Consider the following 70,898-nt stretch of genomic DNA (forward strand, 5'->3'; position numbering starts at 1 on the left):
AGAAGGCACTAGACTCGGAGTCACAAGCCCCCAAGCGGGTTCTAGGCTCTGCCCCCTAAGGGCTGTGCAAACTCAGCAAAGGCACTTCCTTCCTCGTGAGCGAGCTGCCCACACTGACACCCTCGCCTCGAGGCCACAGAGAGCCGCGGTGCAGGCCCTGACTGCTGCCAACCGGATCCTGGCTCTGCCGCATACCAACTGCGTGACTTCTGGTAGGTTAACTAACCTCTCTGTGCCTCGATTTCTTCATCTGTAAAATGAGGCTAATAATCATTTCTATCTGACCGGATTCCTTGTAAGAATTGAGCACCTAGAACAAGCTCTAGCATTTAGCACATGCTACATAAGTGTTTCGTTTATTTAAAAGGTGACCAAGTAGGATATTTAATTGTCAAACCCATCATCCACCATTAGTTATGTAAAGGGAGGGGGGGATATTTGGAGGGAATTTGTTGTAGGTGCAGGTACCATGGCATTTCCCCATGGGTGAGTGAAGAGGGGTTCACCTGTCACCCCAAGCCAAGTGGGGGGCAGCACAGGAGAAGCACTGGGTAGTCTGGGGGGCTTGCGGCTGACAGGTGAACCCTCCCTGGCTGGATCTCTGCTGAGCTGCATTAGTGGAGTTTCTGATAGCGCCTGAAAGGAGTCCCAGGAGTTAGGGGGTCCCAGGAGTTTGGGGTGTGCAAGGACAGGCCTGGGGCTGGCCCTCCCAGAAGCCTGAGGAAGCAGCTGATGGGAGCAGAGCGATGGCGGAGCAAGGAGAGCCGCTGCACGCAGGTGCGCCCGGCGCTCCCACCGAAGGGAGGCCGCCCCAAATCTCTAGCCCTGGCCCCCAGTGTGACTATCCGGAGCAAGTAGTAAAGGTAACAAGGTCATAGAGGTGGGCCCTGATCTGATGGGATCAATGTCCTTATCAAAAGAGACAACAGAGAGCTCACTGTCCTCGGACATGGGGGACCCGGCGAAAAGGCAGCTGTCTGCAAGGCAGAACGAGGGCCGGCGCCTGAAACCTCATCCGCCCGCACCTTGACTTGGGACTTCCCGGCTTCCAGAGCTATGAGAAATCAATGTTGGTTAAGCCACCCGTCCGCGGCATTCTGCTATGGTAGCCACGCTGAGACACCCAGGATGCCTGCATGTCCCCAGGCACCGGGGGACTCTGGAGGGCTGCCTGCCAGAGTGAGGGACCTTGGAGCTGCGCCGGGGCAGGACAGAGCGCAGCTAGGGAGACCGGGGCAGTGGTCCCCACAGGCACTCTCGGAGAGAACGTCATTAGGGGTCTGCCGTCTCTCCACCCAGAAGGGACAGTTACAGACAGTACTAGCCGGGCATGCACTTCACCTGAAACGCAGTCTCAGCCCCACCCCAGACCAGCTGGGCAGAGTCCACGTTTGACAAGCCCTCGGGTGATTCCCTGTGCCTAGGGGTTTAAGAAACTCTGGTTAAGATGGCTCAGTTCAGGAAATGTTACACATGGGCACCCCCAGGACCCACCACCCACACAGGTGCCCAGCACCCCAGCAGGCTAACTGTCCAAAGAAAACCAAAGCCTGGAGGCTCTGCTGGGATGGCAACAGCAGGGGGTGAGGGGGGGACTAGGCAGAGCCATCTGAAGGTACCAGTGGGGGAGAAAACAAAGCCAGCTCCGAATGCACCCAGCCAGCCTAGCTCCTGCACAAACCAGCACCCTTGGCCTCCTCCCCTGCCCCCAGCGCTGCCTGCATCCTGCATGCCTGGCCCGGTGGCCAGGTTCACCTTCACGGCCACCTGGGCTCCAGATCTGTGAACATGCAGATGGTGGGGCTCCTGGGTGGGAGCATCTGGGAGGGGGGCATTACAGCTGTGGCTTCTCTAATAACATTTCTCTTTGTCCACTCAGGACAAGAACACTGTTTTCTTTCCATATCTTGCAATTTCCTGAGTTTGCCACCCTCGCCTGTGCAGTCAGGCAGCCAAACTGTAGCTGTTCTCATGCTAGGTCTCTGAGGTTCCTTCCAGCTGATTCATTAACACCTCCACATACAGGCACATCCTCCAAAAATCTGGTCTCCTGCCCTGGCCAGTGTGTGGCTCTGTGGTTAGAGCATTGGCCCACGTACCGAAGGGTATCGGGCTCAGTTCCAGGTCACGGGCATGTACCTGGGTTGCAGTTTCAATCCCCAACCCAGTCAAGGCCCATGCAAGAGGCAATTAATTGATATGTCTCTCTCAGATCAATGTTTCTCTCTCTATCTCTCTTTCTTTCTCTCTCACATCAATGTTTCTCTCTCTCACACACATCTCTCTCTCTCTCTCTCTCTCTCTCTCTCTACTCCCCCTTCCCCTCCCTCCCTTCCACTCTCTACCAAAAAAATCAATGGAAAAAAATATCCTCAGGTGAAGATTAACAAAAAGAAACTGGTCTCCTCAGTTCCCAGCTGCCTTGCAATGTGCTGTCAGGTGTGTCTGCAGGGCTGTGTCTGGTCTGGAGGTCTGTTCTGGGGGCTGGGACTCCCTTCTGCCAAATAATCATGCCAGGGTGACCAGCTGCCATCGTCTGAAACAGGGCTTCTCACCCTTGGCACCACTGACTATCAAGCTGGATCGTCCTTTGTTGGGGGTAGGGGGCTGTCCTGTGCATTGTAGGGTGTTCTGCAGCATCCCCGCCTCTGGCTACCAGATGCCAGGTAGTTGTGTTCAGTTCGGGTTCCCCAAAAGAAGATCCTGAGACAAGGATTTCAGCACAAGGAGCTTATGTGGCAGATGCAAGAAGAGCCAGTGGGGGAGTGGGGGGATTGTGTAACAAAAACAGGTGCAAATAGAGGGCCTGTCATCAAGCCAGCTGCCACTGGGGGTGATCGGCATGTGATCCTGCTGGGGACCTCTGGGAGGCAGTGTTGACACACTCCTCCTGGTCTACTCTTCCCCCTACTCCACAGGGTGAGGGAGCTGGGGTATTTATATACCACTTCTTGTCAATCAGTGTTTGCTGGCTGCTTCCACCCACCACAACCTCTCCCCAGCACCTTCCCTCCCAGTTGTACCCCAAAGTATACCCTAGGATGCCACCCTCGTGGTGGTCAGATTCATTAAGGGGGAAGTCAAGAGGCTGCCCACGTGATCAGACCCAGGGTCTCCTATTTCACACTCCAAGTGAGGACCCTCCAACCCCCTTTGCAAAATTAGCCCCAGAATGCCCGTGTAGCATCTCTGCACTCTCCATCAAAAGACCATCTTCAGTTGCAAACCACAGGTCCTGTTCTCTCTCAGCACAACCCTGTGGCTGAGGGAAAACTTTAGCACCTTCGGTACGTGGGCCAATGCTCTAACCACAGAGCCACACACTGGCCAGGGCAGGAGACCAGGTTTTTGGAGGATGTGCCTGTATGTGGAGGTGTTAATGAATCAGCTGGAAGGAACCTCAGAGACCTAGCATGAGAACAGCTACAGTTTGGCTGCCTGACTGCACAGGCGAGGGTGGCAAACTCAGGAAATTGCACTGATTCCTGTGTCCACTCACTCAATCCTAGGAGCAAAATTCATCATCCCTTTCCAGAGAGGGAAACTGTGACACGGGGAGATTAAGTCACTTGCCCAAAGTCACACTGGGTATGTGGCAGAGCCGGGATGAATTTGAATGTACACAGCCAAACTGATATCTTCTCAAAAACACACATCTCAAGATGTCCTGTGTTAATAGACGTACAATGGCTTTCAACTCCGTTCAAAAGCACTCGGGGTCCAGCTGAAAGCTGCCGTCCTTCTTGACTCAGCTGTGACATGAGTCACCCCTGTGCACAACAACCACTCCTAATTGCTTCCAGAAGCCGAGAGCAGGCAGATGCTGTCGGCTGCCTCCCTCCTGGTGCAGACTCAGCCGGACTGGAGCAGGAGGCGCGTTCTCATCCCTGCCGTGTGCTCATGCAAAGCAAGCCCAGAGGTGCCAGGGACCCAGACCTGCACAGCTCGCGGGGACACGCGTAACAAAGCACAACTTTCCTCTATCCTTCTCCACTCACAGAATTTTCAGACTGAGAGTTTCTACTCCTCTTCTCTTCCCAGACACGAGTCGAGTGGCATCACCTCCACTTTGTGCGGGGTAATTGATTCACTCAACAGATATCTGGAGAGCTCCTGTTAGGCACCAGGCTCTAGTCTCCGAAAAGCTAAATTCAAAGGAACCGCGTATTCCCAGTTCAGACCCATGTCCCCTGCATCGGCTTCCTTCCAAAGTCTCTGTTGATCCCTGAAGGGGCTAGAGCCGTTCACTCCCGTACCTGCCTCCGCTGTGTTTTTCCCCACACCGCCAAGCAATTCTGCGACACCAGCTGGGTGCCCTACACTTCAACTTAGCTACCTGGAGTTAGCCTCAGATCCCACAGGGTGAGTAAGGCTCAGTCCCACAAGACTGTCCCTCCGCACACACATTTCAGATGCCGATGGCAAATCCAGGTTATCACCTGGGCTTCGGACCAACTGGCTGTAGATCGGAGGTCCCTACTCCGCCCTCTGCTAGAGCAGCTCACAGCACTCAGAGAAGCAGCGCTCCTACCAGGTCACCACTTTAGCATCGGAGGATCTGACCCGGGAGCAGCCGATGGAAACAGTGCACAGAGCACGCGCAGGGGGAGCGGAGTTCGCCTGCATTCCCTGACTCTCCACATGTCCACCAACACGACGCTCTCGGGTCTTTGTCCTTCTGGGTTTGTATGGAGGCTTCATTACATAGGCAGGAGGGACTAAGTCACTGGCCACTGGTGACAGAACTCAAGGTCCAGGAGGCTGGGGGTGCGGGACTGCCAGGAACGGGGACAGAGACCAAACACCTATTTGTTATTAGAAACCACAGAATCACACCGCCTCTTTCCACACCCTCGCCCTTCCTTCTCCAGCTTCCTCAGCTCCAGGGAGCCCACCAGCTGGACCCCTCTCTGCCTGGTCCACTAAATGGGGAGAAAACCAAGGTCTGTTCAAAGGGTATCCCATGTCCTCTAACAAAAGGCAATCCTCCTACACGAAGGCACTCCAACAGCAGAGATAAATACGCCCGTTGGTAAAAATCAAAACAACTCAATGCTAGCTCTGCAGCGCATTAAAATGAAATATAACAGTGACACTCTCACTAATCTGAGCAACACCAAGACTTCCCAGACACCTGAACAAAATAAAGACCAGCTGCAAACCACAAACATTCTGCTTCAGTAAGAATGGCTTTGAGGTACCGGGCAGAGGCACCAAGTCCGTCAGCTAAGTGTGACCTCAGGAGCTGTCCCCTTTGCTGCCTCCGTTTAATGACACTATTGAAGGTCTCCTAATGTTTCTTCCTGGGCTGACCAAGGATTCTTCTCTTCTAAAATTCTATTAAACTTATGACAGTGATTTCCTACGCGTCCTATTATCTTTGTCTCCTTTGAGCTGGGGTTCCATTTAATTTAATTTAATTTATTTCATTTTACTTTTCATTTCCTTCCAGCCCCTCAGCCGCCAGCCCTGCACTTCTGATCCTGACACCAGCCTCCTCGGTAGCTGCCAAAGGCGATCCTCCTAATCTCCGGTCTGTCCGGCTTCGTTCCCGTTGTAAACGCAGATCTCGTCACTCTTCCTGTCCGCGTTCTGAAAAGGATGTGCTGTTTTCCCCAAAACAACAACAACGAAGCAGTTTCACCAGAAGATTGGCCTTTTGCTCTCAGGAAGTCAGCTGCCGCTCTTACTCCTCGTAGCTGCTTCAGCCCGTCGTTTATGAGCTCGGCCCTCCCTCCCCATGACAGCAGGCTCGCTGGGACACGTGAAGCTTTATGAAGATGAAGAGGGGTCCCAGGGAGGAGCCACACTGCATAGCAGATGGTACTCACCCCCAAATCCCCACCAGGAATCCCTTCTCTCCCTCGGTCTGTCTCCCTGGCCGCAGGGGGCACCAAGGCCCTGGCCTCCTCATTCCCACTGCTAGGCTGCGGTTCTAAGGCTGGGACTCTCTGAGAGGAGAAGCTTTAGGAATTACTGATACCAGGTTCTAACCTGGAGACAGCGCCACACTTGGCCTGGAGTGGGGCCTGGGCACTGAGATTCTCCACAGCCTGCTCAGCCCCTCCTCACAGGCAGAGCCTCCAGCTGCATCCCCAAGCTTGAACACCCAGCTTCTCTCTGAGCCTTTAGGGCACATGCTCTCCAGTTTTCCATAGTCCTCACCACTCCTTATTGTCTTCCCCACTAAGACTGAGCATCATTTGCTACCATCATTCATGTTTGCCCTTCAGTTTTCCTACAGCTGAAAGGGGAGTGTTTCTTCTCTTCAGGTCTAAGAAAAAAGAGGTGACTACCAAGGCCCCGTGTTTTGTCCATCTGGCCTACTACATTCGCTTCCTATAAGGGCATTTAAACTTGCGACCCTGGCCTTGTCCTCACGTCATCCTATTAGTATCATTCCTGTGTTGCAGGTCAGAAAACCCAGGTTCCAGCTCACCCATCTCATGAATGGTAGACACGCTCAGGTCAGTCTGACTCAGGTGCCCATGCTCGTAGGACCAGCAGGACCCTTCCTTCTCCAGCGAGCTGCCTCGGTTTCCTACCCTTTCCTACTCTCCGAGAGCTCTGGCTGTTGGTAAGTCCCTCCTTATGCCAAGTCCCAAATCTGCTTTTTGTCTGCAAAAACAGCATTCATGTGACAAGACAGGGAGGAAAGGAGAGTCTGGGGGCTGGATGCATTCGGCTGCCCAGTAGGCTCCGCTCAGCTGGGGGCAGCCGTGTCTTTACTGTCCAGACAGACTGCCCTGGCCAGTGGGCCCCAGAACTCCCACAGAGCCAGAGGCTGTGGGCTCGAAAGGAACCAGGTGCTCATACGCCGGCAGAAAGCAAAAGCTCCCCGGAGACCGGGAGGGTGGGCTTGGGGGTCACTGGGAGGGCAGAGGAGCGATGCCTGGAACACAGCGCTGAGGTGCAGCAGAGGTTGAGGGATGCGCTCTGCAGACAGAGGCAGGGGCCACGAAACAAGCAAACACGTGGCCTCTGGAGCTAGAAAGTCAGGGAGTGGATTCTGCTGGTCTACGGACACCAGGGCATCAGGGCTTCTGAACCCAGCGGTGTACGACAGCCATGTCCTGGTATTTTACAAGTTTTCATTCGTTGCAGCAGCAAGAGGAAGTGCATACAGCTAGAACACGAGCAACGGCATTCTTTCTTTGTCCCAGTCGCTGTGCAGGAGGAGGTACATACATGTCCCTAGGACCTGGGGGACCGGACAGGGGGATCAAAACAAAACAAAAATAACAGGCAATTCCTAAGAGATTTAGCAACAGTTTTCTAGTTGCCAAGCATTTATCATTGACACCGTGGGGACTGACAACATGCTCAGCTACAAATCTACATTTCTGGCCTCCGTGCCAGGAGGGCTGACCAAAGAGAAATGAATGGAAGTTGTCAAGTGGGACTTCTGGAGAAGCTTTCTGTTGGAGCCGACTCAGCTGGCAGGTGCCTTTTCCTTCCCCCAGCCTTTCCTTCATCCTCATCCAGACTCAGAGTTGATGGCTGGAAGGCAGCAGTTACCACGTGCCTATGAGGAGCCTTTGAGAATAGCGGGACAGAAAGATGGAGGTCTGGGTGCCGAATGACATCACGTGGCCACCATAAAAGTTCCAGTCACCAGTGATGTTCCTCACACACTGATCTGTTAAAGACCCGCTGCTGTTCGGAAGTCTTCAGTGGCTTCCCAGCCCCTCTGGATAAAATCCACTCTCTAGTGTGACATTCAGGACCCTTCACACCCAGGCCCAGCAGAGCCGCATCCTGCCCTGCCCCACAGCCCATGCGCCCAGCCACCGCACACTTCTCAGCTCTCTGGTTCACACCAGTCACCTGATGTCTATGGTCTTCCTATGTGAAATGTTCTATGTTCTATGCTTGTTCTTCACACCTAATTCTCCTCCAGGAAGCCTTCCCTGATGCTCTCAGAGTAAGCCCTTGCCCCCCATGGACTTTGAAGGCAAGTTCTTTGTAAAATACCTCTGATCTGTAGCACACTGTGTTAAAATTACTTGTTTTTGATCAGGCTGTTCCCTTAGACTATGAGTTCCTCAAGGAAGGGACAGAGCCTGCTTAGACCCGCTGTTAGCAGATCCTGAGTGAATGAGTAGGTGGACAGATGAATGGATGCAGAGACCTTGGCCCTGGGGACACGGAGTCTTCATTCTTCATGCTGTGGAGGCTTCGAGTGGTAGCTGAACTGGAAGAGGACCAGAAAAACTGGGCAGGCACCTAAGACAGGTGCACCCCAGTGGCGCCGTGGTCCATGAGTACCCTGGGAGCTTTCACTAGGGGCAGGACGAAGGGCAGCGTAAACATGGATTCACATTCTCTCCACGAGGCGTCAAGAAGACAGAGGCGGGTGGGCATCAGCAGTCTCCTTCCCTGTCTCACCCCCAGCGCCCACCCCCACCCATGCATGTTCAGAGGGAAACCCACATGTAGGAAAAGCTCAGCCCTGCTCTAGGCTACCAAAGAGCAGGGTCAGGTACAAACTACTCTCACACGAATCCCCCCAGACAGCACTCCAGTTCTCTTGTGAAGCCCTTCCCCACACGTGAGCTGGTCTCCTCCTCCCCACAAGGGTAAGCAGAGCCCCCATTATTATCATTAGGGCCCCATTTTACAGGTGGGGGTATGGTGGCCCAGAGCAGGGAGGTATGTCCACCTCTCGCAGCAGCAGGAGGCAGAGCCAGGGCCCCACCCCACCCCCACCCCAGGAGCTCCAAGGCTGACACGGTGGGGCACATTCCAGGACGTCACACCACCAGCGGCGCAGCTGCCAGCCAGTGGCCGTGGGGATGCCAGTGCCCGCCCGCAGCCCCCTTTAAGGAGCGCCGGGCCACCCAGCAGAGTGCTGGTCTTAATTTTAGCTTGGAGGCCAGCCACGGAGGCTTTAGAGAGAGGCAGGCTGGAGTTATGTGGGACAGCTGTCATCTGGCATGCTGGGTGGGGCCTATTTAGCCGGCAGGGGCACAAGTCTGAGGACACTGAACTAGTGTCCCTGCCCCAAGCCTTTCCCTCCCCGGGTCCCCCGGCTCCACGATGATGGCCGAAGAGCACACGGACCTGGAAGCCCAGATCGTCAAGGACATTCACTGCAAGGAGATCGACCTGGTGAACCGAGACCCCAAGAACATTAACGAGGACATCGTGAAGGTAGGCTGGGGGGGCCTGCCCCGCGCCGCCGCCCAGAGGCTGTGGGGTTCGCAGCGTGGGTACTGGCCGGGAGGGCTTGGCTTCACACACAGTCAGCTCCCCTGAAACCAGACCTTGCTCCTGTCTTCTCCAGTTCCTCCCCGAAAACCCAACTTGTACACCCGCCGCAAAGAACCTTTACATAAACAGGAGCAAAGAGCTAGTCACACACGGGTGACCCAGGCATGCACGGGGCGGAGGAGCAGGTCCCAGTCCTTACTACTCGGAAGCTCCTCCCATTAGCTCCTGGCCCTTGTCCCAGGATGAAGACAAGGTGGCAACTTGGGCTCTTCTCCATGCCAGGGGGCATTGCTGCGGTCTCCACATGTGGGCCTGGGGTTAATCCCTGCAGGGCAGTTTCTGGCAGGGCCAGCAGCCCTCCCGGGGCACTCACCACCCCCACCTCCCGCAGCAATGCCCAATGCCCATGCCCCAGGGGTGGGGGCCGTGCCCAGCACTCATGCCAGCTTCCTGCCTGACCCCTGGTCCAGAGGCCAGGCCAGGGCTGAAGCCTCTCAGAGGCTACCCACGCCCCTGAACGAAATTGCTCAGACGAGGGGTGGGTGGGGAGCCCTCAGTGAGTCACCCCCACCCACAAGCACTGCCTGAGTCAGGCCCTTTCCCCGCCCGGCTGCCTCCCACACCCTCTCTCCAGCCTCCACTGGCACCCTCGGGATCTTCCTACCGCAGAACTGCGGGACGCAGGGAGCCTCCCCTCCAGCATCAGTCACTGGAGGGGCTGTCGGAGGGCGGGTGCCACAGAGCGCACCGGACTTCAGACGAGCACTTTCCCACAGAAACAAAACACGGCCCATTATACAATCACCCAGGCAATCGTGCATGTTCTAGCAGCCATGATTTTACAAAGGAAAAATGAAGTGGAGTGGGTGGAAGTAGAAGAAGATATGGAGGGATAAATGGTGATGGGGAAAAAATAAAATAAAATAAAGAAGAAAAAAGGGAAAACAAACAGGGACGTTAATTTTCATAGTTTTGATTTAACTCTGTATATCCAAAACAGTATCATTGCAACATGTAATTGATACAAAACAAGTACCAGTGAACTTTCTTCAGCTTCAGAATCCAGTGTGTATCTCAGACTTAGGGTGCATCTCAGTTCAGACTCCGAATTTTTATCAGGAATCCTTGTTCTGTATTTAATTGCATAAAATGTATAGTTGAAATGCCCAAACCGAGTCACTTGGCAGAATTATTCCAAATATTCTTAAAAGTTTGCTGATCCTAGAACTGAGGATTAGTTTTTACATTTTAATTAAAATTATTCAAAATTTAGAATTCTTCTGTTGTACTGGCCCACAGCTCATGGCCATTGAATCACACGGTGTGGCTGAGGACGTGTCCGAGAGCCCCCTGCACTGCCACCCTGCAGGGGGGCGCCTCCCAGCTGCAGAAAGTCTAACTGCTCCCTATGGCTTTCAAACCCAAACAGTCTTGGCCCCAACCTTCTTCTCCCGTCTTCCAGCCCCTATGCCAGGAGGCAACCTTGCCAACCACAACACGCTCCTGTCTATGCCAGGAGCACCCACCTCCTTACCTCCACGTGGGGAAGGCCCTGCTCAGCCTTCAAGACCCAACTCCACCATCACCTCCACCAGGAAGCCTTTCCAACTCCTCCGGGGAGTTTAGCTGATTCTTCTGTGCCCCCACGTTCACCCAGAACAGCTCATATTATGCTATTATTGTGTGTATAGGGAAACATTTTACAAAGGGGGACACTAGGTGGCAAATTTTGAGAACCAAAAAGCACTCTATAAGTGGTGAATAGCATTCTTCACGGTTTGCTCAGTGTGGTCTAGAGGGAATAGTCCCGGACTTGACTTGAACTGATCTGGTTCCAAATCCAGACTCTTCTACCTACAGGTGATGACACTAGACAAGGCATCTAGGTTTCCGAGTCTGAGTTTCCTCTGGGAAATGAGCATAATGTCATCTGCCTCCAGCAGGTAAATGACTCTCAGAGCAGCACTGTGCAATGGGAGTGCCCTGTGGGGACGAGGTGACACAGGGGTGGGGCATGAGGCTGTCCCCGCACACAGGAGGCTGTGGTCACTGCGAGCCGAGCGAGCCTAGGGGGGCTTGCAGGCAAGACAGCCGAGCCAATGCCAGCTTTTACACCAGGCCCCCTCTGGGGGTCCCTGGCAGCTGCTGGGAATGGAGAATAGGACCCAAGGGAGAATCTAGTTTCCACAGAAGACCCACAGTGAGTGACAGGTGGAGAGAGGCTCTCGGGTCCTACTGTGCCAGGGGTGAGCCATTCCAGGCTCTAAGCCCCAATTTCACCCGAGGGAGGGATGGGGGCCCCACGGGTGTAGCTGCTCCTGCAGCCTCCTCTGGGGCTGAGCCCCCAAAAATGTCTCTCAAAGGTGAAGCAAGAGGCCCCACAAATAACCTTGTCAATATTATTTGGTATAGTGATTAGACATTCCCTAGTTTGGGTAGTTATTGAACTTTTCCTTTCTTTTGTTTTTCATGAGTGAGAAATGAAAATGTTTCAAAATTTAGAATGAGGATCTTAAAACGGAGTCAGACAAATACCACAAACAGGTTCGATCAGACTTCAGGGTGGTGTGATGGTCTGTGGAAGAATCGAGAGGAAGGAAGGAGAGAGGACAGGGTGGATCACCTGGGGAAAGACCAGATGGAGGGAGGAAGAAGGAAAAGGTGGTGAGGGAGAGATGAAGGCTGGGAAGGCCCCTGTCACGCTCTTTGTGGCCTAGAATTAGTGAGACAGTAAGATGCAGACCTAAGACCAGCTACAGAGACCTCAGTTCCGGTCCCAGCCCTGACACTAGCGTGCTGTGTGATTCTGAAAATCCCTTTCCTCTCTGGGCCTGAGTCCCTGGTGTAGCTGGAGGCTGGGTGGAGAAGAGGGAGACCCGTCCCCTCGACCAGCTGCTGAAGTTTCATACAGAAAAGCCAAAAATGGAGAATAGGGGAAGGATCCAATGTGTCCGCGATTTCACCCCAGCTGAGGGGAGGTGCTCCCTTTTGACTTTCCAGAGTTAAAATCCCCCCAAACTTCCTGAGCACGGTCTGGTGCTGCCCTTGAACCCAGGCTGGAAAATAAGCCCTGTACAGCCCAAGAGACTTGAACTGTGGTCTGCAAGGTTCGGGGCTGGCCCAGGGCAGAGGGGGCCCTGGGGGACCAGAGCTGAGGAGCTGGGGAAGCACAGTGCATTCCCTCCCCCCTCCCCCATCATTCTCGGGACACTGGTTCCACGGATCACTACTCAGGGCCTGCCAGGTGCGGGCACTGTGCTGTTCAGAGAGATGGTGCTGAGCAGGACAGCCCCGCAGCCGGGCTCGGGGGCGGGCATGTGTGCCAGCAGTCCCCGGCTGTCACCAGTGGGGACACCTTTCCCTGCAGAGCATGTGGTGAAGCCTCCAGCCCCCCTCCCAGGCATTCCTGCAGGACCCCAGCCCACCGGAAGTCCTGAGCTATTTCTGAGGGCGCAGGGCTGCCTGGTCAGCAGCACTCTCTCCCCCTACCTCCCACACAGGCCCCCCGAGGGTCACGAAGGCCCTTCCACTTCTGGCTCTGCGGCTCTCTCCTTAGCCACTCGAAGCAGGCCCTTCAAAAGGGGCAGAGGACAGACGGGATCCCAGCCCACCTTCTGGGTCCCATCCCACCTCCCGCCCACACCTGCCACCAAACGCAGAAAATGCAGACGGCAGCCTTCGCTGCAAACACCCGGGGGCCGGCGGCAGCCCACCCGTTCTACCAGCTCTGCTCCCAGTGTGGGCCCCCGGACGTCTGTTACAGAAAGATCCAACGGACCTGTACTTCCTCCGTCTCGAGGAGACGCCAGCTCAACAGAGGAGATGAGCCTGAACTAACGAGCATGCAGGGGAGCTGCTAAATGCCGCAAACAGCGCCAGCCGAAGTGTCCTGGGAGGCTGAGGGAGGAAGCCACTACTTCCATCTGGGAAACCAGGAGCAGCTTCACGGGGAGTGGAGCCCAGGTGCATTAAGATGATGGGAACGATAGTAAATGTGGAAAGGAGGAATAGGCTCTCCCCAGGAGGAGACAAAATAAGCAAAGGCCACATCACCGAGAAGCGTGTTGGGCAGAGGCAGCACGTGTGGGGGATGGGTGCTGCCCTCCCCCACCTGTGTCCACGTTGACGGGACTAGCGGATCACAGCGCTTTTCCCGGAAGCCATGGACCATCAGCGAGGTAGGCAGAGCTGGCACCCAGATGAAACCTCTGCTACTCTGTCTGCAGGAGAACAGGGGACTAAGACAAAGCATCTGAAAGGGACCTGGTGGAAGAGAAGGCAGAAAGGGCAAGTTGAAGCTGGATTATGGAAGGTCACCCAACCTGCCAGTCATTCCACACTGGCAAGTCCTTCCTTTCGGCCATGTCCTGCCCTCTGTCAGGATCTCTAGGAAGGGCTGCATTGGGCTAACTCTCACTGAAGTATTTATAACTTAGTGTCATGGGGCTTCTGGGTATCAGCCAGTCTAGAGTTCTTCAAAATATGGCCCACTTTCTTGAGGGGGGGTCTGTTAAAATACAGACTTCTGGGACCTGCCACCAGACATTCTTATTCAACAGGACTGGTGAATGTTTTGTACTTTCAAGTGCAAACACTTCCTCTTTATCCAATAGAAGACAAACCTGGAGTCCAGTTATCACCAGTTTCCTTAAAGACACACTGTATCAGTTAGCTACTGCTGTGTAACAAATCGCCCCAAACCTTGACATCCTGAAGCAACCACCATCTGATGATCTCCCACAGTTGTGTGAGTTCACTAGACTCAGCTGGGCAGTCTGCTGATCTCCCTGGCAGCAGCTCCCGCAGTTGCCTTCAGATGGCAGCCAGGGCTGCAACCTCCTGGGCACCCACCCACCTGGAACCTCCAGGATGGCTCGCTCACATGCTGGCGCCTTGGCAGGTATGGCTGGGAGGCAGGGCTCGGCTCCGGTGCTGGTGGCTGGGCCTCTATCTCCATGTGGTTTTGGGCCTCTCCCTTTTTGTGGCCACTCCACCAGTCTCCAGAGCAGGGGATAGCAATGGATATGGCCTCGAGATTAGGGTATAACAGTTCACTTCTAAGATGGTGGCTCAGAGCTCCTAAAAGCAGAAGCTGCCAGACCTTAAGGCTTCGTTCTGGAAATGGCATAGCGTCCCTTCTACCTCGTTCTGGTGGTTAAAGCGAATCACAGAGCAAGCCCAGACTCAATAAGGATGAGACTATCCAAGAACATAAAGGCTGAGAGACCTGACTAATGGGGGGTTGGGGGGGGAGGCTCATCTTTGGAGACTAGCTAACCACTCACCAAAAGCTGGTGGACAGCCAAGCCTAGAACTCAACCCAGGGCTATTTCTTCTGCTCTCCGTTCCACCTGCACCAACTTTCCTGAAGGCAGAGGCTGAGGGCAGGAGGGAAGGAACAGGGCTCGTGAGATCTGCTGGGTTCTGACGGGGTCCTTTCTCTAGCCCTGATGCCCTCTGCCGTGCCGGTTTCTTCCCAGCTCTTTACAGGAACTCAAGTCCCTTTAAGATGCAGCCCAGGTGGCCCAGATCCCCTTGTAGGGTACTCTGGACCTCAAGCTCTCATGAGTCCCTTACCCCTCCTCCCACCCTCCGATCTAGCCTGTGCTGCTGTCTGCGCCTCGGCTCCTGCTGGGGTACCCCACTGTGCAGTGACTGTGGCCGGGGAGATGGCAGAGGAGACTCCGGGTCTGAGGCCAGGCCAGCGTGGGCCCACCCCTGCTTGTCCCTTGCATGCTGTGTGACATGCTAGATGTAAGATGCATGGCCAGAGACTGACATCCACGGGGCCACACTGTGGGTGTTGCTATGGTTATCCCAGACTGCACAGAATTCTATTAGTATCATTACCGATTAATATCCAAGTAGCACAGCTTTGCCATTTTCAGCTGATCTGGTGCAATCGCCTCATTTAGCTTCCTGTTTTATAGGCCAGTGTTTCTCAATCCACCTCAGTGAGGGCTGGCTTTATCACTATGACCCCACTCTGTTTAGACACCAATCCTTTTGTAAAATTCAATATAAATGAATTACTAGAGAAATCAGACGGAAAAAAAGGTATCCACAAGGTAAGCTCCAATTTTTAGTATTATTAGAGTCGACAGATATAAAACTACTGGGTCAAGTTGCTGCGAATATTTCTAAATGCTCAACTTCTGCACCTGCCTTGTGGAGGGGGCACTGACCAAGCCCCCCCCCCTTAGGAGCAAAGTAATGAATGAGAAAACTAAGGCCCAGCAAAGCTAACCCACCCCCTTGGGGATCTTGGTCCAATCCTCTATATGTAAAGTTAAAAAAAAAAAAAAAAAGAGGCCCAGAGAGGGAGAGCAGCGTGCTCAAAGTCACACAGTAGTAACTCAGCGTTCAAGTGGAGACTGGGACCAGATGTCTGTCCTCCTGCCCAGAGCTGTTTCCCCCACAAACACCCTGTCTGAACTGTCCAGGGCCCTGGATGCCAAGGACTGAGTCATGTGGGAATCTGGGGGAGGTATTTTTGAGGGGGTGGCTGCGCCAGGCCCTGCTGTCCTGCACCTTCCCTGCCCTCTCAGAGCCTGCGGGGGCAGCGCTGGCTGGTTCCCACGAATCAACTGGCTCTCCTGCTGTTCCAAAAATAAATATGCCAGAGAAGGGGACACCAACTGAACGAGCAGCCACATCTCCCCCTCCCACCTCCAGCCCCTCCCTCTAGCTGCACACTGAGCCCTGAGGCTCTGCCGATGGGTCCAGCCCCAACCCCTCTCCCTCCCTGAAAAAGCCATCTTCCCTCCTGCTTCTGAAAACGAATTAAGAAATGAAGTCACTGTGCTTCTGATACATTGGCACGACCGCCTAGAGCTGCCGGAGCCGGGTTTTATAAATACCCCCCCAAGCCAGCACACTGTGACCAGCTCCCTCCACGCTTATCCCAGCTAGGGGAGCAGCTGCCTCCTCCTTGCACAGCTCATCCCTCGGAGCGCACATCTTCTGATTCACAGAAAACAGATCAGTTGCCCCAAGCGTAGTGCCCAAAGGCAATTATTGGAAATAATTCAAATGTCAGCAGCAATGGATTCTGCAATAAAATGAATGGTAAATAAAAGACACAACAGAGAGATCCTTGGGGGTTAGGGTTGTTACCAGAGGCAGGAAATGAGGGCCCATCTGTTTTATCAGCGCGGGCTGAGGTACACATGCGCACACGTACACAGTTAGGGCTTGGTAGGCGAGGAATTGCGCTTGTGATCTGGGGTATCTACTATATTTTTCTGAAATATATTTGTATAGGAACTTCAGAGCAATTGAACAGTTACCATCTCTGAGCACCTACCACATGCCAGGGTTGTGCTGAGCACTGCCCCAGAGCCGTGTGCCTAGCACAAGGTGGGTGCTGAAGAAATACTTGTTGGGATGGATGGATGGATGGATGGATGAAAAAGTATTCCTTTTCCTCACAACAACGTAGTCAGAAGTAGTAAACTTATTTTATGGAGAAAAATGAAGCTCAAAGGGGTTATTTGCAAAAGTCATTCATCAGATCAGCCACTGCACCGGCGTGCAAACCCAGGGTCGGGGCTGAAGCACCCGGGACCTCCACCACCAGCTGCAGCTCCTAATCGGGCATTCCGCGCAGGGCAGTGCTCAGTAACTACCAGTGTCAGCTCATGGGATCCTCCGGGAAACTGTAAACCTGGGGGGCGGGGGGGGGGCACAGAAAGGCTAAGCCACTTCCTGCAGGCCCCAGAGCCATAGTAGCAGAGCTGGACTCAAACCTTGGCAGTGTGACACCAGTCAGTGTGCTTTTCCACTCTGTCACCTCTTAGAGGCCCGACACAAATAATCAAATGTGCTGAATGGAGGGAAATGCTGGGGTGAATGAGCAGAGCAGGCTGGGCTGCAGAGGGGCTGGGACATGGCCGACCGCTGGCGGCAGGGTAGGTAGCTGGGAAGAAGGGGCCGGGGCGCTCCCTCGGGGCAGGTCTCTGGCCAACAAGGACCAGACTTCAGAAGGGGCAGTCACCCTCCCTGACAGCCAGCATCTACCTCAGGGTCTGACCCTGGCTGGGCAGTGTGAAGTGCTTAGACTAGAATCAGGATGCCTATGTTCAGTCTGGGCCCTGCCGCCCTCCTCTGGGCCTGTGTATCCACCTGGAAGGTGAGGAGGCAGGGCTGGGTAACTGTGCCTGGGGAGGTGCCCTGCACCCTCCTAAGGAAACCACAAGAAAGGCAGGAGAGGGCACAGGTGCTCCGTGGGGAGGGAAGGAGACAGAGTGCCAGCTGGGACACAGGCAGGGAGGCACATCTCTGCCCACATGGCTCCCTCCGCTGGCAAACTTCCTGGGGCTGCAGCATGCTCCAGAGGCCAGCCTGGTGCTACTAGGGACGAGGCTCAGGCTGGGGCAGTGGCCACAGTGGGGGAGGGGCAGGCGGCAGAGAGCAGAACACCTCAATCAGCAGGTTCCAGGCCCCAGGAATTTGACTGAACCTCGATACCCAGATCAGGGTTGGAATGGTCCCCCAGGCCTATACTCCCCAGCTTCTTGGATTTGAAAGCTCCCCTAAGAAGCAACAACTGGATTTTTGCCCCCGTATAAACCAGATGTAGATGCTAGCACTTTCCACCACTCTTCAAATCCATGAGACATTCCCCAACCAATCTGAGTTCTCCTTTCCAAACATCCCACACACCACTCTTCCATCCCTGCTTCCAAATCCCATGGTCCCCCAAACTCCCAGCCAGCCACCACCTACGGGAAGCCCCCAGGAAGAAGCGCCATCCCTCCATGAGGTTAGGACCAGATTCGTATTCTTCCTCTTCCATTCAGGGGCCTTAGAGGCGGAGAGAGCCTGAGGCGGAGCGTTACAGGAAAAGTCGGCTTTGCCGCATCTCCTGCAGCCTGAGATCTCACCCTCTCAACTGTGCTCCCCGTGAACATGCTCCCTAGGCGGGGCCTCATGCAGAGCAGTGCCCACGGGCATCCAGGGATCTAAGGCAGGGGGCCAGAGTCCAGAATCTAGATGTGAGAAAACCAGGACTCAACCTGGTACACGCAACTTGGTTACGTCCACTCCCTCCCCACAAAAAGGTACACTGGAAAGAATAGCACCAAAGCAATAATATTTGTAATACCAGAGAAATACAAATGAGATGCTTTTGTTTTCTCTTTGCTATTCCCTTCATTTTCTACAACGTGGCTATGTTATTTTATAATGGAAACTAATTGTAATAATGCCATTGTGCATAAAGGAGAGAATTCTTCCCCCCAACAAAGGTGGGGAGGGGCCCACCCTGAAAGACTAAAGTTTGAGCTCAGACCCCACCAATCCCTATGGGGGTCCCCCTCCCATTAGTCTGATTAGTCTGTGCACTCTTTCAACCAGCGTTTTTGTTGCTGCTGTTAATCCTCACCCGAGGATGTTTCCCAGTGATTTTGAGAGAGAGTGGGAGGGAGGGAGGGTGGGGGAGAGAGAGAGAAAGAGAAACACACTGGGAGGAGGGTGTCTAGGGAGGAAAAAGGAGGAACATCTGTAACAAAAACAAATTAATAAAAATTGGAAAAAAAAAAGAAAGAAAGAGAAACATATCAATTGGTTTCTTCTGCACATGCCCCGACTGGGGCCAGGGATTGAACTTGGAACTCAGGTACATGCCCTTGACCGGGAATCAAACCTGCTACCCTTTGGTGTGAGGGACAAAGCTCTAACCACTGGGAACACTGGCCAGGGCCAACCAACTTTTATTAAAATGGCTCAAGCCCTGGCCAGGTGGCTCAGTTGATTGGAGTGTCGTCCCATACAACAAAAGGTTGCGGGTTCGATTCCCAGTCAGGGCACACACCTAGGTTGTGGGTTTGATCCCTGGTCCAGGAGCGTAGGGAGGCACACCTCTCACACTGATGTTTCTCTCTCTCCCTTCCACTCTCTAAAAATCAATGAAAACATAGCCTCAGGTGAAGAGCAAAAAAAATGCCCCAAAACACTGAGGATGGTCACTGCCCCCATTGTACAGACAAGACAGCTAAGGCTTAGTGACGCTAAATGACATCACATACGAGAAAGCAGCTAGAACAGTTCTTCGTGCACAGAAAGGCTAGTTAAGTGACTTTGCTGGAAGTCGTCTTTTTTTTTAAGTCCACTGATTATTCTCCCACTTCCCTAGTGCGGCCTTAGTCACCACTTCAATCGGATGTGTGAATCAGACTCTGATCACCCACGGTCCTTCCAAAGAGGGACGCTGTGGGCAGCGGGGAGGCAACCTGAGGTCCCTGCAGGACGAGGTGGAGGAAACAATTCTGCCTTCTCCACAGGTGCTTCAGGCGGGCTCAGCCCCACTCTGGTCCCAGACTCCCTGACCAGCCAGAATGGCGTGGCCCTCACTTTACCACATGCCAGATGCTGATGGCTCTCCCACCTGTGCACGCACCGGCCCTGCCTGGACTATGCATGGCTCCCAGCGGGTCTCCGCATACATCCTCACCACCCACCCCCAGCCACCAGACCAGCTGCCCCTGCACAACAGCGTGGCGGCTGCTCACCACAGGATGCCTGGCCCGCCTCCCTCTCCAGCCTCACTCACGTCCTCTAGGCATGTACTCGGCCTCTGGAAGCCCTTGTGTCTCAGAGCACACTCTGTCCCGTCCCCCAGTCGTTACTGCTCCCTCCACCCTCTTTCTCAGACCACAACCCCTCCCTCCGCCTGGCTACCTTCTGGGACCAGCTTAGCTAGATGTCTCTTCCTCCAGGTCTTCCGGTCCCCCAGGCTGGGTCCTCCTTTGGGTGCACACTGCCCCCTGTTCTTCTCTTACCCAAGCACTTGTCACTGTGGTGCAAGCACCTGCCATAAGCTCTGGGTTAGCAGGAACCCCTGCCTGTCCACCAGCTTACAGGCAGGCACCCCATAAATCTTCAGCGTGACTATGACTATCCAACTCCCTAGGATCATAAAATAATAGACATTGAGAGCTATGCCTCCAGGCCTGCCTCTGACTTACCTCTGGGTTGAAGCAAGTACCTCGGCTCCTCGGGCCTCCTTACTCACCCATAAGGTGAGGGGCCAAGTCTCCACAGGGACCTGCGGGGTCAGCAGCCCTCCAGGGGGTTCTGATGCTCACACACCAAAGCTCGAGAAGCAGGTGGGTGCTGTAACTGAGGATCCCCTTCCTGCCCCTGCAGGTGGATTTCGAGGATGTGATCGCGGAGCCCGTGGGCACCTACAGCTTCGACGGCGTGTGGAAGGTGAGCTACACCACCTTCACCGTCTCCAAGTACTGGTGCTACCGCCTGCTGTCCACGCTGCTGGGCGTCCCGCTGGCGCTGCTCTGGGGCTTCCTGTTCGCCTGCATCTCCTTCTGCCACATCTGGGCGGTGGTGCCCTGCATTAAGAGCTACCTGATCGAGATCCAGTGCATCAGCCACATCTACTCGCTCTGCATCCGCACCTTCTGCAACCCGCTCTTCGCTGCCCTGGGCCAGATGTGCAGCAGCATCAAGGTGATGCTGCGGAAGGAAGTGTAAAGTGGCTGAAGCCAGGGCCGTGGCCGGGCAGGGGGAGTCAGGCCAGGCTGGCCCCTCGGCACTGCTCCAGGGGGGCCGCTGGCGAGCTCTTCCTCTGTAGGTACTGCTATTTCCCCCCAAGACGGGAACACAGAGTTTAGGGGAACCAGAGGAAAAGAGAGCCCCGCCACAGAAGCACAGTAACCCTCCACTCTGCCCCCGCCCCCCCACAATGCCCCCGTGACCAGGCACGTGGAAAGATCATTTGCTAAGAGGCAGCTACTGCAAGTCTTTGCATTCACCTGTACTGTAACAGCACAAACCGGCACCCCGTTCCCGCCGGAGTCGACCTGTCCACACACGCCACCCAGGAGGCCACCAGGGACTGTCACATTGGGCGGGTGGCTCCAATAAAGGGTTTGGCTGCATTCGCAGAGTGCTGTGTTTTGTGCATGTCCGTGTCGGGGGCGCGTGTCCTGGTCAGCTCCAGAGACACATTTCAGTGCCCTGAGACAGACGTGGGACAAGTTGGTCGGTCCTTCTCTTGGCAAATCCAACAACCAGGTTTCTATTGGTAGCTGGGTATCTGCTCCCCCGTGTTCCTTAGATTATTTCCCACTGACTTCTGTTGCCCTGGGCTGGAAGGGGTGGGGGACCCTCCCTGGCACCACTGAGGTGAGGGCCTGGGTTCAAACCTCTCAGAACCTTCCCTGTGGCTCCCTAGACACCAGGCCCCTGGCACTGTCAGTTGGCACATGGACACCTTCAGCCCTGGGAGATGTGGTGAGGGCATAAGGTTGAATGTGTGGACTCACAATGTAAATAAGAAACAACAGGAAGGGCATGTCTCTCTCTCTCTCTCTCTCTCTCAAACACACACACACACACACACACACACACACACACTCCACCAAAAGAAACCAAAGCCAACCACACGGCAATCATATTCTTGGGGATGCCCTTCCACCTGAGTTATCCAGGACTCAGTCCTCCAAAAAAGAAAGGGATGACTTCTGTCTTAAATTTGTTTGGAAAATGCAATATGTTTATCTTAAAAGATTTTCATAGATGAGCAGAACAGAAACAGCCTCATAGATACAGAGAACTTTTTGTTGCTTGCCAAATGGGAGGGGGCTGGGGGATGGGTGAAAAGGATGAAGGGGTTAAGAAGTACAAACTGGTTGTTAGATTGATGAACCGCAAAGGGAAGAGGGGAGGGAGGGCGGGAAGGGACAAACCAAAGAACTTCTATGCATATGTGCATAACCAGTGGACACCGACAATAGTGTGGGGAAGGCAGGAGGTGGGCAGGATTGGGGAGGAGGGGGTCAGTTGGGGAAAAGGGGGGGGACATCTGTAATACATTCAACAATAAAGATAACTTTAAAAAAGAAAAAGAAGGAAAAAAAGAACAAAAACGCCCCAAAAATAATCATAAAATAAGAAAAGATTTTCATAGCCATGAACACATTAAAGGCTCTGAGAAGTCCTGCGGAAAGGAAATCGGTCAGGCCAGTGTAGCCTCGTCCTATTTGACTTTTTGTGCACTACTCATTTAAGTCTCAGAAAATTAAGGTTCCACAGCACTTCTCAATTTTTCAGAGGCATCACCTCACTGGTGCCTGGCCATGAACCCGAGGGGTCGTGGGGCAGCGAGTGCAGTGGAGTGGACCACACATACCCTGGGAAACAGGGCACGGGCAGCCTCGTTCTGGTCCCGCCCCCCTCCTAGTTGCCTTCTCTGGCCTCCACTTTGTCATCCACAAAATGATCTCTAGTGTCCATTTCAGCTCTAAAATGTTACCCATTTTTGTTTTTTCTGGTATCTTATGGAATCTTCCAACAGGAACAGTTAAGAGGGTTGTGGTGAACATCTGTACACCCAGTACCCAGGCTCCATGACGAACATTCTACTACTCCCATCTCTATCCACCCATCAACCTCATCTTTCTCTATGCATTTTTAAATAAGCTGCAGATATCAGTCTATTTTGCTCTTAAACACTTCATGATCAATCCCTTAGTTTTTTCCAGATGAGAAAGTTACAGCCCAGAGAGGTCAGCAGACTTGCCAAACAGTGCACAGCGAGCGAGCCTGTGCTGTGCTCCCAGCCCCGCCCTTGCTCTACCCTGGGGTTCTGCACCTTCTCCTGCGGCATGAGCCCAGGCTCCTCCTGCTGAAGCTGGCGTTACTGACATCCTCCTCAAAGGGCCTGCCCTTCCCACGCCTCTCGAAATCCTCGGGCCATCAGTTTCAGACTTGGAACCTTGGGTTATGCAGAGATTTCTCATCACCTTGGCATTGCTGAAACTGGACTGGACTACGACTCCAATTTTTCAAGCTTGCTCTCTTTTGCTGGGGGCAGAGTATGGCAGGTGCTCAATTACCTGTGAAGTTCACAGAACTGGAGAAAGGACACTCACTTAGACACACGTATGTCTGAGGAGTTCTGTTCCCCCAGAAATCCCGGTGAGAAGTAGGACACAGAACGGCACCCCACCCCGCAGGCCTATGTAAGTGGCCAGAGGAGGGAGGTGGAGTCCCACCCCCTCTGCATGCCGCGCCCAGGTCAGGAGGTACTCTTGCTTAAAGAGAAGGTTGGGGCCCAGCTCCAGGAATGAACACCATTTGTGACTTCACAGGTGGCTCCTACATCCCACTTGAGGACATACTTGTTAGGTAGGGTCCCTTCCAGGTGACAATCTAGAATCCTATTATCAGACTGAGGCACATGGTGGGTGTGGCTACACCGTACAAGAGGTTTGTTTCTGGGACTTGGAGTGTTTTCTGACAGCATTCTGATTAACGAGAGTGCCTGTGCCCAAGGACAAGGAAACCAGGATCACAGCCCCGCCACCCCACTGTCCCCTTCCACAGCCCAGATGCGCCTCTGTAACCATCGGGCAGGTAAGTCTGCAACCCCATGAGGGAGTTCCCGTCTGTAAGCACCAGATATGGTCACCATTCTTGGGAGGGAGGAAGAGGACAAAACAATGTATGAAAAAAACAAGTTTATTAAGTGCACCTTTTGTCAAGCAGCTAATGAAGCAGACATTTCATTACTGGGCACACCACTCACCATTTGGCACAGTACACGAGGGAACCACAGAAAGTCACCACAGTAGAACAAAATCAAGGAATTCACATTTTGTATGAAGTGATGTTTCACTGCAATTAAATTCGAAATGGTTAAGCACTTTGAAACCAAGATCTTCTTAAAAGGCAGCCCCCTGCAGTCTCAACCCATGGACCCATCCACAAAGGACACCAAATCGTGTCACAGATTTTTTTCAGGGCCGAAGGATACAAGGCTCAGAGTCTTCAAGCACTGACATTTCACTTCTGACCATGAGAGCAATGAAACGTCCCCGGAGGAAATCTGCGCCAGCGTATTTCCACCTCCAGCCCCGCTCGGGTCTGTGCGCCGAGGGCGGGAATGACTGAGCTCCCGGCAGCGTGCCGGACCCACGCTCTTCGCCCAGGCTTTTGCTGGAGAAAGAGTTAAGAGACAGTGAAAAGATCCTCCAGAATGAGCCTGGGACAGGAGGGGCATATGGCCAGGTGTGCTGCTGAAATCAAATGTCACTGATCTGCTACCAGACATAGACGCCTGCGCCACAGCGTGACCCAGGGCACCTCCAGAGCTTTCCCAGCACTAGGAAAGCGCCCCAGTGGTTCTGGTGCCCAAGAACCTTGCAACTGCAGTGTTCTCAGGAAAGCTGCACCCCAGTCAGGAAAATCGACTGAGTCACTGTCTCCTTGATCTCCAGTGGCTTTGCAGGCTGCTAGGATGACAACTTCCCTGGAGATAGCAAAGGCGGGGGCATCCCTGGCTGGTGAACAGAGAGGTTCCAATGCTAACAGACCCCACCATTGCTGCCTGTGCAACCAGAGTGCCTCAGGGTCCTGTACGTGGACACTGGGACACCCCTACCCCACCCCCACCCCACCCCCACCAGCATCCTGTTAGCTTCCCAAAAAGCAAGGACTGGCTGGTGTTGACATCCTAAGAGCACGTCACAGCAACACTGTGCAATGCCTCTGGGTCCAAAGATGACATTTATTGTCTTCAGTCTCAATCAGTACTGCAGATCTTGAAATACACGCTGAGACTTTGAACACTGGCATTTCAGCGCATGCCTCTCATCTCCCCGAACATCTCAGCCCTGCTAGCTCGCCATCCTGTGTGCATGCATGCGTGTGCGTTGTGTGCATACTGCGGTGTGGAGGGAGAAGAGGAAAGTGTGTGTGGAGAGAGGAACCTTTGGGAAATGGTCTTACTGTTAACACAGTGAGTCCAAAAATATGTGTGGAATATTTGAAACGTTTTGAAGTGTCCCAGAGTGGCACTGAGCTGGCCAGTGTCAATCAGAAAACCTCTGATCTATAAAGTATCATGTCCTACTTCAAGGCTGAGAAGACATTTGAGAACATGTCTGCCAGGTAAGTAAAGCCTGTGAGAGCCTCGGTGAAATGCTCTTCTAAATAAAACACAGCACTTGCAGCCACAGGCATCCCCTGTGCCTCGGCTAGAGCAGGGTGGGCCTAGCATCACTGCCGGTCCTTTGGGCCAAACTGGAAACGCCATCTCCTGCAGAAAAACTGAGAAAACCATGGGATTCCCTGGATTGGTGAGTTACTAGGGAAACAAAAGTGGAGGTACAGCCCTGGCTGGTTTTGGCTCAGAGGTTAGAGCGCTGGCCCGTGGACCAGAGAGACCCAGGTCCGCTAAGGGCACGTACCTCGGTTGCAGTTTGTCCCCGGCCCCGGTTGGGGTCACATAGGTGGCAACCACTTGATGTGTCTCTCTCACATCAATGTTTCTGTCTTTCCCCCTCTCTCCCTCTCACTCTACGTGAAGATAAATGTAAAAATGTCCTTGAATGAGGATTAAAAACAAAAAAGTGGACGTACAACATTCCAAGGAATTCATCCTTCAAGCTGCATTCAGCTGGTAAAATGTTTTCATTTATTTCTTCAAGTGTTGACTTCAGTGGCTTTTTAGAATAGTCTCAAAATTGTGTACCACTTGCCACTCATTCCAGAAATTATTCATCACCCAAAAATAGAAACTTTGTATCTATCAGCAGTCTCTCCCATTCAACCCGGTCTCCTGCTCCTGGCCACCTCTATTCCCTAACCCACCTCTATTCCCTAACCCACCTCTATTCCCTAACCCACCTCTATTCCCTAACCCACCTCTATTCCCTAACCCACCTCTATTCCCTAACCCACCTCTATTCCCTAACCCACCTCTTTTCCCTAACCCAACTCTATTCCTTAACCCAACTCTATTCCCTAACCCATCTCTATTCCCTAATCCATCTCTATTCCCTAATCTATCTCTATAGGTCTGCCTCTTCCGGACATCTCGCATAAATGGGAGTCATATGGTAGGTCACTTTTTGCAATGGCTTCTTTCACTTCGTATAACATCAAGGTTCATCCATATTGTAACATGTGCCAGTACTTCATTTCTTTCTATTCTGAGTAACAGGCCATTGTACCAATATATCACAGTTTATTTACCCATTCATCAGTTGATAGATATTTGGGTCATTTCCATTTTGGGACTATTATAAATTATGGCGCTATGAACATTTATGTAAATGTTTTTGTGTGTATGCTTTCATTTCTCTTTTTGGGTAGGTACCTAGGAGTGACATTTCTGGTGTTTTAACTTGTTGAGGAACTGCCAAACTCTTTTCCGAGCGGCTGCCCTATTTTATGTTTTTACCGCAGGCAACACACAAGCGTTCCAACATCTCTGTCCTCGCCGACACCTGTTACAGCCCATCTCAGTGGGTGTGAAGTGGTATTTCACGGTGGTTTTGATTTGCATTTCCCTAATGAGTAATAACACTGAGCGTCTTTTCTGTGCTTACTGGCCAGTTTTCTTATCTTCTTTGGGGAAGATATAAAAATATGTTTATTCAAAATAATATGTCTATTCAGTTGTCTATGCAAATACATATTTTGCCCATTTTTAAAACAGGCTTATTTGTCTTCTTACTGTTAAGTTGTAAGAGTTCTTGATATATTCTGGATACAATATATGACTTGCAGCTATTTGCTTCATGCTGTGAGCTGTCTTTTCCCTTTCTCGATACTGTCCTTTGAAGCATCAATGTTTTGCGCCCTATTTTTATGAGGTCCAGTTTATCTGTTTTTCCTTTCTTTGTGTTTTGCATGTCATATCTAAGAAACCATTGCCTAATCCAAGGTCACAAAGATGTATACTTATATTTTCATCCAAGAGGTTTTTTTTTATCCTCATCCGAGGACATTTTTCCATTTTTTTGTTCAGATAGAGTGGAAGGGAGAGAGAGGAAAGGGGAGAGAGAGAGAGAGACATTGACGTGAAAGGGACACATCAAGTGGCTGCCTCCCGCACCACCCAACCAGGGCCGGGGACAAACTGCAACCAAGGTACATGCCCTTAGTGGGAACTGAACCTGGGTCTCTCCGGACCACAGGCCGATGCTCTAACCGCTGAGCCAAACCAGCCAGGGGCTCATCCAAGAGTTTTGTAGCTTTAGCTCTTGCGTTTAGGTCTTTGATGTATGTGAGTTCATTTTTATACAGAGTGTGAGGTAGGGGTCCAACTGCATTTCCTTGCCTGTGGATAGCCAGCTGTCCCAGCACTATTTGTTGAAAAGACAGGCTATCTTCCCTACTAAATTATCTGGTCACACTTGCCAAGAGTTAATTGGCCATAAATGTTAAGGATGTATCTCTATTCTATTCCATTAGTCAATATGTCTGTCCTTACGCCAGTACCAGACGGCCTTGATTACTGTAGTAAGTTCTGAAACAGGAAGTGTGGGGCCAACTTTGTTCTTCTTTCTCAAGGTTTATGTGGCTGTTCAGGACGCCTGGAATTTTCACACAAATTTGAGGATCAGCTTATCGATTTGTGCAAAAAAGCTAGCTAGGATTTTGAGAACAATTGATTGAAATCTGTAGACCAATCTTGATAGTACTGTTATCTTAATAACAGTTAAGTCTCTGACCCCTGAACATAGGATGTCTCAAAGTTTATTTATGTCTTCTTTAATTTCTTTCAATGATATTTTGTAGTTTTCAGGGTATAAGTCTTATACTTCTTTCATTAAATGTATCCCTATTTTATATTCTTTCTGATTTATTATGTTAAATCATTTCTTAATTTTATCTGCATGTTGTTCATTGCCAGTATAAAGAAATACAACTGATTTCTGTATATTGAACTTGTACTGTGAAATTTTGCTGAACTCATTAGTTTTAGTGGGTATGTGTATGTACACAAATTCCTTAGAATTTTCTACATATAAAATAATGTCATCTACCAAGAGTTTTACTTCATTTCCAATTTGGGTGCCTTCTGCTTCTTTCTTTCCCACTTGCTACTTAAATATTAGATTGTTAAACATTTTCACCCCAAGTTTGAATCGTCTCATAAGGGAATCCCCTGTTCTTAGGGCCATCTGCTGACAAGCTGGTACCCACGTGCTGGGGTGGATCCAGTCAGAGGCAAACACTCTCTGGGGGGAAGATATGAGCACCACCGCCCCGTTTGAGGTCCCCTTCCTACAAGCTCAGGGCACTAGGCTTCCACACACAGTTGGTCTCCAATCCCATAAGTACTTTTCACAAGATCGCAAAATAAAGGAGAAAAAAAAGATACTGGAGTGAAATTACAGGTCCAGGAAACATAAACAACCCATCCAGTAGAAAGAGCAGCAGTGGGGTCAGGGTAGCAGATGTACCTGTGGGAGCCCAGGGCAGATCCAAGGACAGTCTGGTGGCTGAGTCACTCCATCCTCTTCCCCACGGAGGCCACTCCCACACCGTGTCAGAAGCCCCCACCCTGTGCAAGCTGACCCAAGGTGTGGAGGCGTACAAACTGAAAGGTACCTTATACACATACGTTCACAGCCACCAAGGGGCAGACTGTCCATGTCACACCACCTGCGGCCCCAGACTGGTCACAGGGAGGACAGCTGGGAGGAACTCCTCTGGCTGGAGCTGTGGTGGCTCAGGACAAAGGTGGATGAGTTGCTCTTTTTGCTCACACTTGTCTCTCCCGCCCGGGGGCCCCTTAGGTAGCTGGAGGAGCAGCAGAGGAGGCGCTGCATGAGCTCGTGGAAGAGGTGGCCTGTGAAGAGCATGTAGATCCAGGGGTTGCAGCAGCTGTTGAGGCTGGCCAGGAGCATGGCGATGATGAAGGCTGAGGCTGCAGGGGTGGGGGTGCGGGGAGAAAGGAGAATAAGGCATCAGGGCTGGAGTGTTCACCACCATTTCCCGACAGCAGCCTTCTTCCGGCAGGAGCTGGGCCATAGACGGAGCACCAGAGAGACAAAGTCTGTCTTCCTTCCACATCCTTGCTCTGACTGTGCACCCAGCTTGCCCACAAGCCCTCCTAGGCTCAGCCAGCCCTGGAAGGCTCCCTGTTCCCTCCGTCATCAAGCACTTCCCCACTGCGTGCTTCCACCAGGGGGCGCTGTCCTCCCCATGGCCACCCGGTCCTCACCACTCACCCAGAAGTGTGAGTGCCTACTGCTCAGAGCCGAGAGCAGAGTCCAGAGCAGCAAGACCTCATCTGTGCTCTAGCCCATCAGGGACGGAATATTTTAACTCCCCCAAACTTCTATTGCCTAATCTCTAAACGGGGACAAGTGTACGCAAACCTCACGGGAATGCTGCAAGGATTCGAGAGTGCCTGGAACACAGGAGGTGCCCAATACGTGCTGGCCGCCATCACAACCATGTGGCAGGCGTCAGACTAGGCACTGGGAACACACAAATAAAATGAGTAGCGCCATGAGGTGGGCATGACCTGGTGCAGGTGTGCACGCCGAGGAGGGGTGCAACTCTCTAAGAACGAATCCCGGCCGGCCCACAGGAGCATGAGACCCTGGAACCCCTCACTGTCATCTTGTTCCCCAAATACCATCTGTGTTGTAAATTTATCCTGTACACACCTATGTAAAAGATGTAGCCCTGGACAATGTTGCTCAGTGGTTACAGCACTGGCCCACACTCCAAAGGGTCTCAGGTTCGATTCAAGGTCAAGGGCACGTACCTGGGTTGTAGGTTCAATCCCCGGCCCCAGTCGGGGCACGTGCAGGAGGCAACCAATGGATGTGTGTCTCTCACATGGATGTCTCTCTCCCTCCCTTCTGTTCTAAAAATCAATGGGAAAATATCCTCAGGTGAGGATTACAAACAAGAAAAGTATGTGTCTCTCCATTTTGCTTTTTATCCAATCCCAGAGAATTCCCTGCTTTACTTCCTCTCAGCCCCTTAATCTCCCACCAATGGGTTTCATGTAACCCCCCTTTCATCTCCTGCTTTGAGTCTGATGTATAAAATCAACTGCAAAAGTGCCATTTTTCCAGAGCATTTTCTCAATCCGTTGAGATTTTGCTTCCAAGCAACTGTATGTAGTCAGTTTGGCTCAAATAAACTCATAAAAATTCTCTACAGGTTTGGATGTTTCTCACGTCGACACCACTGACGCAGAGAGAGCGGCACAGTTTGTCTGCAGAGTGTCCCAGCACCACCGGAAGGAGGGTTGTTGCTTGTGAGGCAAATGCAGTGGTTCTCAAAGTGGGGTCCCCAGATCACCCAGGAACTGGTTTGAAAAGCTGGTTTTCAGGCCCCACCCTAAAACTACTGAGTCAGACTCCTGGGGGCAGGGTTGAGTTGATTTCTTATAAATAGCCCTCCAGGGGGAATCTGACGCACACCCAACTTTGAGAACCACTGCTCTAATTACTTGGTGTACCTGGAACCAAAACAAGCCACAGCAGCCCAAAAAGATTTTTAAATCTTGCAAAAGAGAAAGTTTAGAAAGCAAAAGAGGGAAGTCTAATCCTTATACTAAAATAATTAGAGAGAGAGAGAGAGAGAGAGAGAGAGAGAGGAAAAGCCAATAATCCTGAATTCTTCAATTTCTATAAAAGAGAATGAAACAATATTTGCTCTGATTTAAATGGGAAAGGAGTTGAATTTAAGTTTAGAAATTCTGGTGAAATATCACCACCAAGACTAAGACTAGGATGTATTCAACATCATAATTAAATATATAAAATGAACAAGGCAAAATCAAGACATGAAAGTCAAAATGTTAAAAGCCATCGAAAACTAAACTATCAGATACCGGGGAAGAATGCAGGTGTGTGAGGCTATGAAATGGGACAGACTGAAGTCCAGGCCTGGACGGGACGGCAGGTGTTTCACCCAGCTGTGTAGTTAATGGCATAACCTTAGCTGTTCATTTAAGCTACTTGCCTCACTCTTTACATTTGGGTCTTTTAAATGTACTTATCCTATTAAAAATGAACGTACATAAACAACACCAGAAAAGTAAACAGTTAATGAATTCCCAAGTGGCTGGCCAGCCTGGGTGGGAGGAGCTGGGGCCATAGCCAGCACCTCTGCCCCCACCTGGTGGCCACAGACTCGAATAACCTGCCTGGCCTGTCTGCTAGGGGACAGATGACCCTCTCTCTCTCTCTCTTTTTTTTTTATCCTCACCTGAGGACATTTTTTGCATTTATCTTCAGATAGAGTGGGATGGAGAGAGGAGTGAAGAGAGAGAGAAACATTGATGTGAGAGAGACACATCGACTGGCTCCCACCCACACGACCCCAACCAGGGCCGGGGCCAAACTGCAACGGAGGTACGTGCCCTTAGCGGGAACCGAACCCGGGACTCTCTGGTCTGCAGGCCGACGCTCTAACCACTGAGCCAAACTGGCCAGGACAGATAACCCTCTCTTAAGCTGAACCTGCTCACATCAAATTACCAATGCTAGGACACATTTGGACTTTTTAAATTTGACAAAGATCCTAATGAGCCAAGACATGAGCCTTCAGTGGTGGAATTTCAAGCCATCAGCAGGAACGAGAGCTATTTGAGAATAAAAACAGGGACTATGGAAGACATTTCAAAGGAAAAAGCATCAGGAGTAAATGACACATAAGTGAGAATGTCCAAGGGCATTTGGGAGTTGGGGAAGGGAAGTTTCATGGGAGAAGAGACTGGAAAGAGCTGGGGTGAGGAGGACCTTGAATCCAGGCTGAGTATAAACTTCAATCTATAGGCAATGAGGAGCCATTGATGGTTTCCAAGCGGACGAGTGCTCCTCTGTTCTCTGCACTTACTGTATCTTGGTTAGGCTACAACATTGCCCCCTTTCATAGAACTGCAGAGGAGCAGGAACAGAACAGAGCATGGACAATACTGTCCTTGCATTTCACAATGTTTCCAGGGAGCACATGGCGATGCGGCAATGCCGCTCACAGAACTACCACTCAAGCTCACACAGAACAGGATGGTTTTCACATGAGCTTTATCCCCATTTTAAAGATAAGGAAAGTGAAGCTCAGAGAAGGGAAGTGACTTCCCCAAGGACACACAGCAAGTCACTCTATGTTCCAACCTGAACGTAATAAAGTCTGATTCCTCTTAAAACTAGGTCAACATTGCCCTGGCTGGTGTGGCTCTGTGATTAGAGTGTCCTTCTGTGCACCAAAGGGTTGAAGGTTCGATTCCCGATCAAGGGCATATACCTGGGTTGCAGGTTGTATTCCCAGTCCCGGTTGGGGTGCGTGTGGGAGGCAACCAATCCATGTGTCTCTCTGACATAGATGTTTCTCTCTCCCTCTTTCTGTCTCTCTCCCCATCCCTCCCTTCCTTCCACTCTCTCTGAAAATCAATGGAAAAAATATCCTTGGGTGAGGATTAACAACAACAACAAATACTTGCGGATGATTCTGTAAAGAAGTTCTTATTATTCAGGGAGGTTAGGTAATTTGGCCAAGAACACACAGCTGCAGAGTGGCAGAGCCAGGGTTTGTGCCAGGCCTGGTACCTGAAAAGCGAAGTCCTGCTCCTGGTAGTGTGGGGAGAAGTGGGCTGAGCTTGCCCTGTGGGTCTGCCCTCCCCGTCCTGAGCCCTTTTCTGTGCTTTTTAACATCTGTCCCTCCTACAGGCGTCAAGGACTGGCTCACTGTTTCTGTAAAAGACCGAACAGTAAATATTCTAGGCTGGGGGAGTAGCGTGAGGCTCTGTAAGAGCTACTTAGCTTTGCCCTTGTAGCGCAAAAGCTGCCCCTGACAAATGGGAATGAATGGGTGTGACTTTATTTATAAAATCTTGGGATGTCGTTTGCTGGCCCCTGGTCTAGACCCAGAGACACTTCTGCCAGGAAGGATGGTGGTCTGATGAGAGGCAGTGTGTCTCCCCCGCCAAGAACACGAGGATTTTAAAAGACCATCCATCCTTGGGGAGCGGGCAGTGCTTGGCTTCCGAGGGCCTACACCCGCTGTGGGGACAGGAAGCTGCTCTCCAACTCTGTCCCTCCGATCACACCGTGAGGGCAACTGCCCACCCAGCCTGGGTCTTTGCTTCGGGACTGAGAGGGTTTCCACCTGGAAGCAAACGGACATGTGTGAATGATGACCAGTTTGGTTTTTTTAATCTTCACCCAAAGATATTTTCCCACTGACTTTTTTCACTTAGAGTGGGAGGGAAGGAGGGAAGGAGGAGAGAGTGGGGGAGGGAAGGAGAGAGAGAAAAAGATGCGAGAAGACACATCGATTGGATGCCTCCTGTACAATCCTGACCGGGGCTGGGGATCGAACCTGGAACTGAGGTATGTGCCCTTAACTTGGGACTCGAACCCACAACTCTTTGGTCCACAAGCCAACACTCTAGCCACTGAGCAAAAGTGGCCAGCACTGACCTAGCTTTTGTTTGTTTTTTTTACTGGGAATTGGATCCACGATCCTTTGGTGCGTGGGCCAACGCTCTAACCACTGAACACACCAGCCAGGGCTCATTGCCAAGTTTAATATACAGGATTCCAAGTGCTCTCCATGATTTATGGCACTCAACACCAGCAAATGCTTATTAAAGCTTAGCTACTGTCATTATTACTGCAGTGACGTGCACGTGCTCAGTAAATGTTCCTTTTCTTATCAGTAACAGAGTCAGTGCCAGTACATGTGGAACAGTGGGGGAGGCTGCTCCCTGGGCCGGGCTGGGTCTCAGCCCAGGGTGGGATAAAGGACACAGGACACTCACAAGGACTTTGGGAAAACTGGGGGGAGGGGGGGGGAATCGTGTAAAAGGGCTTAGTGAATGGCAAAGTGTTTCTTCACGTAATTAGCATTATTATTATTCATGGATATGAGATACGATTAACTGCATAATTTTTTAGGCTCAAGGTCTGGGGACTCCTGAACCCAGGCTGATTAAAGAAACTGTCCTTTGCCCTTTTTCCCATGACTTCAAAAATTAAAACAAAAACAGCCCAGGCCAGTTTGGCTGAACAGTTAGAGCTTCAGCCCACGGACCAGAGAGTCCCGGGTTCGGTTGTCGCTAAGAGCATGTACCTCAGTTGCAGTTTGTCCCCAGCCCCGGTTGGGATCGTGTGGGTGGCAGCCAGTCGATGTGTCTCTCTTACATCGGTGTTTCTCTCTCTCTTGTCCCCCCTCTCTCCCTCCCACTCTATCTGAAGATGAATGCAAAAATGTCCTTGGGTGAGGATAAAAAATAATAATAATAAAATAAAAACTCAGAGCCCTGGGACTGGGTTATGTGAACCGGAAGACTTTGGATAGGCCATTCTGAGAAATCGTACCCTGCCAGTGATGTAAGAAACCCGAAGGGAAGGTGGCAGCACCTCTCCACCGGACCCCCCATAAAATACCTTCCCCAGGACCAGCCCTGAGTCCTGCACACTGCTCTCTCTCTGGCCCCTGCCTAGAAGGGAGGGCAAGGGGCAGGGGGTCCTGGAACTGGCCCTCATACCTGCCTGACTCAAGCCTGGGGGGAAGGGAGAGGGGAAGGAGGGGGAAGAGGGGAGACTATGAGACACCCATGCATCCTTTCATGGTGCCAGCCACTGAGTCAGCCTGGGGACCTGCCCTCAAGGGACGGACAAGCACCAGTGGGAGAGAGAAGTTCAAGGCAGGCACTCTATTAACCAGGGAGCTGCAGCATTTGGGGGGGCTGGTGGGCCCACGACGGGGACCACCGGTGATCCTCAGGGGGGCTCCAAGCAGGGAAGGTGAGCAGAGAGGGCCACACACCGAAAGCAGACCTCCCATGCTGGGCAGGTTTCCCTAGGAGACAGAAGTAACTACTTCCACTCAGCAGGTGATGCATGGAGGGCGGCCGAGGGCCACCTCAGGACAGCGCGCCAGCCCGGCCGCCCGAGAACTCCCGTCGGCCACCCCGGCCCGCCCTCCACTTCCCGGCACCCCCTTCCCTGAAGGCCCGAATGAGCCCGGACAATGCCGTGCAGAGCCCGAGGCCTCTCTGGCCTCTGCTGATCCTGAGGCATTTCACATACAATTCGAAGACATGGCTCATCTGACATCTGTCATCTGAATCCAATCAAGCTCATCCACTTTCCTACTCCAGAAGCCAATCACTAGGTTCAAGGCCTCCCCACCTTCCCCACGTGTCAGGTCCAAGTCTCTCATTCCCATAGGGGCTGGGTAGAATTTGGGAGTTGTGGTCTAGGGAGACCTTTTTTTAAAAACATACACATATACGAAGATTAAATACCAATGTGTATTACGGAGTGTCTTCTTTGCAAAGACCACAGTTTGACAAGATTGGAATTGTTCTAAAAATCACAAGTGTGTGGTCATCCCATGTATCACAGGGTCAGGATTAGCAGCCAAACTTGTGGGCTACAGAGCGTTCAGTGAGCTTCTATTATGTCAATGCTCAAACCCAGGGGACATGTTGGGCTCACTGGACTGAACCTAAGCAAGGACCACATTCTGAAAAGAGAAGAGCAGGGGCCTTTTTGCAAATGACCAGCCACTCTCCACCCTGTGGGGACAACAGGGCCCTGCAGCCAACTGGGCCATATGTGTAAAGGCAAACTGCACATTTTTGTAAAAGAGATAAGATGTTAAAGACTTACTACTCCATGTGTAGTCAATGGGCCAGCTGTATGGGCACTGCACAGACATTACCTGGATGTAGTTAAAAAAGCAAATCCCATCCAGAATGAGAATCTGCATTTTAACAAGATCCCCTACATGATTTGTGTACACACTTAAGTTTGAGAAATATCCCTCTAATAGGGAGAAAATTAAGTAACTGTCCAATGACCTCAACATGGAATGTACATCTGCTTCTTTGCATAGCCAGCTCCTACTCACCCTTCAAAACCCTTTCCAAATGTTGCTTCCTCTCTGCTCCCCTCCCCCCCAACCCCTGAGAGAGAATCAACGAATCCCTCTTAGGGCACTCAAGTATCTCTCTTAAAGCATCATCCCTTCATACTGTCAGTATTTATGTTTATAACCTGTGGCTGGAGATTGTGTCTCACTTGCGGCTCTGTCCCTGGCCAGCCATAACTGGAAAGTAGGAAGAGTTCAATAAGGGACTGAATTAAACTGAAGCACAGAACTGGCCAACAGAAGTCCTAATAATTCAGCACTTCCACTAGCACAGTGGAAAGGCAAAGACAATTTCCCAGCTTGACGACAGGAGATGGCCTCCTAACAAGATGACTGCAGTCAAATGCAATTCCCTCTAGGAAAATTGAATTCACACTCAGAGAGCAGGGTTAGGCGGAGAGAAAGAAACAGTGTGAGGCGCGGGCCCTGGAGGGCAGAGGCCCGTGGGCCTGAGGCATCTGGAAATGGGTAGGAAGCACCAGCTTCCAGTGGAGCACAGAGGGGGACACTGGCAGAGGCTGCCCCTCGGTGGCCAGGACCAGGAATCAGGGGCTGGGACACTGAAGACCACTTGGCTACACCCCATTCCTGCCCACCTGTCATACCAAGGCCCCTTAGATTTCCAAACCCAGAGCTAGAACCTCCCCACCTCACCTCCTGCCGTCTCCTCAAGGGGAGGCCTTGGTCTCTCTCCCTCAGGACTCTCGTTCCCAGCGTCCCTGGCTTGCACCATTCCCCAGCGGAGACCGCCGCCCTCTGCTAGAACCTGCTCTGAGCTCCAAACAATCCCCACCCTCAGCTGCACTGCTTTACCCGGGCCCCTGGCCCACCTTGAAATTTTGCTTTTTAAAAAGCCAACACTGGGCATTGCCGTGGCGTTTCCGACTGTGGAAGCCTCGGCTTTGTCTGACCAGCAGGAGCAGCACCAGAAAAGGACACTGAGCCATGAGACGTCTGGTCTGAATTGGAGACCCTTTGTGTATGGCAGCCTCGCCTCTATTGTTGCTGAGTTCGGAACTTTTCCTGTGGACCTAACAAAACACGGCTGCAAGTTCAAGGCCAAAGCACTGACGCCTGCTTCAAAGAGATAAAATACCAAGGAATGTTCCATGCCTTGTTCCGAGTCTATAAAGAAGAAGGTGCATTGGCTCTGTATTCAGGAATTGCTCCTGCTTTACTAAGACAGCATCGTATAGCACCATTAAAATTGGCATTTACCAAAGCTTGAAGAGAGTTTTTGTAGAATGTTTAGAAGATGAAATTCTTTTAATTAACATGATCTGTGGGGTAGTGTCAGGAGTCCTATCTTCCACGATAGCCAATCCTACCGATGTACTAAAGATTCTAATGCAGGCTCAGGGAAGCTTGTTCCAAGGCAGCATGATTGGCAGCTTCATTGATATATACCAACAAGAAGGCACCAAGGGTCTGTGGAGGGGTGTTGTTCCAACTGCTCAGCCGGCTGCTATTGTTGTGGGAGTACAGCTTCTAGTCTATGAGATTACAAAGCAGCACTTAAGATTGTCAGTGGTGATGGGAGACATGATTTTAACTCACTTTGTTTCCTGCTTTACATGCGGCTTGGCTGGGGCTCTGGCTTCTAATCCAGCTGATGTGTTTCAAACTCGCATGATGAACCAGAGGGCAATTGTAGGACATGTGGACCTACCTCTACAAGGGCACTTTGGATGGTATTTTAAAGATGTGGAAACACGAGGGCTTTTTGCACTCTATAAAGGATTTTGGCCAAACTGGTTTAGACTCGGACCCTGGAACATCATTTTTTTTAATCACATATGAACAGCTTAAGAGGCTTCGGATGTAAGGACTGAATTACATGTGAGCCAAGCCCTGCCAACCTTTCTACTCTTTTCTCGTTTTTCTTGTTCAAATGTATTTTGACAAAGTTGTGTTTACTGAACCATTGGTCTCCCAAAGGCCTTCTGATGGAAAAACAATAGGATGGTTAAAAATTGCTCATTTGTTTGTGTTACCATGTTAACTGCCTTGAGAGGAAGTGTTAACACTGAGATTCCGGCACCAGACTGGTATCTTCTGTGAAGATGGATACTGATGGGTGACATTCAAAATGCCCTTCTTTTAAAATGTGGGTTAAATGTAGCTGGTTAGCTCCAGACTTGGGCTACAGCAGAAGGCATAGGCCAGGGCAGTTACTTCTGTTTATGTTACAGACCTCGGTTCTCTTTAAAATATTTATTGGAAGAAAAAAAATAAATAAATAAACAAACAAACAAACAAACAAATAAATAATACAATGAAAGCAAACACTTACTGACCACTCATTGTATGCGGGCTCCACCCTCCCTCAACCTAAACTCTCTTCTCAACCCCAGAAAACTGAGCTCCAGGCGGGTTTGCCCAACTGCCCCTCCATCTCTCTACCCCTTGAGACCTAAGACCCCGACAGCCTGGCAGAGACTGGGGTGTCCCTCCAAGAAGCCGGTGGTACACCCAGAATCCTGTGCTCCCTTGGCCTGCCTGTCCCCGTTTAGGACTATGCCAGCTGCTGGGCGGGCGAGGGCCCGAGGAGGGCGCCCTGCAAACGTCCTCACTGCCAGCGCCAGGCAGAGGCTGTGTGGACAGGACCCTCCGGTCCCTGAGGGACTCTTGCAGAATGAACGCACTGGTGTTCAGAGGAGGGCACAGAACCCCCAGCTCGGGAAGACGAAGAGTCTCCTGAGGGGCCCTGGAAGGGCTGCCAGCCCCGCTGGGGTTGTCCCGCACGGCTCCTGAGAGCATCTTCTCGCGGACCACGAGGTCCGTGGCAGCCCACACACTGGACCTGGGCTCCGAGGGCTGGGCCTGCACAGAAGGGACAGGCGGGTGTCCCTGTGGTGAGAACACCGTCAGCCTGGGCGCCAAGCAAAAGGACCTCGTGGGAAGTGGCAAGCCGGTGGGCCTGGCTGGGGACACAGATCTCCCGGCCAGAGCCCAGCGCAGAGGGGACGAGGTGCACTCACTGGCTGGGTGCCAGGCCTGCACAGGGCCCTGGGCCAGTGCTTCTCAGCCAGGCGACTCTGCCCCGTAGGGCACACTGGGCAGGGCCTGGACACATCTGCAGGTGGTCACACTGAGGGGGAGCTGGTGACACCCAGTAGGTGGGGCCAGGGATGCTGCTAAACACCCTATAGGGCACGGGACAGTGGCCCCTCCCCACACTACACTCAAAACGATTATCTGGCCCAAAATGTCAATCGTCAAAGTTGAAAACTTTGGAAAGGAACGGGGAAGGGCGACACGGGAGGTGTGCAGCCCAGACGGTGGGCCGTGGGGTGGCCAATGGCATGGGCTCAGAGCTGCGTGCTGAGGGGCCAGTGCCCTTAGTGGCCCTACAACTGGGTGTTGCTGGCAAGAATCCAGGAGCTGGGGTGTCTGGGCTCTGGTGCTGTGAGGCTGGGGCAGAGCCAGGAATCAGCTTTTTCACAAGGCCCAGCAGATCCAGACACTGAGGGGAATGGAACACCCTGAGAATGCCGCCCGGGGGCAGGGGCAGCGCAGCCTCCCAATGTCTGCCGAGAGGTGACTGGGTTCGAATCCCAGCTCCACCACTCACTCAACGTGCTCGTGGGCAGCTCATCCCTCCGAGTCTCAGTTTCTCCATCTGTGAAATGAGGGTAGTGCCCCGTCCCCTTGCTGTGTTTGGGTGAGGGTGAAAGACGGGGCCAGGCACAGGGTCTGGCACTTAAAGGGGCGGTACTAATCAGCTAAGGCACCTCCTCACTTCACTGAAACTGACGCCCGGAGAAAGTTCCATCGGGAGATACTATCTCCACTGCTCCAATGGGAAGGCAGAGGCCCACGCACCACCCAGAGATATGCCCCGGGGACTCTCTTCACTTCCCAGTACTATTCCGGGGTCCAAGGGCTCTGGCTAGTGGGGACTCACATGTGGGGTCTGGCAGAGCACAGCTCGGCCCCTACACAGTCCCTGGGAATGAGCCTGATGGGCCTGCCTTTGCTTCCAACAGCGGACAGTGCAAGGTGGCGGGGTCACCAGATGGGCCAGCCCCTCAGACAACTGACAGGCCAGCCCCTGACACCAGGCCCCGCGCAGTCTCTCCAGAGAGCTGACCCACAGACTCCCACAACCTCCGCTGCCCCTCCCCCTCCCCAACCCACTCCGACAGCTATCAAATGGGAAAAAATATGTAGCAAAGCCTTCCCAACAGATTTTTATTTTTTCTGTTGTTAATCAAACCCTTAAAAAAAAAAAGTCAAGTCACCTTGAGGCAGAAGCCCAAAGGGAAAACGTTAGCACTAGCCAAGAACATAAAAGAACTCGCAATTGCTTAATCAGACAAGAATACAGTCATTAACTGTCCCTCTAATTGCAATCTAGACCTAGAAGGGCCAAGATTAGGGCTCTCCCTGGCCAAGAACAATCTGTCCCATCTCCTCCCGCCCACCCTCTCCCACTGCTCTCCACATCAGTGGGTCACCGCTCCAAGCTGCCCAGCCCACTCATACCTTGGACACAGTGTCCTTGTAAAGTGGCAGGCCACACTGGAGAGACTAGTCCCACAGAAACAGGGAGGCGCTGGGAAGCTCATTTTCAGATGCAAAAACACTTAAAACCAGGCTTCTTATGCATTTCGATCTTCCTTCCGGTACAACACCCCTGACAGATGTTTGGTTACCCCCAGTGATGGGGCGCTCACTTCTTCATCAGGTAGTCAGTTCTACTGTTGGAGGGCTGCTTAGAAAGTCCTTATTTCTCTGTGTCAACTTGACACACTCATCCCTGTTCTTTCTCATGCTCCTCCCCCCTCCTATAGGCACCGGGCACATGCCAGTAACAGGACAGGCAGTGTCCCTGTTGTGACAAGGCTCACAGTCTACCTCTCCAGTCTTAACAAGTTTCTCTTCCACACTCCAACCTGCCTGGACACAGAGCCTATTTCCAGCAGACTCTGCTTGCACCCTCTCCCCCTCCACCCAGACTCTCAAGAGAAAAATGTCCATCTCCTCCTCCAAGAATAACTGCCAAAATCTCAAAGGCAATCCCAAGATTGCAAACAAGACTTTTAACATGTAGAATGGGGGGAGGGGAGGAGAAGCCTGACACTGACCATACGCCCCCCACATGCCACCGGTCACACCATGTCGTCCTCATAACGACCTCATGAGTAGGCTGCTAACTTCATCACACAGGAGGAAGCGGAGGCTCAGAGAGGTTAAACAGCTTGCCCAAGGACACACAGGAGAAGATGGCAGAGCAGCCTCCAAATGCAGGTCAGCCATGTGGCTCGTTCCCTGCACCCAGTGTCTAGGGTCCTGCAGTGCCCACCCGCTGTCCCAGCCCATGCAGTAGAGACCTCGGCTCTGTTCTCTGGGCATTTCCTTGCTCCTGTGAAAATCAGAAAGCTTGAGAGAAAAGAGGGCTAATTCTGAAAGATGAATATGGCTCATCCACAAACTGTGAGATTTTGTTTTAATTCAAAAGGGTCTCCTCTAGCTTCCTGGCGCCTGAGAATGGTGATGGGACAGGAGCCACCCTTACTGCTGGGTGTGCATGGGCAGCACACACCCATCCCAGCTGCCACTACCCCCTTCTCTCTCATCTCTGCCCACTGGATGGGCACTTCACAAGGGACATGCTGGAAAGGGAGAACTAGCAACGGAGACTCAAAAACAACTCCCCATACCCCACCTATGTCCACCAACCCCTGGAAACACGCACAGACCCCTCTCCACCTTCTCCCTCACAACCATCCCAGGGCCAGAGTTCTTGGGATCAGCAGCAAAGCAGATTTCATCCAGTGCAAGGAAAGGCTGGTGCCAAGTCTCCGCTATGGGATTTGCTTCTGAAGGATACATGTGGCTCCTGTCAAACCTGCCCGGGAGGCATGGATGCCTGGTCTCAGCCCTCCTCCTGCAGTCTCTCCAGTCTCACCAAGTCAGGACCCAATGGCACGTGGCTGCTTTAAAGGAGGGAGCTCCCCTGGCTGGTGTGGCTCAGTGGTTGAGTGTCGACCCATGCACCAAGAGGTCGCTGGTTCGATTCCCGGTCAGGGTACATGCCCAGGTTGTGGGCCCGATCCCTAGTGAGGGGCATGCAGGAGGTGGCCAGTTGATGTTCTCTCTCATTGATGTTTCTATTTCTCTCTCCCTCTTCCCTTCCTGTCTCACTAAAATCAGTAAAGAAAAAAAAATTTTTTTAAAGAGGAGGGAGCGTGCCCTGGCTGGTTTGGCTCATTGGTTAGAGCATTGACCTGCAGACCAGAGAGTCCGGGGTTCAGTTCCCACTAAGGGCACATACCTTGGTTGCAGTTTGTCCCCGGCCCTGGTTGAGGTAGTGTGGGTGGCAACCAGTTGATGAGTCTCTCTCACATCGATGTTTCTCTCTCTCTCTCTTCCCCCCTCTCTCCCTCCCGCTCTATCTGAAGATAAATGCAAAAATGTCCTCAGGTGAAGATAAAGAAAAAAAAGAGAAAGAGAAAGGAGCTCATTAAATTACCACTGAGCTCCTCTTCCTTTTGGGGGGACTTGTCCAAGACCTTGAGGTCTGACAGGGGCAGCCTGCTACCACTCTTATCACTGTCGTTGTCTCTTCCAAAGTGGAGACACTGAAACAGGGTTTTCCTCTCGGCGTTGGCTTTTAGGAAAAGGCAGGCCCAGGTGGAGCTCACCTCTACAGAGACTGCGTTTTTAGTATTTCTGTCACTAGAACAGTCATCTTATTCTTTTACCCTTCATCTAAGTTTCCTTATACAGCGATACCTCGTTTCTCGAACGCCTTGACTTTCGACCAAATCGGTATTCGACCAGGAGATTCGAGAAACTTTTGTCTTGGAATCCGAACAAATATTTGGAACTCGAACTTCCGAGATGAGCCGAGTTGAGCCGAATGGCGTTCATTCGGCCCAGCGCGCCTTGCTCGCGTCATCAGTGTGAGTGCAGAGAGAGAGTCACGCTTTGTGGAGAGAGTCACGCTTTACACTGAATTGAACCCTTAGACATACTGTACACTTTTATTTCTTGTTGAGACTTATGTTTTTCTACATATTATATACAAATTAGGCCAGTAAATAGGCATTTTCTGGGGCTTGGAACGAATTAATCCAGTTTCCATTATTTCCTATTGGGTTTCATTGCTTCGGTTCTCGAACAATTTGGTTCTCGACCGTCCTCCTGGAACGAATTATGTTCGAGAACCGAGGTATCACTGTATCTACTTTGTCTTGCCACAGTATCTGAATCTTAGTTCCCCACCTCAAACTATGTTGGCGATTAGGTGAGCACTAAGCACATGAAGGCAGTGAACGAAGGTGCAGGGGGCTGGGGAGGAGGTGTTCGAGGGAGAGCGCTGTAAAAGGGGCACCTGAGAGTGAGCCCTGGTGGAGGCGGGGACTTGCATCCGGCAGGAGGCCACAGACCAGCTGCCCAGGCTAGCGTGATTGCCCACCCACGCCGCTCTGCAGCTGACGTCCAAGGAGCTTCTGGTTCTGTTTCCCAGAGTTGTTCGTGATGACGCTATCGGCAGGAAGAAATCCCACGTCCTGCCCACTCCTGCCTCAGACTGAGCCTGTCTGTGCAAGGGGTTCCCTGAAGAATGTCGCACTGTTCACAACGGGCTCCCTGCGCGTCCATCTCCACTCCCCAGGAAACGAGCAGAGCAAGGAGCCCTGATCTGGGTATTCTGCATCTCTTGTAAATCACCTTCCTCTTGGACAGGAAAGTGGGGGCTGCGCCTGGATTCCACTTTGCTGATCAGTATCTCCTGAGTAACTCAAGAGCATCTCTTGTATTCTTTCCTTAGCATGTGCTGATAGTTTCTAGATTGAGTCATACCTCCAAGGTGACTGTAAACATCATCAGTTCTGATGGCCCAGCTGGTTACTTGCAATTATCCAGATTAATGCCAAGTGGGCACAGGATGTGCATTAACTTGGCACAGGGTGTGCATTCTGGCCGAGCCCACGTCCACTCGGAACCTTACATGCCTTGGCCAGACTGGTGGCCAGAGCCCAAGTCCTCTGTGCTGGATGGGCCTCTCACACATGGACTGGCACCTTCTCCTGGCAAGACGCTAGAGGTGGGGAGGGAGCGGGAGCTGGCAGCAGCGTACTCACGAACCCCGTTGTCTGCGTTTGGACTCCTCAGAGCACCCAGGACAGAACGCCCATGAGGACCAGCAGGACCTGCGATGTTCATGTGACACCCACACCCTTTCCTCTGAAGCAGGAAAAGGCAAAGGAGCAAAGAGAAAGAAGACCTGAGATTCCTAGAATCCATTTCTTTCCCTGCTCCAGAGCCCACCTCTACTGAAGGCTTCACCCCAGGGTACCCCAGGACATATCAGGGGAGAAGAAGGTCTCTAGCCCTCAATTTACCTAGGGGCACTCTCTTGCTCTCTTCTCTTTTCCTGTGTATTGCTTTTAAGAAAGACAATGAATTACTTGGTGTACTTTTGTTGTTGTTGTTAATCTTCACCTGAGGATATTTTTTCCATTGATTTTTAGAAAGAGTGGAAGGGAGAGAGGAAGGGGGAGAGGGAGGGGGAGAGAGAGAGAAACACCGATGTGAGAGAGACACATCGACTGGTTGCCTGAACCCCAACCGGGGTCAGGAATCAAACCTGCAACCTAGGTACATGCCCTTGACTGGAAATCAAATCTGAGACCCTTGGGTGCACGGGTCGAAGTTCTAACCACTGAGCAACACAAGGCAACTTGGCATACTTTAAAGTGTAGAAAGATATCCACTTCACTCAGTGGCACGTGTTGACTACATACTCTGGACCTTTAGGGAGAAAACTGAGAAAGAGGAGAGCAGGTGAGGGGATGGACAACAGGAAGCCATGTGGGTAGAGGGAGGAGGAAGGAAAATGAATGGGAGAGGTGAGGGGGCCACAAAGAGAGAGAGGAGTCAGTATGTGCTAAATGAATGAACTGAATGCTGAGATGTCCTCAATCTAAAGGTAAGACACGAAGGGTCAATGGGAAGCGGGGCTCCCTCACCTAAAGTCCCACAGCTAGTAAGGGCTACAGGGAGAACTAGATCCCAGGTCTCCCCAATATCCGCTCTAAGGGAGTGTCAGTCTTACTTCCTCAAGGGCTGGTGTTGGAGTCCCTCAAGACCTGGGTCTGGTCTCTCTGGAGTCTACCTAGGAAATACGGACAGTCCGGTGTCTCGTCTTATTTACAACCCCCACCGCTGGCTTTTACCCAACCTGACTCCCTAGCCGTGTGCCCCTCATAAGGAACCTAGCACGGGAAGAAGTGGGAGTGGACAGGAAACCCAGCTCTAGCGGCTGCTCTGCCTCCCTCTTGCTGTGTGACCTGGAGCCAAATGTCTCTCCCTCTCTGGATCCCTGACTCCCCTCTGTAAGGTGTGACCAGGGACTTTGTGATGAAGCCAGACCTAGGTACTAACAACCTAGGTCTAACTGGGAGGGCTGGGAAAGCCAGGAGTCTGGTTTGGGAAAGAGATCCAAGTTGTCCAACTGCTTGGAGATTTCAGCTTGCACAGGATGGCTGCATTTGAGACCGTTGGGAGCAGTAATGATTATGCCAGGGAATGGGACATCCGTATTCTCTCAAAGGCAGATAGGGTGAAAGCAAACCCCTTGATATCAAATACTGGAGTCCCTGGCATCCCAGCAGTTTTATGTGCTTACCCTCAAACAAAAAGGTGTGAGTTATTCACCACCACTGATTACCTTTTGTGTTCTTTGAAAATTGTGGGCAACAAGGCAGCCACTGCCTGGAGCTCCTAGCCACCCAGAGACAGCTACAAACCTCTAGGGCCAACTAGCCTCCTCTGGCCCAGGGAGCTCTCTGCTTCCCCAAACTCCATCCCCACAGATCACCCCATTCTATTATCCTCTCCTTCTCTTCTACCAGTCACCCAGACACCAGCCAAGCTAGGACAATGGTCCCTGGCCACCCTAAGCCCTGACCTCCACGGTCCTCCAACTGGAGAACAGCTTCCCCTACAGAAATCACCCAAACCTGTCAAATCAGAAAATGTGCGTCCTTGCTCCCTTCCCCCACACCCCCAGCAGATGCGACATTCCCCAGCCCCCAGCCTGCCTGCAGTACCCTGTGTCACTCACCTCTCTACCACTCCACCAAGCCAGGGTTCAGAGACTCATCTTCACCTCCCCACGATGACCCGCCCAGCACTTTCTCAGTGCTCGGCTGGACCAATCGAATCGCCCATCTCCCACAGCCTTACCCAAACCAGACCCTGTGAGTTCAGGGTCTTGAACTTAAAATGGAAGTTGTACGCAAAGAGATCTTGAGACCCGCCCGGGTTGGAAAGTTACCTCCAACACTCGCTAACCATGCATAAACGCAAGTCACTTGAACCTCTGTTTCCTCGTCCGTAAGGAGGAACCATAAACCATACACCCTACGTGTAGCACAAAGACCTTGTGTGCATTTTCTCATTTCATTCCCCTACTGCCTGGTAAGAGCTGGTACTTTTATCATTACTATCATTTTACAAAAGAAGAAATCGAGGCTCAGGGAGGTTATGCCCAAAAGCACTTGGCCAGTGGGTGATGGAGCCATGACTGACTCAAAACCAGTTGTGCAGGATTCTCCCCTCTCCCCGCAACAGGTCTTCGGAGCCCTGGAGGCGCGCAGGCAGCAGGAGCAGAGCCCTGCGCAGCCAGCCGCGCTCGCTCCCCCACCCCATCTCCAGCCCGCGTTACCTTCCTTGGGCGCATTGGCGTCCCAGACGCTCCACATCTGCACGAAGAAGAATGGTGTCCAGCACACAATGAAGGCCAGCACGATGATGAAGGTCATCTTAACCGTGCGGATCTTGGCCCTGGAGATTAGCTTGACGCTGCTGACTCGAGCCAGGGCCGCACGGTCCCCGCTGCCGGCCACCGCGCCCTCCGACCCCTTGGCCGCTCCCTCCGCCGCCGTCTTGCTCCGAAAGTTCTGCCAGATCTTGAAGCAGATGAGGCTGTAGCAGGCGGTAAGCACAATGACTGGCACAATGTAGACGGCGAGCGTGATCCACGTGACATAGGCCTTGGGTCCCCAGGGCTGGATGAAGCCTGCCCAGCAGTCGAAGACACCGTCGGCCACCTCGCGAATCGAGAAAATGTGCACCTGCGGCGCGCTGGCCACCAGGCAGCCCAGCCACGTGATGAGGACGGCCAGGCGGTCAGCACGGCGGCGCAGGGTGCGCAGCGGCTGGCAGATGGCCAGACAGCGGTCGAGGGACATGAGCAGCAGCAAGTAGGTGGAGGCGAACATGCCAACAACCTGTAGGTACTTGACCAGGCGACACAGCAGGTCGGGCCCATAGAAGCGGAAGGTGATGTCCCACAGCAGTTGTGGCAGTACCTGGAACACCGCCACCACCAGGTCGGCGATGCTCAGGTGCTTCATGAAGAAGAAGAGGCGCGAGTGCTTGTGGCGCGTGGTGCGCAGCGCTAGCAGCACACACACGTTGCCGCTCAGCGCCAGGAAGAGGATGAGGCACAGCACCGCCACCTCCACGCGCGCCAGGGCCTCGTTGCGCTGTGGCCCGTGGGTGCGGTTGCCCTCCGCCCCTGGTGGTGCCGCACTCCCATTGACAGCCTCGGCGCTCCAGTTGGTCTCAAGCGGGACCTCCATGACCGTGGCCACCGCTTTGCGACCAGACCCTGGTCTGGGTGCCTTTTAAGGCGTGGCGCAACGGGGCAGCGTGCCTGGGGGCGGCTCGCGTTCCGCTCCGGAGACTCCGCGGACCGATCTGCTGGGTGGGACCCTGAAACAAACCCCCAGGACCCTGAAAAGACCGCCACGTTTTTCCCCCCTGCACGTGCACCGCAAATGTCCCCTTCCCAGGAACCCCAAATATCTGAGACTCAGGGCACAAGTGCCAGCCCTGGGACTGCTCAGCTGCCACCCCAGAAATCCCGTTTGAGGTACCTCCTCTGAGCCTCTGGAAATGAGCGCGAATCTACCCGACGGCCAGTTTCTTGAGGTATTCGTCGCTTCCGCTGAAGGAGAAGGGAGAGTCCTAATCAGCCACTTTGCTCCAGGACTGCGACAACTACTAAACCAACCACCTTCCCCAGGAATCCCCAAACTAGCTACCCCGCCCCCCAGGATTCTCAATAGTTTCCCCTCCCCACGAGATCAGTCGCCTTTCCTAGTAAAACCTTACTCCAGTTATCTCCTCCGGAGATCCTCAGCAGTCCTCGCCTGGAAAACTCCAGCTCAGGACCATCCTGCAACCTCCTGTTTCTAAGACGCTTTACCATACCCCCAACCCCGAACTTCCACCGCAGCTGCTTCCGTGGGACCCCAGTCCAGCGGTCCCTCCTAGAGGAAATACTGCCTAAGTACCTACCCCCAGGGCGCCCAACTGCGGTTCCCAATACCCTCCCGCGGGGATCCTCCCAGGCCGACACCTCACGAAGGGAGCTTCCCCAGCCCAGCAACCTCCAAGGTTCCGGCGCACATTTTGGCCCCGAGAGAGTCAACGGCTCTGCCTCTCCATCCTGAGCAGTCACTTTACAATCTCTCAAAGCATTTCGCGCCTACAGGAACCAGGAACGCGGGGCTCTCCACCGCTTCCACTTGGGTCCAAATGTCCCCATCAGTCCCAGCCATCCCATCCACCAATGGGCAGGACCCAGCTACCTGCAGAAGTCCACAGACTGGCCTGAAGTTGGCTCCCGGAGTTGCACCGCCGCAGACGGCTCCAAAGACGCTTGAACTCCCAGCCCAGGTTGGGGTGGCTGCTGTTGGCACCGGCTGATACTAAGCTGAGGCCTTGCACTCCGAAGCCTCAGCTGGAATCCCCTCTCCCGCTGCCTGGCTGGTCGCTGGATAGGGACAGACAGTGCGCACGGAGAGCGTCAGCATGCAGCGTTGTCTACCGGTGCCCGCTTTTCTGCAGCAAGTGGCCGGGGCTGCACCACCACAGGAATCCGCTGGGAGGAGCCGGAGGCCGACAGCGCCGACCCCCCGCAGAGCCGGGTTAACTTGCTCAGCGTTGGTCTCTGAAGCGTAACAAGCAGGTTTATTTCACAGCGCTTAAAACTAAAGGAGGGAAGGAGCTCATAAATAACCTGGTTGGTTTCCTCCTTTCTTGGTTTAGAAGCTCCGGACTCTCAGACAATGGAAGGCTGGAATAGCAGTGTTTTCTGCTAAGTAGATGGTGATGAAGTTGCAAAAGCATTTAACTAATATTCTTGAACACCAGGTTCATTTCAGCACCTTTTCCCCTCCCAGGAGCTTGATGTGGTGGACTTAGCAGTGAATTCAAGTAAGTCTTTGCTTTGGAATACTTTTGCTCATATCCCCATTCATGGGGAATTAGAAATGCCTTCTGTTCTTATCAGCGCTGGGAGAGGTCTTCATTCTTTAGGTAGTTTTAGGTGGAAACAATTATATCTTCATCTTAAAGTGATTCTGCTCACAGGAGGCCCTAAATCATTTCTGCCTCCTTGCCATGCTCCAAAATTAAAATATTAAATGGTGCCAAAGGAAGGTTAAATGTTAAAGACTGCTTCTCTGTCTCCTAGCTCCTTTTCTATTCTAAAATTGTTTTTTGGAGTAATTTATAGTGACAAGAATTAGGCAGAAGAAAAGAAAGAATTCAAAAATGAACAGAGCTCTATGACATTTATTAAACACATATTTCCTCCTGACTTGTCACTTCTCCTCCTTTTACTTATGTGGATAGAGTTGAGTTAGCCAAGGACCCTGATTCCGCTGTGACAGTCCTGTGCCAAGACACCCTGGAGGCAGACTCTTAGGCAGCCCTGGTCCTGGGGTTCCAGTTGCTTGAGCCTTCCAGAATGGGCCTGAGAATTCCCATTCCTGCAGCATTATGAAGGGGCAAGAGTTGTCTTTTTCTTGCCCTTGGGATACTGTGGTTTGTTTGTTTTTTAAATCAACTGAGTAAATTTTAAAGATTGTATTGGCTTTATTTAATGATTCATGAGTCGGGCAGCATCCAATCTAGTAGACAGAAAGCAGCTCAGTAACTGTTATAAAATGAAAGACATAAGCAGAAGGGAGCCGGAACAAGGAAGTTATGCACTAGGCAAAAATCGGGTTAGGGACTGCAAGGCTGCAGTCACTATCAGGGAGATGACCGGATTAGTGCTGACCGGGTGGTTCCTGACCTGGTTTAAGATTCCATCACTTCGAGAGTGAAACTGGAATTAAGTTAAATCTCAGTTTGGCCATGTGGGGCTTAGCATAAGCCACTCCATTTGGGGCCGGTTGTCTTGTTTTTAACAATATTAAGCAATAGGAACTGTCACATAAATAACATGTTAAAGTTACACTCGGGTGAGGATTGGGCAACCCTGGGCCTCCATTTCTGCGTAAGTGAAATGAGGGCTGGTCAGGACAGCTAATCTCTGAGATCATGTCCTCTGGTGTTCTGGAATTTTATGATCTATGCCACCTCAGCGCTTGATTCCAGCAGGTAAGATGCATCTGCTCCACTCCATGGCCAGGTGAGGAGGGATTCTCCCTAAACACCCTGAGGGATACATTCCGGAAGGAAAAGCCTGCAGAGCCCAGCCTGCCCCTCACTGTCCAGGAAGAGAGCTGCCCCAGCTGTCCTGGGCCACTTTCCAGGGCTGGGCTCCTCCAGCCTACAAGGGAGCCTGTCCAATCCTATACCCAATTCTGGGCACACTTAGCAGAACCATTGGGCTTCATACAAGAGCTAAGTTCTCCTTTAGCCTTCATCAGGAGGGGGGAAAAAAAAGTGGATAGTTTGATTCCCATTCCTCTTTTGTTTTATTTCTCAACATGTGCAAAAGCCAAGCAGGGGAGAGAGGTGCTGTTTACCGCAGGGTCCCCTTGAAGTCTCCTCACAATGAACAACGCATGCTTCCACCTCCCCCCCCCCCCCGACCTCTAGCGGGGAGACAGTCACTCTGATGTCCGCAGTGTGATGGTAGATGTTACAGGGCTGGGCAGAGTGCGGGGGAGCCCTTGAGGGCCAGTGTCCCAGAAAAAGCAGCTGGACTTTGAAGTCGAAGATCGAGTTCTCTAGGAAGCAGAGAGAAAAGTGTTCTTCTCAGGCATGTCAGGGTGTGCCTGGCATTCGGGGGCATGGCTAGTCCATGTAGCTGGGATAAGAATCTGATGCCACTAGTTAATAAATACTTTTTGGTGCTGAAGGGCCTTGTAGACCATGCCAGAATAGATTTTATTCTATAAACTAAGGTTCCCCAAAATGTGGGGTAGAATACTTTCTCTGAAGGTATTCAAGATGCGAACTTGGTACTGAGAGGTACTGAAAAACACGGTGAGAAAATTAGTTCTTTTTCTGTTGTTTCATTCCTTTTGGTTTCAGCAAGGAGAAGGTCTAACAAAAATTGCAAAGGTGGAGCTAGAGGTTTGGGAGACAGTGGTGGGAAAGGCGAGGCCCGAGGAAGGGCTGTAAACAGAACACCTCAGTCATGTGCTTTAGCATGAGATCCCTGGTGGCCACAGGGAAGATGGGAAAGGAGATCCTGGCATGAGGAGACTCCAGGCAAGAGATGCTGTATCACAAACCAGAGGGGTGACACTGGAGAGTGCATTAGTCAGGGTTCTCCAGAGGAAAAGACCCGATAACATACATGTGCGTTTGTCTGCTTATCTATCTATCTTTCTACAGAGAGATTTTAAGGAACTGGCACACATGATTATGGAAGCTGACAAGTCCAAAATGTGTAGGATGGGCTGGTAGGCCACAGACCCCGAGAAGAGCCAATGCTGTAGACCATCTGCTGCAGAATCCCTTCTTCCTCAGAGGTCAATCTTTGCTTCTCGTTGGGCCTGCACTTACTGGATAAGCCCAGCCACACTGAAGAGGGCAATCTGCTTTACTCATAGTCCACGGATTTAAATGTTACTCTCATCCCAGAATACCCTCACAGAAACCCCCAGAACCACCTTTGAGCACACATCTGGGCACTGTGGCCAGTGCACACAAGATTAGCCATCACAGAGGGCATCTCAGCAACCACTGTTTTCATAAATGTCCCAGTCTTCCCCAGCAACCCAGCATTTTGAAGGTAAGGCCATCAGTGTACATACAGGCGCTTCACAGCATCTGTTAAACAGGGAGGGATGGAGTGCGGGCGGGGGGGGGGGGGTCCCCATGGGAGTTCCATTCTTTTGAGAGCAGTGCCATGCCACCTGAGGAAGGTCTGCTGCCCAGCAGATGACCTGTCCATGACCCCCTCTCACCTCTGGAAACTGGGACCTGAGATTCAGCATCTCAGGTTTTTTCCAGTTCTGGTACATTTCTTTAGACGTGAATCCAAACCCAGATGGCCCCCCTCTTTAGGCAGAGTAGAAATGAGCCATGAACACATCCAGTTCACTCCCTCCCTCTGCCTCCCCTCAACACCCCTTCACCCCCCACCCCCGCACCCCATGTGCTCTCAGTCTCTGCTGGGGCCTGGCTCAGGAGGGCATCAGGGACTCTCAGGCATGAAGGCTGCAAACACATTTTAGCAACAATCTTCCTGCCAGCAAACGTGTCCTTCTTGCATTGCACGGTGCTGTCCAGACGCGGGAACCTCGGGCACGTGGGCGGCCTGGGAAGTTCACGAGGCTGTCCCAGGCTGTGGTGTCAGGATGCCAGCTTCTAACCCTGGCGTTCTTCTTCTAGCCTGTGTCATAGGGCCACTTCTCAGACTGTGCCTCATTCTCTGTTCCATGGAGGGTGGAGAGAGAGAAAGATATCTTCATACTGGAAAGGGCTCTGAACTTTGCAGCAGTAAGTTCTAGCATCTGGGTCTTCCCATGTACTAGCCGTGTGGCCTGGAGTCTCTCTGTGGCTCAGCTTCCCCAGGTGCTGACCTCATGGGGCTGTGTGAGTAAGACTTCATTCGCATGCGGAGTGCTGTGCAAACAGTGAGGTATTATATACTTGAATCTGTGTTCTCGAGCTAACAATCCTCCCCCCAGGATCTCCCCCCAGGATCGCCTATGAAAAGTCTCTCACCCAGTCAACCTCCACCTTATTAATCTTCCTGGATGGAGTCCACGTGTCTTTTCAGTTCACTTAGACAAACCCTGTGTGTGTGTGTGTGTGTGTGTGTGTGTCTTTGCCAGACAAGGACAGTAACTCCTCGGATCCTCACTGGTGTGAGGGGAATCCCAAATCTTCACCTCTCTGGGCAGCCTGCCCTCCGAGGACACCCCGCTTTCTCGCCCTCTGCTGCATGAGCCCGGGTTTCTCTTGTCATATGGACATGCTCAGTCTCCCCACTCAGTTTTGCTTCTTTTAAATCCTCACCTGAAGATACTTTCCATTTATCTTCAGTAAGAGTGGGAGGGCCGGGGACGAACCGCAACTGAGGTACATGCCCTTGACCAGAATCGAACCCGCGACTCTTTGGTCCGCAGGCCAACGCTCTAACTGCTGAGCCAAACCGGCCAGGGCTCCCCATTTAATTTTAAATGCCTAGAATTAGTTTCATATATCAAAGCCCTTTATATACTTATTTTATTTATTTTATTTTTTAATCCTCATCCAAGGATATTTTTCCATTGATTATTTTAGATTCAGTGGAAGGGAGGGAGGGTGGGTGAGAGAGAGAAACATCGATGTGAGAGAGACATCGACTGGTTGCCTCCTGCATGACCCTGACCAGGGCCAGAGATCAAACCAAAAACCAAGCCCTGGCCGGTTTGGCTCAGCGGTTAGAGCATCGGCCTGCGGTCCAGAGAGACCTGGGTTTGGTTCCCACTAAGGGCACGTACCTCAGTTGCAGTTTGTCCCCGGCCCTGGTTGGTCGTGCGGGTGGCAGCCACTTGATGCATCCTTTTCACATCAATGTTTCTCTCTCTCTCTCTCTCTCTCTCTCTCTCTCTCTCCCTCCCTCCCTCCCTCCCACTCTACCTGAACAAGAAATGGAAAAATGTCCTTGGGTGAGGATAAAAAAAAAACCAAGATGAATGCCCTTGACCAAGAATTGAACCGGCAACTCTTTGGTCCATGGGCCAGCACTCTAACTGCTGAGCCAAACTGGCCAGGGCAGCCCTATACATATTTACCACCGTCTTTCCTATCATACATACCTATCAATAAAAATATGTTGAGAAAATGATGGCTGGATTACCCAAGAACATCCTCAGCAAATGAATCACTAGGGCAGATCCGTGCTTCCCGGAACAGTATTTCTGTGGAAACCAGGATAAGAAGGGCTGTTTGTGAAAAAGCGGTATTCACACATACGTGCCATTCTTCCAGAGAGGATGTGATACAGAGATAAAGCCTGATGCTTCTAATTCCACTAACATGACCACGGACAGTGGGCATCACAGCACAACTATGAAGGAATTGGCATAAAAATAGGCATTCTCCCTTGGTAGACGCTGTTGGCCTAGGTTAGGGCATTTTGGGGGGCCTTGAGACAAAAGCATTTTGGGGGGTCTTGGAAGAAAAACAGCTGTTCTTCTGCAGAAGAAAAGATTTATTGAGAATCAGGATCTTTGGAATTGGTGCCTTCTTTTGGCAGAATAGGGCCCAGAGAAGTGGAGAGTCGTTTAAAAGTGGTTGTTATCCTCAAAACAAGGAGAATGGCCGGGATGGCATGCTATTTCAAAGAGGAGGAAACTGAGGGTCAGAGAGGGGAGGGGCTGCCCAAGGCACACAGCTGGTTAGAGAAGGCCAGTGTGGCTGGCACGAAGCGTGAGACAATGTAGAGAGGTCGGGGGAACCAGACCACTCTGGTCGCCACAGTGGGGACTTGACTCTCTCTGAGTGTCAGGAAGCTTTGCGGGTTTTAACTGAAGGAAAGTCAGTGACAAGCGTTTGCACTGGAGGAGGAGGCAGGGATTGGAAGCAAGCGAACAGGAGAAGAGGCTGTTGAAAGTGGAGGAGACTGAACAGGGCGGTGCCCAGAGCCACATGGCAAGGTCCCGCGACCATCAGAAGTGAAGCCAGACCACAACTCTGCTGGTTCATGGACCCAGCCCCCCCGTGTCATGAACGGCTGAGCAGCACTGAAAAGGTGCTGGAGATAAAAGCTGGAAAGACTTTTTGGTGAAGTAGAGGTGTGGGCTGAGGAAAGCGGACAAGAAAGACAACCTGAGACAGTCCCCTGGAACCATTCGAGTCAGTCTAGCTGCACACAGGACACACAAAGAAAACAAAGCTCTTCTCCGTCCCCACTCCTGCCCATTTCCATCAGTCCGCTCTGGTGGGACGGAGAAGGAGCCGAAGGGAAATTCGAGTGACCTCACAGCTCTAAACACAAAACTGCCCCAAGCCGCAGGCAGCCCATCTCTCCTCCACCAGTTCCAACAGCCCACTCATTGTTCTTTTTTATTGAAAAAAGAATTTCTTCCCAGAGGGTTAACCAACAGAAGTCTTCCTTTCTTCCTGGGATGTTGACCACATTTTGACAAAATGTACTATTTCCTATGCTCTGTTATGCATAAACATTCCTTTAATACCTATTTTCTATGCCCCTCCTGGGTGCCCATGGAGTGGCCCTGAATCACAGAACACAAGGCAGTGCTGTAGTCCCGAGCTGAACTCCACTGACCAGGGCTCCCGAGCTGAACTCCACTGACCAGGGCTCCCGAGCTGAACTCCACTGACCAGGGCTCCCGAGCTGGATGAGAAAATCAAGGCGAGCAGAGGGGCCAGAATCTCTGCCTGAGTTAAATCCCACCAGGAACGCTTTGCCCTGTATGGCAGTGGGCAAGCCCCCGTGCCTGCCTGGCCGTGTCTCCTCTCCTTAAAATGAGACGATCTCTAAGGCCGCTCACAGCTCTCACTTCCTGTCAGTCTCGAAGTCCACACAGCAGAAACACACAGCGAAGCAGTGGGCACGAAGCAGACTGATGAAGCATCCTCTGAACAGTGAGCTCGGGCGCATAGTAGGTACTCAATAAACACTAGCAGGAAGCATGAGTATGTGCTGTATGGGAAAGACTAACATGCTCTACAGGAAGAGTGAGTCCCTCGAGTGAAAGATCATTTTTCACCTATCAGACTGGGGAAATGAAAAAGGAAAATACCTCGGGGCAGGGGCACTGATGCTCTCAAACATTGCTGACTGAAGGGAATGTATTTTGAAACAGTCTCCTTAAGAGAAAACTAGATAATATGTATCAAAAGCCTCAAAACATGGATACTTTTTGACACAATTAACCCCTCTAAGTGATGTAACTTAAGGAAACAATTAGGGGGAAAAAACCAAAGTGGTATACAGATGTTAATCAAGCATTGTTGGTAAGAGTGAAAGGGATGAGCGAACAAGCCTTACTCTAGACATCCCGTGAAAAGCTACAGAGGTTACACATGATAGGGTAGATCTGTGTTAACTGACATGGAAAGGTAATGTGTGTGTATGAAGGAGAAGAAGAAGGGGGAGGGGGAGAATGGGGAATGGGAGGAGATGGAGGAGGAGGGACGGAGGGGAGACTGGATTATAAAGGACATTACAAACAAATTAGCAGTCATCTCGGTGGTAGTAGTGTTAGATAGGACAAGGTCTGGGCAGTTCTGTTACTTCTTACTAAATGCTAACATGTAGCATTGTATTTTGAAGATACAATAGTAAACAGGATGAGCTGACAGAAAGTGAACTGGATGCAAGGAGCCGACTGCAAAGAAGAATCAATATGTAACTGACCGAATAGTGTATATAAGCAATGGCTAAGCCTCCCTTACAGGAGGCAGAGCTTTGGATATGAATCCCGTCTCCTTTACTTCCCACAAGTAAAGTACCTTCAACAACCACATCTGATTTTCTAATAGAGCACTCCAAGTGGCAAACCCCTGGAGTTCACTAACAGTAGGGTTACAGATGGTTTAAATATTTTTATTATCTGTACCTTCTGATTTTCATAGTGCATATGGATTCTTTTGGGAATGTGTAGAGAAAATCTATCGTGACAGACCAATGTATCGCCATCCTCCATTTTCTGTTCTGCCTTCACTATGAAAAACTTTCCCCAACATCCTGGAGAAGTCAAGGCATTTCCTGTAAGTGTTCTCAAGCATCCCCAGCCAATTCTGGCTTGAGTAGGGCTGGGCAGCCCAGGGGTAGGTGCAGTTTTTTCGGGATCCTGGTCCTGGAGCAGGACACCTGTCCAAAGTCCATGGAGAGAACGGAGCGGACACTTTCTTACTCAGCTTTTCCTTGGTTGTCCAGCACCGTCAAGCATGTGGCACATTCTCTCCATTAGTAGGGTGTCTGGAACACTTCATCAACAGTATCCTAAAGGGCCACCTCCAGCAACGTGTCCTCACAAGAAGGATGCATCAGACTATGGGCCGGAGCTCTTCCTGCATGAGCAACATCCCAGAGCTGACCCAGGATACCTGACCTGAGGGCAGGACCCACATTCTAGAGCATTAGGACTATGAGGAACGTACGCACATCTGCATTCATTTCACACAGGGTGAACCTAAAGTGTGGAAAGGAAGAAAGGCTGTTCAATGTCTCCCAGAGAAACAGAGGCTGCGCTGGGACCAGGATGCCAGACTTGGTACTGATTAAACTCCCCACTGTCCAAGCTGCCACTCCAATACGAACTCCCAGTCCTTAGCAGATTCTTCTTAATTCCGCCCCTTCTGAGCCCCTGGCCTATCCTGTCAGCCTCCTCTCCACCCACACCGCTCAGCTCCCTATACCAGGTGTGGCTACACAGCCCGGTCTCTGGACCCTCCTGTGCATGCCACCTCCATGCCCTCGCTCAGCCCATTCCCCCACTTTACAGATGGAGAAACTGAGGCTCAAGACATGAAGTGGTTTGCCTATCATTGCCCTGCTAATTGGTATCAGATCATATGTCTGACTCTCTCCTTGTCTGTTACCCTTTTTCTGAGAACTGTATGTTCTGGAACTTTGGACTAGGGGCCTAGAGAGTGGGCATTCCCTTCCCTGAAAAATGGATAAGCCTGAAACCCAGCTTCCCTGAGGTCTCCTTCTTCCTGATTTTGGGGACCCCTGAAAGTTCAAGGATGGCAGAGGAGGATTCAGTGAAATGGCTCATGCAGGCTCTCCTTGGATAGACACACAGCCCCTGGAATCAGCGTTGCATGGAGGAGCCAGGCAGGCCTGGGTTCCAATCCTGATGCTGTCACATACTGATGGTGCTACCCTGAGAGACACCACCAGCCTCTCTACCCCATTAGCTAACAAGGCAGGACGGTGATAATATTCACATGCTCCAGTTACTATGACTGCAAAACAAACTGCCCCAAATGTAGTATTTTATTTGTTGTTGTTTTTATCTTTATTGTTGAATGTATTACAGACGTCTCCCCTCTTTTTCCCCCATTGACCTCCTCCTCCCCAATCCCACCCCCTCCTGCCTTCCCCACACTACTGTCTGTGTCCATTGGTTATGCATATATGCATATAAGTTCTTTGGTTTATCTCATTCCCCCTCCCTCCCCCCTTCTCTTTGAGGTTCATCAGTCTAACCAATTTGTACATATTAATTCCTTCATCTTTTTCACCCATCCTCCCAGACCACTCCCATCTGGCAAGCAACAAAAAGTTCTCTGTACCTATGAGTCTGTTTCTGTTCTGCTTGCTCATTTTGTTTGTAGACGCAATTGTTGATAGATATGTATTAATTGCCATTTTATTGTTCATATTTTGTTCGTCTCCTTCAAGAAGGCCCTTCAACATTTCATATAATACTGGATTGGTGGTGATGAACTCCTTTAGCTTTTTCTTATCTGGGAAACTCTTGATATGGCCATCGATTCTAAATGATAGCTTTGAGGGATAGAGTAATCTTGGTTGTAGGTCGTTGCTTTTCATCACTTTGAATATCTCTTGCCACTGCTTTCTGGCCTGCAAAGTTTCTTTTGAGAAATGAGCTGACAGTCTCATGGGAGCTCCTTTGTAGGTAATGAACTGCTTTTCTCTTGCCACTTTTAAGATTTTCTCTTTGTATTTAACCTTTGGCATTTTGATGATGATGTGTCTTGGTGTGGACCTCTTTGGGTTCAGCTTGTTTGGGACTCTCTGTGCTTCCTGGACTTCTATGTCTGTTTCCTTCACCAAGTTAGGGAAGTTTTCTGTCATTATGTTTTCAATTTCTTGTTCTCTCTCTTCTCCTTCTGGCACCCCCATGATGCGAATGTTGGCATGCTTGAATTTGTCCCAGAGGCTCCTTACACTATCCTCATTTTTTTTTTTTTTTAAATTGCTGTTCTTATTGGGTCTTTTTTGCTTCCTTAATTCCAAATTGATGGTTTGCTTCTTGGCTTTATCTACTCTACTACTGATTCTCTGTAAATTATTCTTAATTTCAGTTAGTGCATCATTCATTTCTGACTGGTTCTTTTTTATGTTGTTGATGTTCTCACTAAGTTCCTTGGAGTTCTTCTTAAGTTACTTGAAGTTCTCACTAAGTCCCTTGAAGTTCTCACTAAGTTCCTTGAGCATCCTTATAACCAGTGTTTTGAACTCTGCATCTGATTGATTGCTTATCTCCATTTCTCCAGTTCTTTTCCTGGAGTTTTGTTCTTTTCTTTCATTTGGGACATGTTTTTTTGTCTCCTCATTTTGGCTGCTTCCTTATGTTTGTTTCTATGTATTGGGTAGAGTTGCTGTGTCTCCTAGTCTTTGTAGGATGGCCTATTGTTGTAGGTGTCCTGTAGGGTCCAGTGGCACAGCCTCCCTGCTCACCCCAGCTGGGCCCTCGAGGTGCACCCCTGGTGTGGACTGTATACCCTTCTGTTGTAATGAGTCTTGATTGCTGTTGGCACATCAGTGGGAAAGATTTACTCAGGCTGATCAGTTGCAAGGACTGGCTGTGCCCAATGACCACTGGCCTCTGACTCCCTTGGAGGATCGGCTGTGTAGGGGCCCCGTCACCCAGAGCAAGACTACTTCAGCAGGACTCTGGTACCCACTGAGTCCGCTCATTGAGTGTATCACTTATGGAGGTGATTGGGCGGTGTTGTTTCCATGTGGTCTAGAGCTGTCCACCGGGTGTGCGGGCTCTGGGGCAAGGTCAGCCACGGTCTGTGTTCTATCTGGGGCCACCCAGCATCAGCTAAAAGTGATCTGCAGATGGCTGCTTCTTGTGCTGGGCCCAGGAAAAGCCAAGTTGTGAACCAAGGCTGGCTGCTCCTAGTGGTAGGCGTGGGCCACTTAATAAGACTTATGGGGCTTACTGAGACCAGATGCTCCTTGTTTGAGAGATTTTAGGAAAATCTGAAGCAGGATCCAAGATAGGTCATTCCTATGATAAAGCCATTGGAAACAGCTTGGGTGGGCCCAAAAGTTGGGTGGGGCGGGGCCTCAGGGAATCACCAGGGTGGGGAAAATAGTGTGAGCCAGGTTGCTGGAGTCCCAGATATGGCGGCCATCACCCTGGGGAAAGGCTCACCAAAAGATCAACAGTCTCTGACACCAAGTCTGTCCAGGAGAAAGCTGCGTCTCCAGCTTTTGCCCCAATGCCAAACAACTCAGTTCTTCCCTGTATGTCTCTGGTGCCTCTCAAGCTGCCTCCCCCACACTGGAGCTCAGAGGGGGCAAGTCCAGAAAAGTTCATGAGCGGGCCCTTTAAGAGGAGCTGCCTGGGGATCCAGCCACCTCAGCCTCCCTGAGCCTCAGTTCCCGCTGGTTTTTCCAGCCAGAAGTTACGGGACTTCTCTTCCTGGCACTGGAACCCTGAGCTGGGGGCCTGGTGTGGGACGGGGACCCCTCAGTCCTCAGGGAGGACCTTCCCAGCCGAGGTGTCCTCCTGATTTTATCCACCACACGTGGGTGTGGGACCAGCCCTCTGCCTCCGCCCCTCCTACCGGTCTGGATGTGGCTGCTGCTTTCATTCCGTAGCTGTAGGACTTCCATTCAGCTTGATTTCAGGCGGTTCTGAAGGATGGTTGTTCTGTAGTTTAGTTGCAATTCTGATGTGGTTGTGCGAAGAGGCGAGTACCATTTTCACCTATGCTGCCAACTTGACCAAAAGTATTTTAAAACAACGTTTTGCTCATGAAATGATGGTGTGAGCAGGGTTTCGCAGGGACAGCTCACTTCTGCTCCATTCACCACCCACCGAAGAAACTCGAAGGCTGGGAGCTGGACTCATCCTCGGGGTGTGAAGAACTGATCCATCCCTCACAGACAGCAGTCGCTTCCAGCTGGGACCCTAGCTGGGGCTGTAGGTCAGAACACCTACAGGTGGGCCCCTACGCTGCCTCGGGCAAGCATCCTGGAAGAGACAGAGAAAGACAGAGACAAACAGAGATGGAGAAAGGCAGACAGAGACACAGAGAAAACCAGCCACACAGGCAGAGACCCAGGGAAAAGCCGCTCTCTCCTGTAGCTCACCTCCGGAGGCGAACCGCACCCCTCACCACCCGCTCTGTTCCTAAGGCCATCGCAGAGCACCCCCAGGCTCAGGAGGGGGACAAACAGACTGCGCTGGGGGGGGGGGGGCGAGGTGCGAGACGTGTGAGATCAAAGGTATTGCTGGGCCATTTCTGGACAATCAACAATCACTCTGTGTCACTGAATTGTTCGGGAAGCTTCGCAAAATAAGAGCCGGGCCAGCTGGTGCCTGGTGCGTGGTCGCTCTCCAGCAAGCAGTAGCTGCTGTGTGGCTGCCGCCTACAAGAATGCCCAGGGGTCTGGGGACCACGGGTTAGGAGCCCAGGTCCATGCCCTTAAGATCAAGCTGGAATTTGTCCTCTGTACCCAAAACCAGAAAAGCTCAAGGTCCACTTCATAGTCACCCCAATTTGAGTGAACCAGGGGCCCATGACAAGAGCACTGGAAGCCCATGCCAGTGAGTATTCCATGTGCCCCCACCCCACACACATCCATCACACCCCAACGTTATTGCCCCACTGCCATCTCTCTCGGCCCGCCTGGGGGCCGGCGCCACACAATGAACTACAAGCACACGCTGGTAGGAGTGAGGGGAAGCATCACAAGAGGACAAAATGCTCCAGATCTCTGGATGCAGTCCAATTTATTTGCAGTGGTTCCCCAGGTTACATGTTGATTAGGTAATTATTTCCTTAAGATGGCACCTCTGCTACCATACAGCCAAGCCCTGTCTCTTGCTCTTCACCTGAAGAGACATCAAAGATAAAAAAATAACAATCCATCCTCACCTGGGCATCCACGGGCCATTATCCTCTCAGGGTGGTCGTCCGACCCTTTGCCATGCAAACCTTATCAATTCACATGCAAACAAAACATTCAGCTCCAAACAGGCGGTCTTCCTGCCCTCCTGGTACTGGCAAACCTATCTGTCCACACACACTTTGATCCTACGCTGGCCAGGTCTCCAGAATGCCTATCACAAGGTTACATTTTGTTCATCCACCAAACCCCCATCCCTACGCCCAGTGTCCGCCCAATGTCCCGGATTAGGAGCCAAGGGTGTGAGTCCTAAAAAAAAACAACACATTCCTAAAGAAGACACAAAGTACTGCGCAAGTGAGAGCCTGGGGTGAGAACAGAGACCTCTGCCAGCTGCGGCCCCTGGAAACAGCGCAGCTTCCAGAGAGGGTCAGAGGCCTCAGGCCAGCAGGACAGTCCCGGCAGTCCCGACACTCTGGCCCACCCCGGGGGCCTGCACTGCCCAGCCCTGGGCCAGATGTGACTGGGGGGGTCTATCTTCTCTTAATAAGTCCCCCCCACTCCTGCCAGTGAAGATCATGACACTAAAATTGTATCTAAAAAGAGCCACAATATCACTGCTCCCAGAAGTATTTATGTTCTGACCTCGAGGTGCACTTTTAATGGTGGAAAATCAGACAAGTGACAAAGAAGACAAGTAAGGGTCCCCCTGAGCCCCTACAAGCATCTACACATCCCAGCAGCCCCGAGTGTCCAGCACAGCACAGACAGGTCGCCAGGAACCGGGACAAAGACAAGGAGAGAACCATAAAAACATTAAATGTTGAGGCCAAAAAGAACTCCAAATATTATTTCTTACATTCCCGTTGTTTCTCAAGAATAAGTAAGGTCCAGAATGAGATCAGGACTGGTTCTGGTTTCTGCTGGTTCCATGCCGGGCCAGCCCCTCCATGAGTGAAGCTCTGGCCGCGTCCCAGCTTGATGGCTCTGGGCAATGAGCCCGCCGGGTCCTGGACCTGAGCCGCCTGCTGCAGACAAGTTGATTCAGACTACCTGGAACTGGGTGGGGGAGGGCTGAGACCCCGGTTCCTGCCCCTCGGGCAGGTCCAGCCACCTAATGTGCAGGGCCAGGGCAAAGTGAAAATGCAGAACCCCTGTTCAAACATTATTAAGTCCGCCCTGGCCAGTTTGGCTCAGCGGTAGAGCATCGGCCTGCGGTCCAGAGAGACCTGGGTTCAGTTCCCGCTAAGGGCACGTGCCTCGGTTGCAGTTTTTCCCCAGCCCCGCTTGGGGTCGTGTGGGTGGCAGCCACTCGATGTGTCCCTTTCACATCGATGTTTCTCTCTCTCTCTCTCTCTCTCTCTCTCTCTCCCCACCCCTCCCTCCCTCCCTCCCTCCCACTCTATCCGAACAAAAAATGGAAAAAATGTCCTCAGGTGATGATAAAAACAAAACAAAACATTATTAAGTCCTTCAAGACAGTGACAGGCAAGTGTTAAACCAGGGGCAGGGTCCTTTGGGCGTGGGGCCCTGGGCTGATATAAAAGTTTAGTGCACACCCGTGAAGCTGGCCTGCCCGGGAGCTTCCTTCATACCATCCACTCAGCCACAAGCATGATCTGCTTTACCTCCTAAAGGTCTCTCGAAGCGTGTCCCCACTCCTACCTCCACGCACTGTGCTGTCCGGGCTGCCGCGCACGGCTGCAACCCCTCTGCCCCTCCCACCTGCTCTCCCTACACAGCCAGTACCTTTGAAAATGACACCTGTGGCCCTGGCCAATTCGGCTCAGTGGTTAGAGCGTCAGCCTTGGAACCAATGAGTCACAGGTTCAATTCCGGTCAAGGGCACATACCTCAGTTGCCCTTTGTCCCCGGCCCTGGTCAGGGTCTTGCAGGAGGCAACCAATCGATGTGTCTCTCTTACATCGATGTTTTTCTCTCTCTCTCTCTCCCCCACTCCCTCCCACTCTATCTGAAGAGAAATGGAAAAAATATCCTCAGGTGAGAATTAAAAAATAAAAATGACACCTGTGACGATGTCATCCTCCGCTGGAAACAGTTCAGTGACTTCCCCCTGCCCTGGGGAACAGACCAAATGCCCTCACATGGCCCATGGCACCCAAGTGGTCCAGGCCAGCCTGTCTTCACCACTGTCTGTCCAGTCCTCGGCACTGGTCACTGCCCACGGCCCTGGCCACGCTCATGTCCCAGCAGACCCACCTCGTCCTCGCTCCTTCAGGACCCTTGTACTCCAGACCTCTCCTTCTCAGCACTTCCACAAGCGGGATTTCACCTCCGTCCATGGGGCTCTGACTAATGCCTGCCCCGGGGAAGAACCGGGCTGGTTGCAGCCACCACTGTGTCCCTGTGTTTAGTACACTGCATGTGCACGAGTCACATGTTGAAAGAGTGCTGCCCACACGTGGAAACCCAGGGGCTACAGTGTGTCAGGCTGGTCTCCTCACGTGCAACAAGGGACAAGGAGCCCTTCCCTGCACAGACGCCAGGCTTAAATGAGACCGCATCAAAAGCACCTGCCACGGAGAGCCGTCCCGTGTCTATCAGAGGTTTGTGGAGGGACACTGTGAGACCCGGGGCAGGGGACGTCACCGGAACCCTCCTCTCTTTCGCATCCCTGCCCCCAGTGTCTGGGTTTCAAGGGGGAAGCTCTCAGATTCACTGATTTCTACTGCTGCGTTAGAGATGGTATGCATTTTCCCTTCCTGAGGGACACGCATCTGAAGAGGGACTTCTGGCCCTGGCTCAGCGGTTAGAGCGTCAGCCTGCAGACCAGAGAGTCCCAGGTTCGGTTCCCGCTAAGGGCATGTACCTCAGTTGCAGTTTGTCCTCAGCCCCGGTTGGGGTCGTGTGGGTGGCAGCCAGTTGATGCGTCTCTCTCATGTCGATGTTTCTCTCTCTCTCTTCCCCCTTTTCCCCCTCCCACTCTATCTGAAGATAAATGCAAATATGTCCTCAGGTGAGGAATAAAAAAATAAAGAAATAAAGAAAGAGGGACTTCTGGTACTAACGGTGGGTTGCAAATACCCCTCTGTCAGGTGTAGTGTGGTGGGGGGGGGGCTCAAACCCAGGTCACATTCTTCTATACCAGGTTGCCTTTAGGGAGAATGTTCTGCCTAAATTAACTAGTTTCGCCTTAATTAGGTTTAGCCTAAAGTCTACTTCTAATCTCACTCTCAGCGCTGAGAGAAGCAAGGCAGATGCCCACCGACCCATACACACAGAGCTGCCCTCGGCTTGTCAGCTTTCTTGCTCCTGAAAGCTTCTCGAAGTTCAGACTCAGTGAAAAGATTAAGTGACCTGGTCAACCCAAACAGAAGGGGACCCATTGCTCCCTGACAGACCACCCACCAGGGACAGAAGTAGCAGGAGGGTTGCTGTCTCATCCAGCCTTACCTTTGGTTTGTCCTCCTAGGTGGGGATTGCACCACCTGTCTGGACTGGTGGCAGCTGGGCATTATGAGGTCCCCACCCACAGATGCCCAGGGTGCCCAGAGAGGGGATGGCCACCACTGACTGGCATCCAGATGAGGCTGTAGGCAGGGGACTGAACCGGGAAGCGAAGCTTCTTCAGTCTGCAGGGAGCCAAACATCCTTTACAAAGAAGGCAAAGCAGAACCACCCAGTCCTTGTCCTGCTTTGTCCCTCCTCAGAGCACAGTCTGTGGTCTATCAGCTTGTGAGAGCTTCAAAACAACCCATGAGGTCCACCGGCAGGAGTCATTTCCCCCACTTCTCCATAAACACACAGGTGTTTAATAAAATACAACCCTGGCTACAAGGGATTTATGGCCTAGTGAGAATCCCCAGGGATATAAACGCCAAAAACACAGCTACGCAACACGTGTTAACACAACTCCCATACGCTGCAAGCACCGTCTCAGGCCCTTGAGATTCAGCTCTGAGTAAGGCAGACAAAGCCCCTGCCTCCATGGAGCTTACACTGTAGTGGGGGAGACAGATCACGCACAAATACATACTTAGAACATTCATAGCAGGAGATGAACTAAGTACCCTAAAGAAAGTAGTCAAGGTAAGGAGACTTGAGCTGCTGTTTAAGACGAGGTGGTCAGGGAAGGCCAGTCTCAGGAGGGAACACTGAGCAAGGACTTGACCGAACAAGGACCAAGCTATGGAGAGATCTGAGGGAATAACATTTTAGGCAGAGGTACCTGCAAATGCAAAGGCCCAGAGGCAGCAGCAGTCTGGAGAAGGATGAAGGGCAATGTGGCCAGAGGAGAGTGAACTGAGGGGAGAGTGATAAGAAGTGAGGTCACGAAGGTCAACAAGGGCCAGATCTTGCAGGGACTCAGGCCAGGGAAAGAGTTTGGATTTCATTCTACATGTAATAGAAAGCCAATGAAAGTGTGAACAAGGCAATAATATAATCCATCTATATCTATAATTAGATACAGATATAGATATATAGATACAGATACAGATATAGATCTAGATGATACAGATATAGATATAAAATTTAAACAACATAAATTTGTTTTCTCACAGTTCTAGATATAATATATCCAAGATTACAGTGTTGGCAGTGTTACCTGTATTTCTTCTTTCAGTTTTATTGAGAGATAATTAACATACAGTACTGTATAAATTTACAGTACTGTATAAATTTAAAGTGTACAACATATTGACTTGACTTATATATATTGTGAAATTATTACCACAGTAAATTTGGTTAATATCTCATGTCAATACAAAGAAAGAAGGAAGGAAGGAAAAGGGAAGGGAGGGAGGGAAGGAGAGAGGGAAGAAGGAAGGAAATGTTTCTTCTCTTGTGATGAGAACTTTTAGGATTTACTCTTAGCAACTTTCAAATACAGTAGTATTAATTTTAGTCATTATGCTGTACATTACAAACTGAAAGTTTGTACCTTTTGATCACTTTCATCTAATCCCCTGACCACAACCTCACCCCTGCCTCTGGTAACTACAAATCTGATCTCTTTTTCTGAGTTTAGTTTGTTTGTTTTAGATTCCACAGATAAGTGAGATCATACAGGGTTGGTCTTTCTTTGACTTATTTCACTTAGCATATTATACTCAAGGTCCATCCATGTCATTGCAAATGGCAAGATTTCCTTCCTTTGTACAGCTGAACAGCATTCCATTGTATGTGTGTGTGCGTGTGTGTGTGTGTGTGCGCGCACACATGACCACAGAACAATATACGGGTTAACTACTGCTACACAACAAACAGCCTCAGAGCCTCAATGGCACATAACAATAGAGCTATTCTCAAACCTCCTAGTCTCAGGACACCTTTCTACTCTTAGAAATTACTCAGGACCCCGAAGAGCTTTCTTCAGGTCAGTTATTTTTATTGATACTTACTGTATGAAAAATTTTTACTATGAGTGATTTTAAAAAGGTATTAATTCCTTTTAAGAACAATAAGAAACAAATTCCATGTTAACACACAAAAACCTTTTTTTTTTTCTTTTTAAATTACAGTTGACTTTCAATATTATATTAGTTTTGGGTATACAACCTCGTTATTAGACATTTATATAACTTATGAAGGATGTCCTTGATAAAGCTAGTACCCATCTGATGCCATACATAGCTATTACAATGTTACTGACTGTATTCCCTATGCTGTACTATACATCCCTGTGACTATTCTGTTAACTACCAATCTGTACTTCTAAATCCCTTCACCTTTTTCACCCATCCCCCCAACCCCTCTCCAAACTGGCAACTCTCAAAATGTTCTCTGTATCTATGAGTCTGTTTCTGTTCTGCTTGTTTGTTTGTTAGATTCCACATATAAGTTAAGTCACCTGGCATTTGTCATTCTCTGTCTAACTTATTTGAATTACCATAATACCCTCTAGGTCCATCCATGTTATTGCAAATGGCAAGATTTCATTCTTTTTTATGGCTGAATCATATTCCATTTTATATATGCACCACTTCTTTTTTCCATTCATCTATTGATGGTGCCTTAGGTTGCTTCCATATCTTGGCTATCGTAAATGATGCTGCAATAAATATATGGATGCATATGTCTTTTCAATTTAGTGTTTTGGGTTTCTTTGGATAAATACTCAGAAGTGGAATTGCTGGGACTGTCTTTGTCTCTTGTTATAGCCTTTGTTTTAAAGTCTATTTTGGCTCAGTGGATTGGGCGTCGTCCCATGGACTGAGAGGCCCTGGTTCAATTCCTGGTCAGGGCACATGCCCAGGTTGTGGGCTCGATCCCCAGTAGGGGGCATGCAGGAGGCAGCCAATGGATGTATCTCCCTCACATCAATGTTTCTATCTCTCTCTCCCTTCCTCTCTCTAAAAAATCAATAAAAACATATAAAAATAAGTAAAGTCTATTTTGTCTTTATTTGGTATAAGCATTTCTACCAAAGCATTTTTGTTTTGCTTTGTTTCCATTTTCCCATCCCTTTCTTTTCAATCTGTGTGTGTATTTCGACCTGAAGTGAGTCTTTTATAGACAGCATATGTAAGGATCTTGTCTTGTTATCCACTAAGTCATCGTATATCTTTTGATTGAAGCATTTAATCTATTTGCATTTAAAGTAATTGTTGATAGAAATGTATTTGTTGCTATTTTATTATTCATGTTTGATTTTTTTTTTCTTCTTCTTCTTAAAGAAGGCCCCTTTTTCATCTTCACCTGAGGACATTTTTGCATTTTTATCTTGAGATAGAGTGGGGGCGGGGACATACTGCAACCGAGGTATGTGCCCTTAGTGGGAACTGAACCCCAGCCTCTCTGGTCTGCGGGCCGACGCTCTAACTGCTAAGCCAAACGAGACAGGGCAAGAAGACCCTTCAACATATCTTATAATACTGGTTTGGTGGGGATGAACTCTTCGATTTATCTTCCTTCAATTCTAAATGATGGTTTTTCTGGGTAGAGTAATCTTGGTTGTAGGTCCTTGCTTTTCATCACTTTGAAAATTTCATGCCAATCCCTTCTGGCCTGCAAAGTTTCTTGAAAAATCAGCCAACATTGTATGGGAGCTCCCTTGTAGGTAACAAACTGCTTTTCTCTTGCTGCTTTTAAGATTCTCTCTTTGCCTTTAATCTTTGGCATTTTAATTATGATATGTCTTGGTGTGGGCCTCTTTGGGTTCATCTTGTTTGGGACTCTGTGCGTCATGGACTTGTATGTCTATTTCCTTCATCAGGCTAGGGATGTTTTCCATCATTATTTTTTCTAATAGGTTTTCCATTTTTGCTCTCTCTCTCTCTTCCTTCCAGCACCCCCATGATGAGAATGTTGGTACACTTACACTTGTCCCAAAGGTTCCTTATTCTATTCTCATTTTTTGGATTCTTTGTTCTGATTGAGTGTCCTGCTTCCGTATATTACAAATTCCATAATATATAAATCATCTACTCTGCTTCATCCACTTTAGTGTTGATTCCCTATAATTTATGCTTCACTTCAGTTAGTGTAGCCTTCATTTCTGACTGGCTCTTTTTATGGTTTCCATGTTCTTTTTTATGCCGTTGAAGTTCTCACTAAGGTCCTTGAGCATCCTTGTAACCATTGTTTTGAACTCAGTATCTGGTAGTTAGTGTGTCTCCAGTTCATTTGGTTCTTTTACTGGAGACTTCTCCCGTTCTTTCATTTGGAACTTTTTTCTTTGTCTCCTCATTTTGGCTGCTTCCCTGTGTTTGTTTTTATGTATTAAGTAAAGGCTGCTCTGTCCACATGTTGCAGTGGCCGTAAGCACCAGGTGTCTTGTAGGGCTGTGGTGCAGCCTCCCGGTCACCAGAGCTGGGTATCCCAGGTGTGTCCTTGAGTGGACTTGTGTGCACCGTCCTGTTGTAGTCGAGCCTTGATTGCCTTTGGCACATCATTGGGAGGGACTGACTCCCCAGGCCACTCAGCCATGAGGACAGGCTTTGACTACAGCAGAGGAACTGCTGCGCAGGGGCCAACCCCAAGAGGTGGGACTTGCATCAATGGGGTTTGGTACCTGCCAAGTCCACCCCTTGAATGTCTCGCTCATGGAGGTGGTAGGGTTGTAATCAGCATGGTCTGAAGCTGTCCACTGGTGCACTGGCTCTGGGGCCTCCCAGGATGTGTGAGGTCAGCCAATGCCTATATGCTCTGCCTGAGGTCACCAGGCATAAACTACATAGCAATCTGCAGATGGCTGCTACTTATGCGAGGCTTGGAGGTGCCTGGGAGAAGCCAATCTAAGAACCGAGGTTGGCTGCCACTAGTGCCAGGCCTGGGGCCACTTAGCAAGAGGTACAGGGCATGCAGAGGCCAGATGCAGCTCGTTTGAGAGCTTTTAGGAATTTCTGAAGCTTGAGCCAAAAGAGGCTGTTTGTATGGAAAAGCTACTAGAAACAGCTTGTGGGCCCCTAAGTTGGTGGGGCAGGGTCTCAGGGAATCACCAGGACAGGGAGCACAGTGTTGGCCAGGTTGATGGAGACTTAGCTATGGGGCCTGCCTGCCAGCTCTGTGTGGGGAGAGCTCAGCAAAGGAACAATGGCCTCTCCTCTGCCAGCACTTCTGTCTGGGAGAGAGCTGCCCCTCCAGCCCTTGCCCTGAAGCCAACCAATTCGTTTCCTCTCCTGGTGTCCCTGGTGCCTTTTGAGCTGCTGTCCCAGTGCTGGAGCTCAGGGGGAGCAAGTCCAAGTGAGTCTGTGCATAGGCCCTTTAAGAGGAGCTCCTACGACTCCAGGAATCTTTGGTCTCACTTAGTTACAATCCGGTTTCTACAGCCAGAAGTTATGGGCACCTTTTTCCCAGCACAGGAACCCTGGGCTGTGGGTTCTGATGTGGGGCTGAGACCTCCACAGCTCAGACAGCCTTCCTGGTTTTTAGCCACCACACGTGAGTATGGGACCAGCACATTCCGCATCTCCACCCCTCTTACCAGTCTTGATGTGGCTGCTGCTTTATAGCCTTGATTACTGGACTTCTGTTCAGCTATATTTCAGGCATTCTGCATGATGGTTGTTCTGTAATTTAGCTGTAATTCTGATGTGGCTGTGGG

The 70,898-nt window shown here is 51.2% G+C and overlaps 2 protein-coding genes and 1 pseudogene across 2 annotated transcripts; 2 read left to right on the forward strand and 1 right to left on the reverse strand.

Annotated features, from left to right (window-relative positions):
* Nucleotides 1-8,846: 8,846 nt before the first annotated feature.
* On the forward strand, nt 8,847-21,062 carry CAV3 (caveolin 3). Its single transcript, XM_036267097.1, has 2 exons — nt 8,847-9,153; nt 20,362-21,062. The coding sequence occupies exons 1-2, from the start codon at nt 9,040-9,042 to the stop codon at nt 20,701-20,703; spliced, it is 456 nt and encodes a 151-aa protein (XP_036122990.1). The 5' UTR covers nt 8,847-9,039; the 3' UTR covers nt 20,704-21,062.
* Nucleotides 21,063-28,649: 7,587 nt separating this feature from the next.
* On the reverse strand, nt 28,650-47,477 carry OXTR (oxytocin receptor). Its single transcript, XM_036267117.1, has 2 exons — nt 46,559-47,477; nt 28,650-28,897 (listed from the first exon to the last, which is right to left on the reverse strand). The coding sequence occupies exons 1-2, from the start codon at nt 47,475-47,477 to the stop codon at nt 28,650-28,652; spliced, it is 1,167 nt and encodes a 388-aa protein (XP_036123010.1).
* On the forward strand, nt 36,843-37,702 carry LOC118633311 (annotated as a pseudogene).
* Nucleotides 47,478-70,898: the final 23,421 nt, after the last annotated feature.

Source organism: Molossus molossus, unplaced genomic scaffold, assembly GCF_014108415.1.
Source record: "Molossus molossus isolate mMolMol1 unplaced genomic scaffold, mMolMol1.p scaffold_m16_p_18, whole genome shotgun sequence".
In the NCBI taxonomy this organism is placed as follows: domain Eukaryota; kingdom Metazoa; phylum Chordata; class Mammalia; order Chiroptera; family Molossidae; genus Molossus; species Molossus molossus.

What these genes read in the sequence shown, in the direction of transcription:
- OXTR (XM_036267117.1), bottom strand. Translation starts at nt 47,477, where the DNA reads ATGGAGGTCCCGCTTGAGACCAACTGGAGCGCCGAGGCTGTCAATGGG. An exon ending in CGCCAATGCGCCCAAGGAAG is followed by an intron (nt 28,898 to 46,558) that starts GTAACGCGGGCT and finishes CCACCCCTGCAG; the next exon opens with CCTCAGCCTTCATCATCGCC.
- CAV3 (XM_036267097.1), top strand. Translation starts at nt 9,040, where the DNA reads ATGATGGCCGAAGAGCACACGGACCTGGAAGCCCAGATCGTCAAGGAC. An exon ending in TTAACGAGGACATCGTGAAG is followed by an intron (nt 9,154 to 20,361) that starts GTAGGCTGGGGG and finishes CTGCCCCTGCAG; the next exon opens with GTGGATTTCGAGGATGTGAT.